General features: G+C 41.0%; 6 protein-coding genes across 9 annotated transcripts; 2 read left to right on the plus strand and 4 right to left on the minus strand.

Annotated features, from left to right (window-relative positions):
• Positions 1-397: 397 nt before the first annotated feature.
• On the plus strand, positions 398-4,701 carry tmem88a (transmembrane protein 88 a). Of its 2 annotated transcripts, XM_034606876.1 has the most exons (4): positions 398-711; positions 831-901; positions 2,081-2,406; positions 3,633-4,701. In XM_034606876.1, exons 3-4 carry the CDS (start codon positions 2,098-2,100, stop codon positions 3,918-3,920), a joined length of 597 nt encoding a protein of 198 aa, XP_034462767.1. In that variant the 5' UTR covers positions 398-711; positions 831-901; positions 2,081-2,097; the 3' UTR covers positions 3,921-4,701. The 2 variants fall into 2 exon arrangements, with proteins under 2 accessions (XP_034462767.1, XP_034462766.1); XM_034606875.1 differs by having other exon boundaries at positions 398-901.
• A 1,188-nt stretch (positions 4,702-5,889) lies between these two features.
• On the minus strand, positions 5,890-11,552 carry pcolcea (procollagen C-endopeptidase enhancer a). The gene is made up of 9 exons (XM_034606874.1): positions 11,347-11,552; positions 8,782-8,890; positions 8,433-8,691; positions 7,431-7,555; positions 7,186-7,322; positions 6,738-7,093; positions 6,572-6,649; positions 6,324-6,494; positions 5,890-6,235 (listed from the first exon to the last, which is right to left on the minus strand). Exons 1-9 carry the CDS (start codon positions 11,433-11,435, stop codon positions 6,105-6,107), a joined length of 1,455 nt encoding a protein of 484 aa, XP_034462765.1. The 5' UTR covers positions 11,436-11,552; the 3' UTR covers positions 5,890-6,104.
• Positions 11,553-15,652: 4,100 nt separating this feature from the next.
• Positions 15,653-26,416, minus strand: vamp2 (vesicle-associated membrane protein 2). The gene is made up of 5 exons (XM_034606525.1): positions 25,962-26,416; positions 21,686-21,788; positions 21,304-21,462; positions 20,902-20,953; positions 15,653-20,638 (listed from the first exon to the last, which is right to left on the minus strand). Coding segments are annotated over exons 1-5 (333 nt in total). The 5' UTR covers positions 25,964-26,416; the 3' UTR covers positions 15,653-20,621.
• A 3,991-nt stretch (positions 26,417-30,407) lies between these two features.
• On the minus strand, positions 30,408-41,049 carry mpp1 (membrane protein, palmitoylated 1). The gene is made up of 12 exons (XM_034606778.1): positions 40,618-41,049; positions 36,021-36,149; positions 35,830-35,908; positions 34,997-35,082; positions 34,847-34,915; positions 33,031-33,227; positions 32,807-32,910; positions 32,636-32,716; positions 32,302-32,382; positions 32,019-32,221; positions 31,712-31,786; positions 30,408-31,635 (listed from the first exon to the last, which is right to left on the minus strand). Exons 1-12 carry the CDS (start codon positions 40,738-40,740, stop codon positions 31,459-31,461), a joined length of 1,404 nt encoding a protein of 467 aa, XP_034462669.1. The 5' UTR covers positions 40,741-41,049; the 3' UTR covers positions 30,408-31,458.
• Positions 41,050-48,037: 6,988 nt separating this feature from the next.
• On the plus strand, positions 48,038-55,361 carry tmlhe (trimethyllysine hydroxylase, epsilon). Of its 3 annotated transcripts, none has more exons than XR_004616111.1 (8): positions 48,038-48,547; positions 48,654-48,830; positions 53,056-53,335; positions 53,449-53,568; positions 53,715-53,951; positions 54,673-54,811; positions 54,976-55,228; positions 55,270-55,311. XR_004616111.1 is itself a non-coding variant. In XM_034607212.1 (8 exons), the coding sequence occupies exons 2-8, from the start codon at positions 48,406-48,408 to the stop codon at positions 55,105-55,107; spliced, it is 1,227 nt and encodes a 408-aa protein (XP_034463103.1). In that variant the 5' UTR covers positions 48,038-48,237; positions 48,393-48,405; the 3' UTR covers positions 55,108-55,361. The 3 variants fall into 3 exon arrangements, 2 of the variants coding, with proteins under 2 accessions (XP_034463103.1, XP_034463105.1); XM_034607212.1 differs by having other exon boundaries at positions 48,038-48,237; positions 48,393-48,547; positions 54,976-55,361; XM_034607214.1 differs by having other exon boundaries at positions 48,044-48,127; positions 48,393-48,547; positions 54,976-55,361.
• Positions 55,362-58,323: 2,962 nt separating this feature from the next.
• LOC117774338 (V-set and immunoglobulin domain-containing protein 1-like) lies at positions 58,324-64,888 on the minus strand. The gene is made up of 7 exons (XM_034606695.1): positions 64,778-64,888; positions 64,523-64,677; positions 62,787-62,994; positions 59,683-59,838; positions 59,475-59,591; positions 59,235-59,379; positions 58,324-59,150 (listed from the first exon to the last, which is right to left on the minus strand). The coding sequence occupies exons 1-7, from the start codon at positions 64,821-64,823 to the stop codon at positions 59,054-59,056; spliced, it is 924 nt and encodes a 307-aa protein (XP_034462586.1). The 5' UTR covers positions 64,824-64,888; the 3' UTR covers positions 58,324-59,053.
• Positions 64,889-68,199: the final 3,311 nt, after the last annotated feature.

The raw sequence follows: 68,199 nt of genomic DNA on the forward strand, positions 1-68,199 counted from the left end.
ATACATATATATTTATTTATTTTTAAATATAAACACACATAATGTATGTTTTATTCGTTTTATTTTTTTTATCTACATTTAACTCTACGGTCATTTTCACTCATCTTCCAATGTTTGTAAGTTTTTAATAAAGTTCTCTGGCATGGTCTAGGTTAGGGTTTGGGTTAGAGTCGTTTTTTTTTTTTTTTTTTTAATTCACAAAATCTTTAAAGTTAATAAAAAACAGCTCAGCTTGTTTATAACTTTGAAACCCACCCCACCGGTGAAGTGGAGAAAGTTCTCTGTGAGGGTGTAAAGTGGGCAGCAGCGTACCCTGCCTCCTCTAATCTGTCCAAATAAACACTCTTCCTCCCTCCCCCTGGTTCCAGGGGGTTATCACACAAACCCCTCCACCGCTCCCCTGCCCACCAGAAACAGCAGTCTGTAACACAGCCCAGCCTGCTCTCTGTGCATTCACATTCGAGGCAACACAGGATACACACTCACACACACACACACTCACTCACTTAATCATATCTCAAACTGGAGTCGGAGTGAGGAAGCAGAATGTCAGGAAAGGAAGCGCTGAAGCCAGTGGGAAAGCAGAGTTTGCCTCACGCCTGTGGAGTTCCTTTCTGAAGAGTGGAAGCTTACATTTTCAACAGCGGGCGAATATATGAAGATTTTTTGTTCTGGTTTGCCTTTTTGGAAAACGACCAGAAAACTAAAAAGGTAGTAAGTATTAGAATCTCAACTTTCACTTGGATACCACCCTCAAGATCTGGAGAAGACATACATCAGGAGGAAATTCTTGAAATTCTCTTTGTCTCCGACCACTCACTGCTCCTCAGGTCTCTGAGTCCCATCATCTGCTGCCATCATTGAACTGCAGGAGGACACATCCTCAGGTTCATAACACACAGTAAGTGTATCAACAGTATTTGTCTTTTATTCATTCGCTGTGTTGGAGAAGGCCAAACCCTGAACCTTATCGAAGTGGCTAATTTACTTGAATGAATTAGGGTATACTTCTTATACTCCCAGATTAATCTTGACAAAATTTCTGTGATTGTGGAGATTTGTGAATTTTGATGAGGTTGATTCAATCTGGAAACATAAATTGATGATGTCATCATAAGGAAAAATGTTAAAGTTCCAGGCTGGAGGCTGACACAGGCTCATGAACAGAGCCCATTCAGGAATGCAAAAAGATGCCAGTAAGAGTAAGGAACTTTTTGAAAAGGTTTTTTCCTACAGGCAACCGGTTGTTGCAAACAATCCTATGACATCACCCAACAGTGAGCTGATGATGGAAGGGGGCAGTGCACATTTCAGTCATTTGCATAAAGTGTCATTGACAGGACAAAAATGAAAGAAACACATGTGTTCACATGGTTTCACACAGAAGCTGCTCACGCACCTGAAAACAGCAGGAAACAGAGGAATTTGTCATTTTCTCATCACGTGGAGAATTTCAGCTAAGTCACAGAGTTCAAATGAATTAAACGTGAATGTAAAAAAAACAACTGTAGCACAGCCTTCATTCTTTCAAAGTCATAACATTGTTCTGACACCCACATCAGTGATTACGGATTCGACTTCTCAGAGTTTTCCAGCTGCTGTGGACTCATTGTTCTGGGTGGTGGTTATCCTGCAGTTTGGAGGTGGGGTCTGTGGAGCCCATTTCCTCCCACTTAAAGCTGTGCAGTTATCTGTGTTGACTTTCCACGCCTTTCACCACATTATTCAACAAGGTCATTACTCAATGGACAAACAGCTTTTCATGTTTTTACCGGGACGTCAAAATAAATCAGGACATGGAGGGAGAATTTTAGAGCAACAGGAAAAAATTCGATTTTATCGGAAATTTTGTGGGTGTTATTTGTAATCAGAGACACTTTAATATTTCAAATACTACTATGATGAAAACACATTATATCCATATTGTGAAACAGAAATTTTCTTTATGCAGTTTTCCCCCAAATGTCAACTTCTTATCCCGATAGCCAGGTTCAAATTAAATCACTATAATCCAGATTATTGAGTCGACTCACTACACAACATTATTGGGACGAATCTGTTTTGTGTCTTTTCCCTGCAGTTCAGACCACTAAGAAGATGAGTCTGTCACTGAACGGGACGCTGGAGAAGACGATGTCCGAGAAGGCCCCCTCTGAGCCACGCTCCCCCTCCAGAGTGGGGTCAGGGGTCGTGGTGCCGCCTCCGTACTCGCTGGGCGGCTGCGAGGCCGTTGATTCCCCCCTGGAGCTGAGGGGCTCTCTGGACTGCTGGGCCTGCTCTGTGCTGGTCACTGCCCAGAATCTCATCATCGCACTGATCAACGGCGTGCTGGCCTCCATCGTGTTCGGCACCATCCTCACCCCTGCTCTGACCATGGTCATATTCGGCTTCCTCTGCCACTCCACGGTACTGGTCTCTCTTGGAAATGTCTTGCAGATTGAAAAGCAGTAGTTTGTGAATAAATGCTCTCAAAAATTAAGAAATGTTTTGAAACAGGAAGTGATGTAGACTGTCAATCAGGCTGTGAATGAACTGCACAAGGAGAAAGAAAAATGTTTTTCCAGAGATTTGATGCTGTTTTTCTGGATCTTCCTGGAGCTTAACTCTAATTTTTTGCAGCTGTCACTAAGCTGCTCCACTTCCTTAGTGCAGTGCATTGTGGGACCATAACATAAACCATACAGAGATTTTTCTAAATCCACTTGATGATGATTCAGTTTCCAGTGGGACCACACTAAACCAACAAAACCTCCCAAGAATTAGTATGAAATATGGAACTAGGGTACAAGTTGGGAGCTTTTCTGAAGTAACAAGACACCAAACCCCATTCTCTAACTGAATGGGGTGTCATGCTGGGTCCAGTTGGACCCAGCATGACACACACAGGCCCCAAAGGTTAAACACAACCAACACCCTGTTCTCATCGATAACACACAACCACTGAACATTTAACACACACACACGTGTCCAATCATGTGACTTTAGGGACCATACAACACTAAACTTTATCAATCAATCAGACACGAGCAGAGGTCATGAACAGGCAGAGCATCATGTTCATGTTGTCATTTGTGGGAATAATGTCATCTTTCACTCTGGTTATTAATACGTTAATGGTTTATCAATATCCAGCGTTTTCTCAATGTTTGCCTTCCACCATATACTCTCCCTTCCTAAACCCTATAGATCATTTTTCCCAGTATGGTGGTGGAAAGTGTTTGACCGAAACCCTGATATCCAGGAAAATCTCCTGTGAATGGACACAGAGTGTGATGATGTAGGAGTGGAATCTTTTCCAAGCTGGATCCGGCAAAAAGGATTCTCCCATTGTTCAGCACTGGGGAGCATTGCCTGTGATGTAATGCTAACTATAAAATCCTATAGTGCAGGTTTTCATGTTTACATCTAAGTTTTAATAAAGTGCAGGAATGTGCAAATATCCTACAGTAAATATTTTTGGTAATGTTTTAGTAAATATTTTTTTGTGAGTGCAGAGTTTTGGGGTTTGCGTTTACTGGAGAGGAAGTTTCAGGAAATGGGTTTCAGAAAAAGTCTAGGACCTGTGACCTGTGACCTGTACACTCCTTGATTATAAGTATCCATGGCATTATCCATCCATTTTCTTCCTCCAGGTGCAGCCCCATGGAACGTCTCTGTACTGCTCAGACGTGCTGGATGACGGCGGCTGCGTGGCCCTGCTGGTTGTGGGTTTCCTGCTGCTCACCCCTCTGCTGGTCCTGGCTCTGGCGGCCTACTGTCGCCTGGCCCGACACCTCCAGCTGGGCATGTGCTTCATCCCCTACAGCCGCGCCGTCTACAAGAACCTGCCCGTCCATCGCCACCGGAAGTCTGACGGGGGAGGCTGCTGTGGTCAGCAGGGGGCTTCGGACAGGGAGGGGAAGGGCAGCATATGGGTGTAGGAGAGGAGAGGAGAAGAAAGGGGAGGAGAGGAGAGGAGGAATGTCTAAATGATTGTAAGATGTATCCATTGAGTCATTTTGTTTGAGATTAGCTTTTTTTCTAATGCAAATTGCCATTGTACTTCTATACAGCCATTGTAAAAATCCACCATCATTTATAGTGATTGTTTGGAATTCAATATTGCCTTTGTATACTTTTCGACATGTATTTTTTATACTTTTTAAAAACAGTGTTGGTTGACCTGCAAGCTGAATTTTGTGTTTTTTCAATATAAAGTGCACTGAACAGATTTAATAGACAAAATATGTTTGTACATATGGTGGCAAGCATCATTATTTCAAGTCTGTGAATATTTTGGGATTACAGCTTCTGTGCTAAAGGCTGTAAAGACACCGTTTAACGGGACAACATTTCTACAGGTGTCCAACATGTGGATTATTCTAATTAAAACATTAACATTCAAACAAGTGACAATATTGTCAGTGTTCAAGACTCAGGTAGACATACTGCGGTACATCTTTCATCTTAGCATGTAATATCACTATGATGTATTTATTCAGTCTGCATCCTATTGTATTTACCTTAAATATGCAAGTTTATCTATAATTTATTGTAGATATAGTAAATCACAACTTGTTGATTATATTTAGTATTACTAATTATTAACGAAAGCTTTCAGATGATTACAGTGAGGTAAAAAGTACAATATGTTCTTTGCAGTTGTAGTAGAGCTGTAAAGTAAAATACAATGGGAACTCTCAAGTTCAGTAAAAGCTTCTCAAAACTAAATCTAGGTGCAGTACTTGAAAAAATGTACGTGGCAACTTTCCACCACTGCGCTCTGTAAATTAGCAGAGATATAAGAAGCTAATGTTCGTAGTTTGATTTAGATTTTATACATTATCAACCACTTCATACTTGGTTTGAGTTTAACTATTCATTTATTCTTTTAAAATGGTGTTTCTGCCTATTAAAAAGTTATTTAAAAGTAATTATACATTCCAAGTGAAACCATAATAACAGTTTCTGGAGAGGAAAGAGGCTCAGAGGAGCTAGAATTTATGTTTGACCTTTCCCTACCTCTACTGGTGGTTCTTAGGAATTACAACTTAATCTTTTTTACCCTAAAACACATTAAATCAGAGGATACATTTTAAATCTAAATTTACTTTAGTAAAAGTGTTCAAATGTACTTAATCAATAATATCTCAATTCTAACAGTAATTATAATTTGTAAGCAGTGTCTTGAAATAACATTCAATTATAAACTTTATTTATTATTTTTGTTTTGTTATAAGTTACATCACACCATGTCCTGTATTTGTTCAAACATAGAAAAAGCAGCAAATAAGTCATCTTAACCTTGGTACTTGTTCAGGGGACATGTAGTGTATTACTAGTAATGTTATAATCTGTAATGATACTGACAAGTGAATAAATATTACAACGGTTTATCCAGGTAAGTCTTCAGATACAATGGAAAACATCCAGTTTTAGAATGAAATAATCAAAAAGACGACTGTAAGATAAATATACAATTGAGATAATCTGCCAGTGCTGCACAAAGTAGAATGTAATCTTTGTAACTTGTTCATTTTGGATTATTCAGTTGGGACCATAGCAAGAAACCAAAAACCAAAACTATCATAGTACTACTTTGATTGCAAACCAATAACACTGTCAGAATACATTTTTTGCACATTTTAATCCATAATAGTGAACTCATTTTATTCATTGTTTTAATCTGCATATAACTCTTGACATCACGAGTATAGGCCACAGGACTAATGGTCACATGGTTTTAAATCGAGACCTGTTTTGGAATAAAAATTTCAAGATGAGACCAAGTTGAGCTTGGGTGCTATTACACTTTTAATCCACACGATGGAGACTGAGACATAGTGCAGACCGTTGTGGTGAGAGAATTAAAGGGGAAAAGCGTAAATGATTCTTCAGCCAAACCACGTGAAAGAGATATAAAACCTTTATTCATGTATAAATTACAAACACAAGGTTTGGTAGGTGTTGGAATAAAACAATGTATTTGCATTAAGTGTCGGGTAAAAAATTACGTTATGTTTTACTGCAGTGTTGTGCTTCAATAGATCTGTATTTCACAGTGAATATTCTGGATTTGTGTGTGTGTGATATGTCGGTATCATGTCCTGGACGGGGGAGTGAGGCTAACAGGGCTGGTTGTTGATATTCATCAATAGTTTGTGGTGTGGGGCTTTGTAGGGAGCTGTGAATGCACCAGGGGCCAGGGTGCCATGTCCTTCTTCATCCACTTGACCCATGATAATGTAGTTGAGACCTATCGGAAAGAAAAGTGAAAAGAAGTCAGTTTGATCAGTGTCACGTTATTGACCTATCGGGCGTGTGTGTTTCTGAGAAGCACGTACCTCTCCGGAGCAACGGGCACTTCTTGCACTGTGACACCAGCCTAACCGACATGGTTTCTCCCACCTGTGTGATGGTTAGCCGACCTGCCTTGTAGGTCTTGATAATGGACACGCTAACGCGAACAGTGCCACGGGGCCCGGGGGCCAGCGAGGTCACCTTCCCTGTCATCACTGGATAGAGGAGGGCTCAGTCAGAACACAGCATCTGATTGGTTACTTGTTGTGCAAGTGAACAGGAGGACATTTACCAAATTCGCTGGCGCAGAAGCTCGTCTTGATGGTTCCATCTCTTTTACAGGCTTGGGCACACAGCGGGTTTTGAGGCACTAGAAACAGGAAGAAGACACAAAAAGCGAATTAGATGCAGACACCTTCCGTTCATGGATGCACACACGTTCACATGACTTCACTCACCAGGCCTCTTTCCGTTCGGCCTTGTGGCTGGCACCCTCCTGTCCTGGCCTGTGCTGGGCTGTCCGCGGCCTCTCGTAGGCTTGACCGGTCTGGGTCTCTCCGCGGGCTCTGGGGGAGGAGGTGCCACGTACTTGGCGGTGGGGGCAGGTGGCGGCTGTTTAGCGGCTGGACGTTTGGGCACAGGAGGTTTCACCGCAGGTTTCAGAGGTATTGACCTCGTACCAGCTCCAGAGATTACTGGTGTGATCTGAGAGCCACGAGGGACGCTGGTGTAGTAGGCGAGGAATCCATCAAATGTCACGCTGAGGTCGGACACGAACTGGACCAGTAGCACGTTGCCATTGGTGATGAATGGTCTGCACAGGAAACAGGAAATGGTCATGGTGTAAGTAGTGGATAGTTGGACTGAAATGGTCAATATAGAGCTTTAAAAATGATTGTTACTCACTGCGGGGCCTGATCACCACAGTATTTTGCAATCAGGTTCGAATCATCTTTCGCTCCGCCGTTGAAGAAAGCCACATAATCAAACCGACAATAGGTGTCAGGCTCCAGGACGAACTTATCAAAACTCACCTGGATCACCTAAACGAAATACAGAAATGTGACTTTTTAATGTTCACTTGAAGAGTCGTCCTTGTAAAGGCTTTGAAAATGAAATGTTTCCATGCTGGGAGTGGGTGTGCAGCCGACCATATCAGGCTCCACAGTGATAAGCCAGGAGCAGCTGGTTCCTGGTGGGTATTTCTTGTCAGGCCAGTTGGGCGTCATGATCTCTCCCTGGGCTTTTGTTATCTTCCCCCCACAGAACAGTTCGTCTGAAACACGATGCACATGAGAATGAATCGTATGCAAATAATCATTTGTGTTCACTCACTTTGAAATACTTTGAACTTTTTAAACTTGGTTGGAATTGGCTCCATTGTTTATTATACGATACATCAATCACTTTCATAATCTGGAAGTTAATTTTCTTCTTTACACAAGACGTGTGATTCTGTGTATTGCAAACATTACAGGAGTGTCACTTGTTTATGTTATGGCTCAGCACATTGGAAAATGTTTATAAAGGTTTGATAATTTTAACAAATTACTCATAGTAGCAGTTAATACTGATATTTACAGATTATTAAGCATAAATACGAACATTTTAGGTCATTTAGAATCATAATAGTGGAATCATAAAACTTAGTCAACGTTAATAAAGGCTTGTAAGTTGATAATAAAGGTGAATTCATTCACATCTAGATGCTCTGCAGTCTGTTTTTGTTCACATCCTGGCATCCAATTGGCTTGTAACTGATAGATGGAGCTTTAAGTAAATGACTTTATAAAGAAATCCATCAAAATTCTTCTGAAATATTGAGGATTTGCAAAAAATTTGAACTATTCCTTTAACCATCAAAAACCTATTAGTTAAAAATCAACACCGTCTCAAAAGCTTGGTCAATAACACAGTAAAGAACTGTTTGATTGGTCTTTATTTAAGCTACATTTACTATTTAATAGGTAAATTAATAAATATGTATGCATAGCCTAAATATGAGTTGGCTTTATTTATTTTTTCAACTTTTTGAAGCAATATTATAAAATGTCCAGTATGTGTGAGGTTTTTCAGACGGTTCGTATCAACATTATAATATAACTACAAAGAAAACAAAAAGAAAATATTTACTCTAAAATGTGACCACGTACCATCGCCATACGGTTTGGTTCCACTGAAATAGCCCACAAACCCTCGGCTCTGCGTCTCCGCATCAGACACCATCTCCAGCATCATGGTGTTTGTGGTAGAAATTACAGAGCCGGGCCGGAATGTTCCACAAAAGCGCCCCAGTTTTTGCACCAAGTTGGAATGGCCATTGTAAACATCCAGATAATCATAACGACATTGTGAGTCGGCCTCCAGGTCAAAAATGCGGAAGGAGAGCGTGACCACATTTCCCTCGGGAACCTGGAAACCAGAGTTTACATGAGTCAGACACTGAGAGACGGGATGAGGTGGGAGTCAGGATTTCAACATGCTGCGGTGCAACTGACTCACAGTGATTCTCCAGGTGCATTTGCTGTTTGGTTTGTAGAAGCTTGGGAACCCCTCACTGCCGACGAACCCTGAGTCTGCCACCAGGTCACCTCCACAGTAGAACACAGGCCTGAGGGAGACAGGGAGACTGTGATGGACACAACTGGGGACAGTGAACAGAAGTTCACCGGACCTCTCAACTCTCTTTTGAACAACTTTCTTAAGCAGAGCGTGTCTTTTAATTCAGATCACTTTCAAGCACTCTGAAATACCCCCAACTTGCAGCCTTTTACTATTTACTTTTTGAATTATATCCATGTTTGTTTATTTTTCCTGTCTCCTCTGATCATGTGTAATTTGCCCGTTATGTCTGCTTACACTGTTAAAATACAATATTGAAAATAAAGTACACTGTCTCTACTACTGTCTTTGAGACCTATTTAAAAAGTCTGATTGATGTATTGAGTCCCAAAATGTCCAATATTACATAAGAATTTATAAGATAAATCGTCAATAGAATAAACAAAAAAATCAAAAATTGTAGAAATTAGAAATACATTGTTAAGAATCAATTGATTATAGTATAATGTTTATCTTATTTTCACAATGGCACTGAGTTTCATATCAATTTATTTACAGCTGGCTAACCAGCTAGCAAGTGTTGCGAGTTTGTTTTATTATCTTTAATCAGCATTAACATTAGCTTCCTGTTTTGATGAATCTATATTTTGCCTCTAAAGATCACATAATTATATAAAAAGCAAACACACAGTCTGTCTCTGTTGTGGCTCTACTGAACAGGAGTTAAACACAGTGTATTCACTCTGGTACTGAGTAATTAACCAAGCTGGGTTTGTTGTGGAATGTGCAGCGTAAGGATTTTAAGCTGAACCAGAGCAGATACTGTGTCAATGCACTGTGTATTTACAGCAGCAGCCTCTAGCTGGTTTATTCAGTGTTGCTTGATCCAACAGGAGCTAACAAGGCTGGATGTGTTTAGGCTTGTTGTGTTTTTATGTATGTGATTTTTGAAAGAGATCATTTTGACACAACATCCAAATTGTTTCCCTCTGTTAGTTCACAGATGTTTTGTTCCATTTACATGCAATGTTTAACATAAGTGAATAATTTGTTTATCTCTTTAATTCATGTCCTTTTTATTTATTCCATATTATAAACTTTAGGGTTCTTCAGCTATGAAGTGAGTGTAGCATTTCAGCTGTTATAATACTTTCACCTTTTTGGTTAATAATTTATTTTGGGATTATAATTGCATTTAAGGAATAAAGGTGGACCTTCATGGGGTTTTGTTACAGTTAGGCTTCCAGGAAACTTGGGAGTATGATGATGATGATGATGATGATGATGATGATGATGATGATGATGATGATGACGGTGATGATGATGATGATGTTTACTGGATACTAAAACTAAGTTCTGATGATGTTATCCATGGTGTTAAGTAATGGTTCCCAAAGTGCTTACTGTATTAATGGGCCTGGGGCGTCACGACATTTGTTCCTTCCTTCTTATCGTTGTACATTATGATAATGTTTCACCTCCTTAAAATCCTCATATTGAAAAATAAATTAAAATTCTTGATTAAATATGAAGTTTTGCCACAACTCACAACTAGTGATTGTCATTGTAATGAGTTTGCCATGACAGACAAAAATCACTTTGGATGTTTTGATGTTTGAACAATGAGCTGCTGCTTTAGAACCGAAAAAAATGAAGAATAACCGACAGAAAAGAGCTGGAGCTCATTTTCCAGACTTTCCTAACCTCATAGTTATTGCGCCACTCCTTGTTATTAGTTCTGTTGCCTCCTAAAGTCGCAAATCTGACTTAATATCAACAGCCATTTTACAGAAGGAACATTTCCTAGTTCAGTCTCTAGCCAACAGGATACTTAAGGCCCAAGAAGAATATGACTCTTGTTTAAGTTTTTTTTTCTTTGGCCTTTTACAGTCTGTGGTGTGGGGAGTTGTTTTTGGATCAAATGTGCAAGGTTATTATTATTCATGACATTTCCTAGAAGCGAGGAAGTTAGAAAAACATGTGTTCTCTCTCCCCTGCTCCGAAGAAGTAAACATATTGTGGAAGGGAGACAGCAACAATCAGGACGACTAAAACTAAATTCAGTGGAAAAATAGTTTCTTACTAAAGTAGAGCTCTGAACCCAAGCTAAGTCAGACGCCGTGCTGATTAGAGTCAAGATGTTCAGAGTCAGAGCCAAGTTGGTCTGATTCGACCCCACAAGCAGAACCAAAAGCATTAACATCTGTGGTGGCTGAGCCACTGCAAAGTCAGCGTGCCTCACATCATGAGCCAAAAGCCAAAAACGACAACTCTGTGCCCAATCAAACAGTGCTCTGGAAAGAATGTACTTACAGACAGAGGAAAGAATTCAGAGTATTTTTCATTCGAAAGTTGCTTTTGCTCAGTAATTCCTTGATTTTTGTAAAAATTAAGAAGATTCAACTCCCACTAAAACGTCACCAGTCACCTTAATGAAGATAAGAATCAAGTTCAACACCATTCAGGACATTTAACACACACATTCTACACACACTGCAACCTCACCTGGTGTGATTCTGCTGCTGAGCCTTCGTCCATCCTAAACTCAGGGACAGGATCAAGGAGAGACCCCAGAAGCAGCCCACATAGATCATGATGCAGCGTACACACAGAGCAAGGCAGAGTGCTGCAGGACAGGGAGATGGAAGCAGGAGGCAAGAGGTGAAAGACGGGGGGTACGGGGAGGTAACGTGAAAGGGGCGGAGAGAGCGAGAGAGGGAATGAGTGGGTAGGAATCGTAAGGGTGGAGGAGTTGAAGAGTGGATAAGGAGTCAGACAGATACTGAGAGGACAACAGTGGTGAGAAAGAGCCATGAGGGGGGGATGACGTGTGTGAGGAGGGAGGTACGGAGGGAGAAGGCTTTAATTAGAGCCAGATGTTCCTCGAGAATAACCCTGGTTTCAATATAACAGGGAAAGAAGAGCTGAGGGGAGTCAATTTCAGCTTTTCAGAAAGAAAGCACTGTATCTTTTTACAGCAGATGTTTCAGGTCCTTCATTTGGTTCAATCTTGAAAATAAAGTAGCTTAAAATTTGGTTTGCAAGGCCATTAACTCTCTGGCCTATTGCTGTGAAGGGTGCACAGGTGGGGGCCGAGCCTGAGGGTCTACGACATGTAGCACTCAACAAGTAGTGCCAGAAATCTTAAAGTACCACAACAGCATGTGAGACCTTTAATTAACTGAAGGAAATACCGTTTTTTACAAACTTATCTACGTTTTGTTTCATCTCCTTTAAAATATAAACCCTCCAGGATCCGAAAGGACCTGTAGACAATGAAGTATCATAAAACTAATGACCGCTTTCCTCCTACCATGTTCCCCTAAGCCCCAGGGGCTCCTTTGGCCCCATAACATCTGAGTCAGAGATTGACCCACAATCCAGGCAAGAATAACAATCTCAAGGGGGGAGTTTTCTTTCTCTGTTAAGAGTCGTGGATGAGCCAACCCTCTGGCCTACATTACTGAGGCCTATATGAAGGGGATGCTGTTCCGTGAAAGAAGCCACTTGCACAGACGGCAGAGATGCAACACCTTGATTACAGTCTGGAGCGAGCAGGATGTGCAGCCCATAAAAGCTCAAAGAAAAGAGATTATATTTCCAGGTGCATGACTTCTACTCTTCTCTACTGAGAGATTGAAGTTCGTGAAGACTCGAGGACTTTGACAGCTGTGGTGCTCACGCAGAGCCGAAGAAGCTGCCCGGTCCTGCCGTGCTGTGTTTGTGTTAACCCAGATAAGAAGCAGCAGAAGCAGGAATGCAACATGCAGAGGCTGCTGCTGCTGCTGGGGGGTGGGGGGGTGGACAGTGTCTGAGTGACTGCGCAGACACCGCCATTATGTGTGGGAGGAAACGGTGACCTTTACACTTAGCGGGAATCCAAGCCGAGGGTGTAGGTTTCTGCAATAACTCTGGACGATTCCTTCAAGCATTCCTTCTCCGTCGAAGGGAAGAGCAGCGGGGGAGTGTGTGACTGGTGAGAGGGGGTAAATAAAGAAGGGGTTGGATGATGGAGAAACATGGAAAGCAAACTCAGAACTGGCATAAAAACTGGTACTCCAAGCTGCTTGTCAAAGATAATGTCTTAAATTTATAACTTCATTCAAAGTGAGGGGGGGGGGGGGGGGGACAGAGGACTACAAACTGATTTCATAACAGCTGTAGATCTGTTCTCGATCATCGTGGCTCCTCGAAGAACTGCTATCCAGTTGTCGGTCTTCCAGTTATGCAGCACAGTCGGCCAAATTTCTCATGACCTCAGCAATAAATAGAAACACACACTTAAGAGATAATAAAGATTTAATTAGATGGTATTTTGCTTTAAAAAAAAAGAAGAGTCCGGATGGAACTAGTTAAGGCTTCAAACTTTAAATATGACACATCAACAATTACCATCAGTCGTCTGCTTCCCTCAGGTTTGAAGAGGAATGTCAGTGAGGGACAGAAGCTTTTTCCTGGACACACTTCATTGTGCACTTTGTGGGGAAATGTAATTTCGTAAAATTCAGTGTGTGCAAAAGAGATCACCGCAGCTCAGTTGGAATGAACAGGATAAAAGGGAAATCTTACAGCAAGGGTGATAAAACACACTGTAGACGCACGTGTTTAAAATGAGGCGTACAGTCTCACTTCCGATGGCAAATATTCAGGAGACACGTCATCCTTTGCCACATCATCCCCCTGACGAGGGTAATGACTGGAAAATAGTGTGTTCCTCAGTGGAAAAAATAACAAATGCTCTCAAGCAACAGATACAAACGATGAGTATCCTCAAAAAATGAAAAACACAGTGGACATTTCAAACAACCTTGTACTCTTTACTGTCTGTGTTTATATTAGAGAAAGTGAATTGTGCTTTTTGCTGCTGCAACTTTCAAATACGTATAAATAGCCACAATTAACAGTTGTTCAGGGCCTTCCCGACTCTGTCTACTCTATACAGGTAAATGGCATGTACAGTTTATGGTGTCATCACGTCTCTCGCTGCCACTTAATGTCAAGTTGTTGTTGTTTCTTAGCAGTTTCATGTTTCACTTCCTGTTTTATTTTGTAGTAATTGTGCTCTTTCCTCATTTCGGATGTGTTCTGCAGTGGATTGAAGAGGAAAAACCAGGAAGTGGATTCTCCTCTGAACAACAAGAGTTTATATAATTCCACGTTTCAAACACACTATTTCAATTCTATTGGGCATCACAGGGTTGGTTCCACATGAATACTAAATTGGTATTTGTTGTCTTGTGCCCATGGAGAAATGTTTATGCCACTGAAAATCAATCAGTGGTATAAACATCAATTTATGATGTGGTTTTTTCAACAAATTACATTTTAACTGGTTATATGCAGTGAAGATAAGTGATGTCCACTGACAGTAACATGAAGAAGTCCTTGGTCTGTGATCCACACTGAACTCTGTAGTTGTGATGCTGCCACCTGATGGTGAAGGCGTGAAACTACATCTGACGGTGGTGCTTATGTCATGGTTCTCATATTTCAACTAATATCAATGTGTGATACAAACAGGCACTGTGGAGTTTTAGTGTTAATCCTGATTTGATTTTGTAAACGTGCACGATAGTTTGGAGATGTGTTTGATTTGAAGATAGTAGATACCGTCAGTCAGTCAATGGTGCAGAGGCCTCAGGGGAAAGCATATTGCGATGACCTTTGGATGGTTGTATGAAGGTTATATGAAATGTATGTGTTGGGAACTACAAATGATATGTCATTCATGAGGTTTTGCTTAGGAGCCCCATTCGTCCTTCAAAATAAAAGTCACCAGAAGGGACCATCACTGCAGCTTCATTTTACAATATACTGTAAGCTTTGGTTACTTAAAGCTTCTTATTGCCATTAGCTCTAAGCTGCAGACTGTGAATAGTATCTACACTTGGTGAGAACTTACAGCACATTCTGTGACACAAATAAAATGTTTTGTCTTTGTAAATTACTTTATTTAAATCAGTACTACCAGTACTGGTGTCCCTAAAGTGTTTTATCAAGGGTCAAAACATAAACCCTATAGATACTTTTTCATATTAGTGTTCTCTGCACAATACTTGAATTTCTACCTGTATACTATGTATAGTATACTGTTATTTATTATATGACATTGAATTTACACCCATTCATATATATATATATGTAGCACTTACCAACCATTGTAATGCTCATGTTCATATACCTGTCTTTATATGCATATATATGTATATGTCTATTTCAATATCTCATATCTAATACACAAATATAGTAGGCTATATATCCTTATGCAGTAATCTTGCGTCACTGCACTTTACCCAAGTACATTTGTTTAAAAATAATATTTCTTTCTGTTATAAAAGGTGTATATTATGTACTTATTCTCTTTATTTTTATCTTATTTTATTGATTTCTTTTCTTTTTTCTTGCCTTTCTTATATATTGTCGACATTTTGGACTTCTCCACCCAGGTGATCCTTCAGTGTCACAGAATCTGTCTGCTTACCGATTTTCATCTAAATACTATGGAGGCACTATTTCTGGTAAAACCCATCAAAAAACCGTATGTGTGTAAAGTATTGTGAAACGACATTTACAGTGACAGTATAGCAAACATTTCTAATCATGTCAGAGTTGCTGTTAATGCTGTGTTGTGTAAATCTAAGGATCCATATGTAGATGACACACAGACATTTAAATGTGGTAAATTTGTGGTTGTGTTGTGGCTTTTACATTAGTGTTTTCCGTTCATCGGCTTGTGTGAGACGTCTATCATAGTAGCCTCAGGTCTCCATGTGTTTTTCAAACATGTGATCAGATGAATTCAGGAGAGAGGTTTACCTTTGTGTTGGTAGTAAATTTATGCTTATTCATACAGGTCAGATAAGGTCCCAGAATTGCAGTCAAAATTGCATCTGCCCATTGTTGCACACCCACAAAGCACATGAAGCACACACAAAAGTACAAGTTGTCATAGATACTGTTTTTCCAATATACATATATTTCATGATGTTCATCAATATAATAAGACATTGATAGATTTACACTACAATTATTTTATGTACTTTAATTTTTCATTCAGTCTCCTCTCCTTTGCGTTGAGTCAACCTTGTGTAGTTTCTAATCCCATACCAAATGACGGCACAATAAATCTATCAATAAATAAAAGCAAAGGTAAAAGAAAGAAAAGAAAACTGAGTACATTGCCCGTGATCCTCCCGTCCTATCCCTCCTGTAAGGCCAGATGACCAGGGGCAATGTGGACCTTCATCCCAGGTGCCCCAAAGAGAAATCAAAATCTTTCCTCAAAAATAAACGGATTTCAACAAAAAATATATCTCATAGATACAAACAGCAATCTGATGTAAACTGTAGAATCATTCTAAGCATTCTGGACAATTGAAGGTAAAAATACTTTTTTTTTTCTCTCCCATTAACTTCCCATTTTCTTTACCTTTACCCATCAGTGCTTACACACAAACAATTCAGTGACATCTGGAGTTATTACTAAATTGATGCAAAAGAAGAAAAAAAAACACAATATTTGGTTCAAAATAAAACATGTTGACATATGCGAGGTTGAATATTGTGTTTGTAGCCAGCCTGTGAACGTTCATTGACTCATAAGGGTCCCTCCTCTTTGCTGCGTTCATCTCGTTTGGTGGTGACGGCAAGCGTTAGGGATCAATCCCCTACTTTGTACGTATCACACGTTGAAGTTTTGGATGTTGTGTTTGTCTCTTTCTCTCTGCGTGGTTCCTTCCAAGATTGAATCACAAGCTCATCCTTTGTGATTCAAACCTGGAAAAGGGTCTGAACAATTCCCCCCCCCCGGCCTTGTCGGCAACTTTGCATCACCACCAAAGGACCTGAACGCAGCTTTTAGTTGAGATCACTGAACAGTTCTCCAGGTTGACCCTTCAGACAATATTCTCCATCGACTCGTGTTCCCCAATCCGCCGAAATCAACGAATCACAACGGGGGAAAAAGTGCCACGGTGGTCAAACATGTGCGCACTTTTTCTCATACAGACAATAAAGCAACAGGAAAAATAAGAGCGCACTCGCTTCATTTTCACCATCGTGACCAAATTGGTTGAGCACTCACAGGACAACAACTGGACTCATGGATAACACAGAAGTCCTACCCCAATCAGTTAGTGTTATTTCTCCTCAGTTCACCATGGTTCACTCCTGCAGCATGGCTAAAAGGACCACCTTTATGAAAGGATTTTCTATTGCCAAATAATCTAATTTTATACTTTGCTTATATAGTTTTTGTCCTCATATATATTTTGGTAAATTGCTTATACCTTCAACCTGAGGATATAGGACCCCCTACCCCCCAAAACACCCCCATATTACAACACCAAACAATGCAGGTTTTTTACATTTTTTCTTGAATTATGTCTAATAGCTGTAGTTTGTTTACATTTCTTTTCATTTTAAAACTCGGCAGCACTATGGAGACAGAAAAAAAGAAGAGTTGTGCTATTATTAGTCATAGGATCATGTGTCTGAAAACCTTTTTGCAGAGGCTCTTCAGACCTGGGGAGACTGTGGTCGAGATTTGAAGCATGCGGTCCTTATGTTTTGGTTTAACTTGCATAATGGCACACTCCCAAGCCAAACTGACACACTATATAAATAGTGTGCAATACTTAACAGCTCCTGTAATCGTGGATAGATTCGATAAGGGTGTGAGCTATTTAAAAACAGACCAGGACCGTTTGAATAACCTGTTTCTCTCTGCTTGTTTTTGATGGCAGTTGGCAGCGTAAGCGTGGAAATCTGGTCTTTGGTAATCTTCTGCAGTTTACTCTTGCTCTGTTTAGAGGAAAACATGGAGGGGGAAGCAGGAAGCAGGGAGGAAGAGTGGGTTCGTCGAGGTCGGGGTCCCTCCTAATAGAACTGGCCGGCAGATCGGTAACCTCTCTGCTTGTGTAATTCAAGGTGGTCAAGGAAGCAACGTGCCCTCACGCCTCGGGTTTAAGCGGCCTAATCTCTCGGGATAAACCAGGGATATTCCCAAGACAGAGCTATTCTAACACACACACACACACACACACACCACACACACACACACACACTGTAGGATTCTGTATCAGCGAGTTGAGCAAACGGGGACGGGTTGGTCCACTCAGCTCAGGGGGAAAGATTAAAAAGTTATGGGGAAGAGGGAGGAGGCTACTAAGGCTTTACCCACACTTTATTTGGAGTATTGCAGGTGAATTGCGGTCTCTGAAGCCTTCTGGTGATGGTAGCCTACTCAAAGTTCTGTCAGCTGAATTTATACCTTTATGATTGTTGACAATCCAGCTTAGTTAACTAACTGAATTACAGCTTTTTCCAAGCACAGCAAAACCCCTGCAAATCAATCGGTAAAATGGTTCTAATCCCTATAGGCCATACCTTTTAGGTTTGTCTTCATATCCGAGGTCTTGACAGACCATTAAAAAACCGAGTGCATCACACAGTCCTGCTCTCCTGCTCACAAAGTAGCCAAAAGGGTAGTATACACAGGAGAGGACGCCACCAACAAAGAAAGGTGGAAGAATAAGTCAAGACCAAACCAGCGAGAGCACCGATGAAAGAAATAACAATAGAAGCCTCTCCCTTGTTGTTTGGCAGTGTATAACGCATGGAGCTGAATTACAAAAAACACACCAGACAGAGGTGAAGAGGAGTTCACTGCTAGAGGCAGCAACACGGTGCTGATCACACACTTCCTCTTTACCCGTCTGTATCACACAAAAATATACTATAATAAAAAATATAATCTATTGTAGTTAAAAAAGAAAAAAAGGCCTTAACTAGAGGGAGAAACACTGAGACAGAACCGCTGCACTAGCAAAACACTCTTCTTAGGAATGCTACTTTATCTTTTTTTTTTCTAAAGAATTGCTTATCACGTTTCCTGGCACTAACTTACCCCAAAGTTAGCAGACCGCTGAAACTAAAACTCAACTGGAAATCAACCTTTTTTCCTCATTTAGCCTCTGTCCCTGGATTTGCAAATAAGGCTGTGTCTCTCATCAGTTTTATCTTTTTAAATGTGCTCTTCAGGTTTTGCTGCAGGAGGATCTGCTTTGGCCAGCCTATTGACCAGCCAGACAGCGCCATCAAAAACAAGGTTGCATTTGTGCATTTTAATCAGATTCCTTTTTTTTTCCCTCTGCCGTCAGCCACTCCCTAACACAAACTGAAAGTGCGAGGGCGGGTCTGACCGGGAATATTCCACAGTAACTAACAGAAGTGACTGGAGTCTAAGGCTTTTCAGTGTCGACATAGGCCAGTGAGAATTAACCTGTGTTTTATGAAACTTAATCAACTAATGTCAATTTATGCAATGGCCCCATTTTATCCCCTGGCATTAGAATAGTTTTGTAAGCACATATCCACCTTCTGACATGAATGACATCTCCACAGTATACTGCAAGTGCAATGTTAAGATAACATCACCGATATTAGAAAAAAATAATAATCATTTGGACAGACTGAAAGTCTAATCCTGTCTATCCATAACTAACCCTTACAGCTATTAACTATAACATTTTTTTTCTCCTATGGTTTGTATGACCAACGTTTTTCGACACAAGTTTCATCGCATGTATTTTTTTTTTTTTAAAGATACTTACACTTACATGTGCTACAGTAAGAGCATTTGCACTAGACTGCAATGAAGGAATGTTTTCGAAATAAGACACTACGTAATATTGAAATAAAAAACAAACATCTACAGACATTGGTCCATCTGTACTATGGCAGTTTTGAAATTATTAGAGGAAATCGAGGTGTTCAAGCATGCTGGGAGACAGAAGAGCTGCAGCTGTGACTTGAGATGAAAGTTATTACAGATGTTGCCAAAGAAAAGGGTAAAGAGAAATGAAAATAATGAAAAGGACCGGGAATGATGATTACTGGGGATTAGGGTTTAACAATTCATGCATCATTTCTGTGGTTGATCAATATCAATGAACAATAACTTTCTGAGAAAGCCACAAAGGAAGCTAAGACTTGGATTTCTGAAGGCATCAAGTTACAGAAACCTGAAGCTTTTAAGCTGAAGCTTTTAAGGGCAGTTTTGTAGCTCAAATTTCTGTAACTTCATGATTTTTAGTCCTCCGGCTAATTTTGAACTGTCTTAGTGGACATGCCTAACACGGATGAAGGTGAAAATGAATTTTTGTATTTCATTAAAAGGAGACTTACTCCACTGTGCAAAAATACACCAAAGAGAGAGAGAGAGAGAGAAGAAGAAGCCGGGGGGATGGACAGATGATGAGAACATGCAAGATGCACACTTTGATTAATAGGCAGTATTTAACGCTGAAGCATACATAAAATTAATACAAAAAATTAAAAAATACAAAATGCACACACACACATACGCACACACACACACCTACAAAACAGTATATATATCAGAATAAAACTCTACAAAGAACTATATATATCAGTTATGTAACAATTATCGCCAATCGTTGTTTCCTTTTCTGTTGCATCGTCACAAGTGTTTGGTTCTCGGTATGGCAGGTTAGAAAAGCCAAGAGGACCCAGAAAGGAGACAGGGCCACACACTCACAAGGACAAATATTGACAGGGGTCCAGAGGGGGAGGTGGTGGATGTGGGGGAGCCATGGGGCCCTGAAGGGTTTAGGGGTGTTATATCGAGGCTAATCAGGGACAGATACATATATATAGTAAATTAATTATCTGTGGTTAAATTTTTCATCAATTTGAGGGTTTTCTCTTTTTTTTGTAGCAAGGAAGTTGGGATCAGACTGGGGTAGGACCGACTCTTCTTAGGTGCTGAAGTACACTGCAGGAAGAGAGAGAGGACACATGATCAGGTCCAATTCATAATGTGGAGAGTAATGTATCAGCATAAAAAATGATTTCCTTCAATTAAAAATGTTTGTTAGTTTTGCTTTCAAATAAAATATATTTTTACTTTCAGGGATATGCCATAAAGAATTGTATACTGTGTATATGTGTACAATATCTAAAAGATATTTCTATATAATTCCAACACAATAACAATGATTCATTTACACACCCACAAACTTAAAAAAAAATTCTTACCAATAATGACGATGAGGACAATCACGCATATCACACCCAGGATAATCATCATCTGTAGACAGTGGAGTTTCAAAATAAGTTGTTAGAGAAGCAGTTTTCCAATTTTTAAAGCTAGTTAATCACTGGTATATTTCTTCAAAGGAAATTGAAAGGTCATTGTTTCAAGTGCACAAGAAAAATTATGCTAATGCCCCTGTAATGTTTGTTTTGTACAGCACCTTCTAACTTTGGTTTCGAAAGGTGCTTTAAAAATACAATTGATTTACTCCCTGACTTACTTATGAGCAAATCAAAAATCAACATTAGAGACTTGTCACCCATTTAAGACGTCAATGGGGCAATCTATTTCAGCCTTCACACATTCACTTATTTGTTATTTGAGAAACGTCAGTGTGTCCTCACCTTGGCGTTCTTCCACCAGTATTTATTCTTCAGTTTTGCAGCGCTGGTCTCAAACTGAGACGCTCCAGCCTGCAGGGCATCAGCCCTGTCGTCCAGTTCTGACAGCTTCTGATCACGCTCCAGAACCTTGTCCACGTTTACACGCATGATATCCACCACCTGGGGAAAGATACTCGAAGTGAACCCACAATCAGCTATCAAGAGAGGACGACTCGATGAGAGGGTCTGACAGGATGAAGATGGACTATAGGATATAGGTGATTATAAGTTTCATATCGAACCACGGTTTCAAGCATGTATTGTTACCGAAATTACCATTTGTTTTCAAATTTGATCCTTTTACCGGCAAGAAATGTCTGATGTGACTTTGTGAAGAACTCACCTCATCCACTTGTGCCTGTGTCTGCTGCAGACGGCGGTTGCTGGTGAGGTTGGGAGGGCCCTGACTCCCTCCATCTGCAGGGGCTCCAGCGGCTGGGGCAGACCTATAGATCATACAAAATGTAAATGTTAAAGGCTGTTGAAATTTTTTTTGAAATAGCTTGATAAGATCAAAATAAAGAGTTTAAGAATCATTAGTTAACCTTTAAGGCAGAGTAAACAGCTCAAATGTGGGAACACGGACCAAAGAGTTCAGATCTACTTATTTCCAATGGTCGCTAATGATCTTTCCCTCTTCTCCTTGGTGGCAGATATTGTATAACTGATATCATACAGAATGTACGTAGGGAGGAGTTTCAGGAGATGTCGAATTTAAGGGGTCACATATTATTATTATATAATTTGTCATTTTTGACTCAGTTGTTAGTGTGTGGTTTTTGTGTGAAGAGCTGGTAGTTGCAGGATAATGTACACAAAGTGATGGAGAAGAAAGGTGCACACATATAAAAATGAGATAAGATTCATATCAGATTTAATATGTATGATTTGTAAAAATCCACTGTGTTCCAAAAATGAACACTCCCATATGTTAGCACCAGAGAGTCCAACTAGTTACCCCCATCACAAATAATCTGTTTTTTTTTGCAAGTCCAGTTGATTTTTCATGTCATGTTGTATTGCGCTCTACATTGACTTATTCTCATATTGCACAATACAACAGTAATGACTGTGAGAGGCAGAGAGTTTAAGTGAAAGGGTCATTTACCACTGAAAAGTAAAAGCTAAGTGAAAATACATTTCATGAGCTCTGCTATTTGCAGCATTCACTTGGATGGTAAAGTCCTGTTTACAAAGACTAATATGGTCAAATCCCCTCTGTTGCCCTGGATTTCATTTGTTATTTGGCCTCTTTTTATATATTGTATTATCATGCACATATTTTTTATCAACTATTAATTTTATACTATTACCTATGTTTTACATTTCTATATATATATATATATATTTATTTATATTTTATTGTTATTGTCTTAGTCTCTATATACAATTCTTATACTATAAAGGAAAGGTGTGTATAAATCCTAGTATAGATTATTCAAAATTACAAACTCAAGCTTTTTCCTTTAAACATAGGATTATCTAAAGTGAAAATGTAACCCTACACATTGTAAATACAATGCAGAATGGACATCAGGTACAACAGCACCAAACAAGCACAAAAACAGATTGATCGATATTGATTGTGGCCATGAAAACAAGCTAGCCTCAAATTTTGTGAAAGATATGATTATGTAAGATTAGTCTATACCCTCAATGCTTACATCATATATCTATATCAATAAATCTTAACATTTGATCATAAATGTTCTGCGATGATGTTGCACAGTGCTCTTGATTCATCATGTTTTCTTGATATCCACCTGTCCAAATGAATCAATACAATTTAAAAAATGTGATTGTATGCTTTGACTCTGGGATAAAAGGCTCTAGTACGTTGTGACAAAGGTCCCCACTGAACTAGTGTGAGACATAACTGTGTATAAAGGTCACCTTTACACGCTCACACGTTACTAATCCTCTAACAACAACAAATCCTTCTGAATAGTTGGCTTAATGGTGCTGGTGGTCTCTATCAGCTGCCAACCAGCCCTAACACAAACTGCCACTGTATAAAACACTGTATCTCCACTGTGTGAATAGTGAGTTATTCATATTATGTCTTGAACAAAGATACTTAAAATATTTATATATAAATATAATATTTTAATTCTTTAGATTAGAGTGATTATCATACAGTTACAGTGATACGAATTGTAGATTGTAGACATTAACACTATTGTTACCTCTGAACTGGCACCATACCCAACAGATTGATGAATGGATATTATTTATTGATACATTTCTTGATTTGGATATTGCAATCAATAGATATCACTGGTGAATGTATCAAAAATACTGCTTCCTTCATCCCTGTCAGACATTTTCTTTTATATAATACAATGATACACCTCTACATTTATGTTAGACACTGTCTTTTCTCGTGTATGTTGTAAATATTCTTATTTTGTTGATGTGCTCTGTAACATGTGACATCCATTGTACTTCTGTCTGTCCTGGGAGAGGGATCCTTCACTTGTGTCTCTCTCCACAGTTCTCGTTCAGTTTTCTGTAGATTTTCATTACTCTTGTCGACGGTTAAGGACAGAAGATGTTGAACATTGCTAACCCCTCTGAGGCAAAGTAGGATTTGTCAATATGGGCTGTGCAAATAAAATGTAATCGATTGATCGATTGATTGAAATTGCAAAGAAAAAAAACATAATTTGAATCTGCCAAATTAATCTATGTGTGGAGTTTACCTAAGCAAATATTACATGTCTCATCCTATTTTCAAAGTGTAATAAGGTAAATCCACAGAACAGAAAAAAACTGAAGTGAATGTTTCAATCCAAAATGAAAATAAAACAATTTTCATGTAAAGGCAGCTAACCTATCATTCTGGGTTGTTGGAGGTTTCACAGCTCTGTCTACACAAAGTGTCCACCGACCATGTCATGATTTGGTACGCGAGCTGAATATACTGTTTATACAACCCTCTTTCAAGACGCTCTATTAAAATAGTCTGAGGCCTGTGGTCTCCAAAGACTGCTGAGTCTGAGAGGATTTGCAGGAATCCCTGATATAATATAGATAGATTTGATTTAAAATGACTAGTAATAATAGTAACGGTGATGATAAATGAGCTCCCTGGTCAAAGGGCTTTCTGTTTGGCTGCTCAGCGTCGTGGAAAGAGGGACCTGTCTGACTTTCAGCACTTGACAGCGACATTTCAGCACTGGACAGCGCCACAGCCGCTCAGACCAGAAACTGTCTGATTGTCTTCATGTTACTGAACTGGATCCGAACAGCCACACACACACACACACACACACACGCACACACACACACACACACACACACGCACACACGCACAGACGCACAGACGCACACACACACACGGCAGGCCTACACAATGTCCCGTAGATCATCACGTTTCACGACCAACACGACGGGCCTGTGAACCCACTGAAAGCCTAGCACCACCACTTGGAGGGTGGGGAGAGGAGCGTGATGGTGGAACCACATTGACGGTGACAAATGTTACAAAGAGCCAACAGGAGGGATGTTGTCGGACATGTTGCCACCTCTCTGTGACATGTCGCGTTTGGCCAGGAGGATATTTCAACGTTTTGAAGTGGCTGCTGTGTAAAGAAAAAGTGGTTGTCACGGCTGTCTTTCCTGAGCCTTTACCTTTTCTATACTTGCATCATGTGCGGTACAATATGGCAGACAGGAACATAAAATGGAGACATTTGAGAGGGTTTATCCGGCACACAGGCCGGGGTAAGGTGAGATATGCAGCTGTCCGCCCTCGCACGACAATCGACGACATACAGTAGGAGGCTAGGCTACCCCCACCCCCATAGGCTGCAAATATCACGTAAACTAGGCCTTAGCCCCATTCACGGCTAATAATAAGCGTCATTTATATTGGCAACTATGCGGAATTCGTCGAATAATATGGAAGATGTAAGTGTTCAATAGGCTTTCTGGAGCCGTGGATCAGCTCGTGTGGCTTATTCCACATTGTGTCCTTGCGTTTTCCGGAATTAGCCTAATCGTCACCGGAGGGTCAGAGCCACAGGAATAAAAAGCCCTGTGAATGTTTTATGAGGCGCAGGAACAATGTTTCAAACGTGGAGTCTCGTTAATTTGCTTGTAATGACCCCGTGGGTAACAGCACACACGGTGTCCTTTTCAATTCAAACCAGTCCAAACTGGAATTTACAAAAAGAAAAATGCGTGCGTGCTGTCACGGGTGAAAACCAACACACGGTAATATGAAAAAAAAAAAAGAAAAGAAAAAGGCGACGAGCACGGAGCCTGTTCACCGTGTAAACGCACGAGAAGTCACCTGTGTGAGGATAATGTTCGGTTTAATGTCGGATAAAAACGCGGTGCGCTCCAAGGTTAGGCCGACGCGTTAGCCCTCCGTGCGGTCACACATTTAGGTGATGGTGATCCGGGAAGGACGATCACCGGTCCACAGCGGTGACACACGGTTTCATGTTAATAACACAACCTCGTGAATGCGAGGGAAGAGAAATATAAGCAAAAGGGAGAGGATTCAGCCACAGAGAAGCTGCGAGCGTCGCCCGAGAGGACGCGGCAGAAACGCGTAAACAGGTCATTTTAATTCTAAAGAGGTTTTAATGTGTACGTGCGGGTGTACTCACATGTTCCTGGAGGTTGTGGTGCTGGTATCCGGACAGGAGGCGTGAGCTGGGACCGAGTGGGTGACAGATGGATGTGGATCTGCGCTCCTCTCTACCCTCTGGCACCCTTCGCTTGGTTATTGTGGCGTTCCCTGCCTATATAGCCGAGGAGGAGCACTGGCTTCTATCTCCCACTGAGACGCGTCCCTTATTCGCTATTAAAAAAAATACCTCTCTCTCTCTCTTAATTTTATTTTTCTTATCTGATCTCTCTTCCTCCTACTTCTACTGAGCGGAGCCCGGCGCTGTGATGGAGGAGGAATAAACAGGCGCCCGGATTAGCTGGACAAAGATGGCTCGGTGACGTCAATCGCGGAGAGTTTCGCGTTAAAGCGGGCGGCCGCAGACTGTAAACAGCGGAGTAATGTTCGGAGCAGCGCCGCTTTTTCTGTCCGCACACAGTGGCAGCGGGTCTCCGGGAGTGTCCCCCCTCACCCACTTTACATGTCAGGGTCGTGCTTCGGTTTTCAAAGCTCCACTTTAGGGGATATATATTTTTTCTGATGGCGAGACTGTGTGTCAACAAAATGGCGTTCCTGGAGAGGGGGTGTGGCGAGGCTCGCTGTAGGTGCCTGGTTATCATTCATAGTAAATATGGATGCATAACGATGGAGTATAATTTGCCAATATTTATTTCTCTGTTGCTTCAGACTGACAGTGTTCTGCATAACATTAATGCTATAGTGCAATAACGTGTGTGAGTATATGTTCTAAAGCTTTGCCCATGGGGCCCTGGTGACCCTCACTGCTTAGGCTATGATGTGATGGAGGCTCTAGTTTCCCAAGCAAAGAAAAATAGAAATATTAATTCTTCATAAATGAATGGAGGATGTGTATACATTTTTCTTATAAAAAATAAAACTGTTATATCTTGTGTTTTTTGCTTTATATAAAGTGTATTTATGCACCGAGTGGAGTGGTACTATACATTTCGTTGTACCATATACAATGACAATAAAGGCTTTCTATTCTACTCTATTCTATTATGTGGGAACTGTTGTGCTTCTCTATAATTTTGTAAGGTTGGAGGAAAACAATTAGAGATTGAATTGAATTCTTTTTTTATTATTTCATTCTTACAAACTATTAATTCTTGTTTTACCATATTCATTTAAATGGTGGAATTTAAAAAGTAGAATGAGAGTATAATGACAGATTTTTTATTTGGTATTTTATTTTATGTTTGGTTGAAGGTTATGCTTTGTCAGATCAAACCTGGATAGCATCCCAGGAAACACACGGATGTGGGCCACTTCAGCTAATGACGCAACCTGATGAATAAACCTAACCCTAACCCGGCCCGGGCGTAATGAATGTGAGCCTAAAGTTGCCCACTTGTAAAATAGCAAATGTGGCCCAACTATCCCAAACAACATACAGTGCTCTAGGCAAGGTGGGATCTGGATGTGAACCTAAAGTGGCCCATGTGGTAAATGGTGAATATGGCCCAAATAGCACAAAATTAATTCGAGCCACCTTTGGTTGACATCTGATATTAATATGTCTTGCTTATTCAGTTCTTGCAAACAAGGGTGAACCGCCCAAGTGCCATCATTCGGTGTATGGGCCAGGTGACATTGTGGCAGTGTGGATCAAATCTGGGCAAAAACTATTTTGCCATGTGGGATGGCATCAAAGGGATTTGGCTAACTGGGTGACAAATTAAAAAGGAAAGCCCAATATAAAGTGTCATAATGAGGTGCACCCAGTGTGCCTTAGAACAGATTCTACAAGTTTCTGCAACTTTACAGAAAAGAAACACCATTCCTCTAAAAGATGTTCCCTTATTTGTTAATTCAATTTGATTAAATTCAAACAACTTTATCAATCGTACTGGGGGCAATTCATTCGAAACAGCTTGAACAAAACACACACACACAGACAGGAACACAATATAATGGAGCTAAATGAAGGATAAGAAAAGAGTTAAGTTAATGACAATTAAAAAAACAAGTTGATAAAACAATCAGCTACAAAGAAGGCAAGGGTTCAAGAATCTATTTAAAAAAAGGATTGTTGTTTTGATGACGGTGGAGAGATCTTTTTTAACTTGTAGAACTAAAATCTCTCACAGGTGGATTGAGTGTGAAGGCCATAGTGTGTGATTCACATCGTTCTCGTACTCATCAAACCAATCAGTGACCTCTCGTACATTATGGTTGAGGACATTGTTCATCCTGTTTCTCCACTTAGGGTTGTCTTTTAATGTTACTCTTGATTTGTTGGTGTGATCATAAAATAATTCAGCAATGAGGGCAATGTTTCTAAGAGGCAGTGGTTTGTTGGATTACTGAACTGTAAACCCCATAAAGGGAAGCAACTGTAACATGCTAGAGGATCCATTCAATAATCTATTCATAAATAGGCCTCAGCAGGATTTCTCTGGGGCTCAGTTCCATGTAAAGAGGCTTCACCAACATGTGTGATGAAAAATATAAGTACACACAACAACACTATACATACAGGTCCTTGATTGGATTACAGTCCTGAAGGCCACTGCTTCTTGTTGGTGTAGATTCCTGTAATTTCTCTACTTTTTAAATGCAGGAACAGACTGATGTTGCTTTATAATCACATGTGCTCTGAGTGAGTGATTAAATCAGTTGTTGGACATTAAATACTATAAGGCAAAGGGGGGATCCTTTGTCGTGTTAAATCTAGTCAAAGCCATGTGCACACGGAAGATAACACAACACATCAACTGACACAGGCTGAAATCTTATGTGAATAAGACCAATCTTTATTTCCACTGACCTCAAATTAGACAAGATACCTGAATGTGTGTGTGTCCATGTATTACTCATGTTGTTGGGACCTACATCTGTTTGCACAGTCACATTATGGGGACAAAACAAAAGTCCATATAATGTAAATCATTGAATTTGAAAGTGAAGACATGTTTCAAGGTTAGGTTAAGGTTAAGGTTAAGGTTAAGGTTAGGGTTAGGGTTAGGGTAAGGGTTAGAGTTAGTTAAGTTATAATGATGTTTAAGGTTAGAGTTAGTTTCCAGGAAATCAATATAATGTCCTCAGAGGCACGGCTATGTGTGTGTGTGTGTGTGTGTGTGTGTGTGTGTGTGTGTGTGTGTGTGTGTGTGTGTGTACTCAGAATAGTCAGACTAAACTTGGTTTGGAGCAGTGTTGTTGACAGTGGGTGAATCACGTAGTCTTCAGAGCTAACAAATACCTCAACCCTGATTTAGACAAGGACCTCGAAGCAGCTGAATGTGAGATTGTTTAAGGAGGCTTTGCTACTCTGACAACTGGGTAACACGACTGAATGAGAGCAAATACTGAATGTAAATCCTGTTTTTTTTCCTTGACCTGCATGTTTCAATTCTGAAAATTTTGAGAAACACAGGGATTTCAGCCCGGCTCTGCAGTTCTATGATGATTATGCAAGAAACTGCATACAAACGTGTTTATCTGAGCACGGGAACAGATTAGCTGAAGTGTTTAATTGCCAGCACTGTGGTTAGTGATTAAGTTCACAGCTAATTTCTCCAGTAACTGTGTTGAAACTTAATTAAAATATACTTCAAATTTGAAAGATGAACACAGCATTTCTGATATTCTGCAGCCTGATCTGTGCAGCTTCTATTTGGCTACTGACATATTCACTGCTATTTGTGTAGTTAATTATCACATTATTCAATCCCCATTTGGTGATAGGCTGTAGAACACATTTACTCTGTATTTTATGTAGTCAATTAATCTGCCTCAGAACTGACTGTGTTCTGAAAATTATTTGTCATGTATGAAATAATCATGATAATAATATTGGTTAAATGTCTTATACAGAAATAAAATTCACAAAATACCAAACAAAATATTTTTTTTTAACCGTGCGTCGTTTCAAAATAGCACGTAGATGAAATGTCTTAGTTCATGGGGTGCGCATAACACATATTGTTCTCAGAGTGACTGTGGTTGTGCAGACAGCCACATGGTGGCGCCATAAGACAGCTTTGTTTCATTTCCAGCAACATGTAGCTTTGTGGGTTCTACTTTGGAAGCTGCCCCCCCTCCATAAAAGTCTTTTGTAATTTTTGTTAATTATATGGTTTCACACACATATTGCGCTGTTTTTTAATCTGTCTAATTATCTCTTTGTAGTTTTCTTTAAAGGTTTCTCTTATTAATTTAATATGCATATCTAACTAGATAAAATTAATTTGCTGGTTATGGGAATAATTATGATAATATGCTACTGCATTTCTTGATTAAAGACCTAACATTTATATTGCATAATTGTTTAATGATCATTTCACTTCCATTAGTACATCTGCCTATGCGCTGTCTCAATTATTTCCACATATTAAATCTAACTAAATCATACAAATTGAATTATCTCACAGGTTTGCACCACAACATATTTTTGTACTTTCAGTTTGATAAACACAAGAGAACATAAGTGATGTATATAGATTTAATTAAGAAGACAACTCCAGCCATGCAACCAGGAGGCTCTGAACAAATCCACTTTCACGTATAACCTGCAAGCATTTCTCCCACACTGTGATTGGGAGGATTGTAACGTGGGAGATACAGGTACAAACTCAGATGCACAGGTCTTGATCTATAATTGATCAAAGTTATGAGCCATGACTTTCCCTGAAAAAATGAACCCCCCCGCCCCCACAATTCTTCTGCTCTAAAATATTAGTCAATAGATTTTAAGTGTGAGGAACCACAGAGGCAGCAGACAAATGTTTCTTATCATATAATCAACCTTTACAGTTCAGTTACATCTCCTGGTTTGGCTCCTCATGGACACTGACATGTGCACGCCCCCCCCCCCCCCGAGGGCTTTAAAGGATAGGTTTCTATCTGGAAAAACAGTCAAAGATGATGTTGCTACAGAGCAGGGAAATTTATTTTCTGTTTAAAAGTGCCTTTACAGTATCCCATGAGGTATACAATTTTTAATGAGATGAGACAAGAAAGGATGTCAGTGACCGACTGAAAGGTTTCGTGTAAGAGGACATTGTCGCAGTATGGAGTTACACACACTTTATGGACAGACAGTTTCAGAATATCAACTTCATGGCACACTTTAATGAGGACGATGAAGAGCAAGAATCCAGAATCAATGTTTTACATGACAAAATCCTTCTTTAAAAGTGAGGATTTCATTCACAGTTGTGGTCCTATTTTGCATTTGCTCGCGTTCCAAGCTTCACAAAAGGTGTGCTGCACCAAAACTATCCCAAAAGCCTGAAGCACAAACGTATAATAACTACCAAAATAAAACATCCCTCAAATAAACCTTTCTACATATTGCTTAATTTTTTTGGATGCACTTGTGCAAAAAATCTCTGTGACAATCAACATTAACCAAATAGTTAAACCCCAAACACGCCTGGGAGGTCACTAACTGAGAGGTTTCGGGTAAGTGAGAGTGATATTGCACTGAATTTTAATCAAACAAAAGGCGTTACGCTGGAGCCGGACGGCCGTCAGTACACCCACGACACAGGCACCCACTGCGGGGTGGAGATGGCACGCTCCAGGGCCTCCTCCACACCCTTGACGCTTTCGTCCACGTCGCTGTTGACGAGAATCACGTCGAAGAAGTGTCCGAACGTGGACAGAATGGCGTCCGACTCTTTCTGGATCATCAGCAGGTTTTCCATCTAGGACACAAGACACAGAGGGTCAGGATGGAGCTTGGTCATTCAGGATATTTGAGCATATTCTGAGATGTGGCACCTGGGAAGATGTGGTGGTCGGAGCGATGAACACCACAAGAGGTGCGAAATCAGCCGTCCGCAAGACTTTCAGGGTCTACGTTAAAAGATGAAGAGACGAGGAGAAGGATTTGTGTTAGATTGTTTCACTGCATTGAAACAGTAGAAAGATTAGGTTTGAGTGTGTGTCCATTTTGAGCATGTGGCAACAGGGAATTACTACAGCACAAAAAAGTTTCAACCTATGGGCAGTGTTGTTTCACCACAGACGTAAGAAATTCAGACTACAATATTTCCTTTCTTTTCCTGAAAACCCTGTAAATGCCGACCTGTGGTTCCACGTCCACCAAGGCGATTTTTTCCTGCTCATGGATCTTCTGGATGGTCTCGATTTTGGTGCCGAACATGTTTCCCTGGAAGCTTCCGTACTCCAGCAGCTCATTCCCGGAGATGCACTTGGTCATGGCGTCGTTGGAGATGAAATAATATTCCTGCCCGTTCTCCTCGTCCTTGCGCTGGGGTCTGGTGGTCTCTGTGTAGAAAATGCACGTTTTAGAAAAAGGACAGTTTGGAAACATTTGCTCTTGTGAGTAAGCTTGGGCGTTTACTTACGCGGTGCCGGGTAGGAGAATTTGTCCGGGTATTTGGTCAATAGTGCATTTTTGATGTGTCTCCTTCCTACGCCAGGTGCACCTAAAATGTAGCAGAATTTTTACTTGCATGACATTTTTAAAAATCAAATATTAACTTTTGCATCGGCACAGAAATACCCTTGATATAATGATTATTACATAGATTTATAACATTTACACAAAAATATATGTACTTTCACATATATTGTGAGAACAAAGCTCCAAACACATATGCTGTCATTTTTTTCAGTGAAGATGATCAGAAATGATTTTACTTTGAAGAATTTGAAATTATTGATGTATCCGAAACTCACCAATTAGCACAAGTGTTTTTCTTTGAAAAGCCGGGAGCCGAACCACCTCCTCATAAGAAATCACATCCAGTTGGTCAAAAACTGCAAAAAGAAGAGATTTTATTTCAGATAAAATCGCATGAGAGCACATCTGAGAGAAAGTGCAGTAAGAGATTCCAGTGAGACACTCACTGGAGCTGTGTTTGGCCAGGTACTTGTCTTTGCACTTCTTTTTCTTCCCAAACGGGCTGCAGGACTGACTGCCCTCTCTGGCCTTGCTTTTACTGGCCACCCTCCTGCGGCACATACACAGATTTAGGTCAAGCCGGGAACAGTTCGCACAGTTCTGAGGTCTTTGGCGTGGGACGTTAAGCACTTCAGGATTAATTGTCACATTGTATGACGGAGCTGTTTACCATTCCTGGAGCTCTGGGGAAGGTATGAGTCCAGCGAAGTCCGCAGTGTTGCTCTCCACTCTGCCCTGCCACCAGTTGGGATCCTGCTTGTTGATGATCTGAATGATGTCACCAGTTTTAAACTTCAGTCCGGCCTCCTTGCATGGGATGAGGTCGTCCTTGGTGGGGTCATAGTCAAACTGGGCCCTCATGTACATCTGGAAGTTCAGAGCAAATGTTCTGAATTTAAAAGTGGAAATATGTATGTGGTGTTTGGAACTGAATTATATAAATACCCTTTCCCATGTGATGAATAATCTCCTATTACCCACTGTAGCTCAGCTTCAGATACAGTCACTGATAGAAATGTGTTTGTTGCAGCTGAGCACAAATTTGTTATACTTTTTTCCAGGATTTTTTTTTTTCCTCTCTGAATGAATTGGGGCATTTTCTCAAGTTTTAATTTCGCCCATCAGGGAAATTCCAGGCTATGCCTGTTATGCCAGATTCTTGCAGAGCAAATCTCTTTTTCTGAATGATTGTTGCGCAGGGATGAATACGCCTGAATTACAGCTCGAATTGAGAGATATATATATTCAACATTTCGGTTTTCTTAATTCTTTAAGCCATAAAAATGGGGTACATGTTGCATACATGTTCAAAACCCCAACATCTCTTGTCTGAAAATGAGTTGTGTTACCATGCACAAAATATCATTTTCTAGGGAACCTAATGTTATAAACATACAGTACACTCATATGCTGGACTTCAGTGACCTACAGTAACTGTGCAGCATCATAGAGATTAAATACTCATCTAGGGACTTCAACAGTATGTTTGGATTCTACAAATGTTATGGAGGAAATTCACCCTCCAACAGAATATACACGTTCATGTCAAGATCTGAGACAGCTCAAAGTCAAACTAAAAGAGCAACTTTCTCCCTCTGATAGATTCCAGGATTGAAAGTCTCTTTGTGCTGCCAACTAATTTGTTGTCTTCTTAAAGTTAACCAATCGTGCAGCTGCAAAAGGTTTTGTTTATGTATACCCAGGATTAGAACTTTTACTGCTCTGGGTATATAGTTTTATATATTGTAGAGATGAGCTTGAGGACCACGTGTAAATTCTTCGCAGGGTAAATTATTACTATTGTTAGTAGAGTTCATGAACATTTGTTGATTCCCCCAAAGTATCTCCAGTGGTGGTTGTACACAGACAGCACTGGAGCCGTCTGGGTCACCAACACTAATGTTCATTGGGCATTTAAGTTTGCAAATTATATTCACTAAGGCTACTGATTAATGGACTACAAGCTTTTAAGTCGACTGCCATCACTGGCCACAGCAAAAACTGAAATTAAATCAGTGATAAACTGCATTAAGACAAGTGCAACATCACCAAATACAATATAATATGCAGCCACTTAATTAAAGCTCTATTAAATCCGTGTTTACTTCAGTGTTTTCTATCACATAGTAATGTCCATGTCCAGCGAGCATTTTTACGATGCTCGTGATTGGCTGCTGGAGTGAAGGAAGTGGTGTGACCAGTAGATGGCAGAATGAAACACACTACCACAGTGTTTCAAGTCAAGCTAGCACAACTAATGTGAGTGATGTTCTCAATTTTATAGTCACCTGGGTTGTTCATTGACTAAAAGAAGATTCACCTAATAAAGAACAAAATGCTTAAAAAAAAGCAAAAAGGTTTTAGATCAAAGTAAAGATGAAAGTGAAAAGCAATCAAACCCATCAAGACACCATCCAGTCTGAGTGGAACGCTAATGCAGCACAACGCAAAACCACAAGTGCATATTGTGTCCCCCGTGTTACTACCTCACAGGCTCGGGATCGACACTGCTGGTTGGAGATGATCTTCATCGTGACAACACCGCTGGTTTCTTTCTGTGTGCAAAAAATAAAAATGACCATTAACTATAGAGCCCAAATAGATTTTCTCATTTAGGTTATAAGGCATCAACCTACCAGAATCTTTTGTAGCTGGTCTACACTTTGGTTTGTTACACTTTTCCCATTGATTTCTGCTATTTCATCCCCTTCGTGTAAGGACCCTGGAGAGAAGAAGAAACCACAAGTGTACAATGCAGTTGTTATAATCCAAATATGGCACTGGCAACTACTGCGGTAATATTCATTTTCCTGATAAGGAATAACCATGTAACGAAATGAGAATCATCTGTTGTCTGATAGTCTTATAATGCAGCCACTGATCAGGATATGAGGTGGAACCTCCCCCAGTGCACGCACATGCTCCTGCTTAAACTGATTTGTATCCACTGGGCCAAAATATTAGAGCCCGAACAATATGGATTTTTGGTGGCAGATGCAGATAGGGATTAGAGAGTCAATAATATACCAGTATATTGACATATATTTAAAAGTATATTGGCAATGATTCCTAAGAAGTCCTTATCAAACCCTTACAACAAAGTAATATAATTGAGGCTTGATACTTTACAGTTTGCCCAAAAACCTTTGTATAAATAACTAAAATTAAGAAAAAAAAAATTACAACCAATATCTGCAACTTGAATTAAGAAAGACCATTTTTTACATTAAATGTAAAACATAAAAGCACATCTTTCCTGCATAGTTTATTCCATAAAATAAAAGTTTTATGTCAGCTCATGACGGCTAACATAAACGGCAACATCTATGTGTCTGTAAAAGATTGGCACTGGCCGAGTTTTTATCTTTATATATTTATACTATGAAAATTTTGACCTTTTGGTTAAGAACTTTCTTCAACCCACTCTCCATCAACACACAAACAAAATTAAATACGAGGTTTTTTATACCTTGTCTATGGATCATACCCCCGTGTAGTATTCTGGCCACAGTGCACCGTTGTTTGTCGTTCAGCTTTAGAGTGACCCCCTACAGGCAAACACACAACAAGTGAGGAGGAATCAGCAAAACACAATCCTGAAAATATATATAATATTTTTATGTTGGGGCATGTAACTGTGTGTAAAGGTGGATAGTTTACCATTGGCTCCGACGGATTCTTTTCAAATGCTACTTCTTTCATCCTGGTCGGGTCTGTACCATTCATGTGTTTCGTGCTGCCGTTGGTGAAAACCTCAGCTCCCCTATTCTCATATGTTTGCATAGTTGCCTGTTAAAAAAAAGAAAAAGAGGAAAAAAGGATATTCAACATCTCTTATTTTATCATTATGGAATGAACTTTGCTTCAAATTTAAACATCATGCCGTTAACTTCAAAACATTGTTCCAAAGAGTCACAGTCAGTTCATCTGATCAATATCACACTGGTATTTCCAATAACTGCAGTGAAACCCTCTCTGCTGATGTACGCCAACAGCCATGTTTTATTTGCAGTTTCAACATATGTTCAAGGTTGAAAATTAACCCGGCGTTATAACACCTCATTAACCCCATCCAGTGATCTGGTCCACCAGGTTCATGTGGTCATGGATACCACCAGTCTCATCTGGTCATCATAACATTAATGTAAGGAAACAGATTCTTCTTGGAAAATCTGCATAAGTCAAAGTTTGGTGTGGGAGTAAAAACACAAACAAAGCCACAGTGACTTTGTGGATTCATATTGTACTTTTACACTTAAATGAATCTAATCTAATAGCTGCGAATCCACGACAAAGGTCGTCTCAGTGCTCTATAGTAAGGAAACGAGGGATCATACTAAATAAAAAGTACCAGTAAAGGTCCTGGGAAATAAACTAAAGAGATATTCTGTGGACAGCACTCATGTATATAACAGAACAATGAATGCACAGTATCAAAAGGTTAAGAAACCGGGGACTAAAGCGACAAGATTACATGCATCAGCACAAAATGTCTGCACAAAAATGACACATCAGCAGTGCTTAAGCAAATAAAAAAAAGAGAAGTGCATCTTCCAGCATCAGCACTACTATAAACCAATAAATGTCATTATCTTCCTCCTCCACCTCAGCCCCACAATACTGCCCATAGCAGCAGTTTGGTACGATTGTTATCTTGTGTATGTGGATTGTATAAAATTGAGTCTGTGAACATAATCCTGATTTTGTAAACAGTGGCAGACAATCTCGTGAATAAGCAAAAAAAATTCTCCTATTTTTGGATCTAGAGATTGTGAGTCCAGAGAAGCCTGAGCGTGGGAGGCATGCTAGTCTGCCAGTTGTTTTTCTGTGCACCACGATATGTATTTCGCAGCACTTGTGCAATTATATGTCAGGGCTGAGACCAGGAGGAATCCTTTGGATGAGGTCCTATGGTGAACAGATGAAATTACATCCTCTCAGGAAAGGGCTCTGTTCAGCAACACAGATAGAAATCACGACATAAATCCAAAGCTTGTTTTACTCGCTATCTAAGAGCAAAGCGTTTCGGTTTAAAGCTGCTCCAGAGACGAGAGGAAATAAAAACTTTCGGATCTGTGTTAAAATAATGTGATGAGCCACAAAGCTAAGTTAGTACCTTAAAAGTAGACCGGCTGGCCTTATCGATGTACGTCAATGTAATGTCCTCTGAAGTAATGGGTTACCCGACTGTGTGTATGTGTGTGTGTGTGCGCGCCCATTACAAAGAGGAGTAATTATATTCTCATGTATATGATGTAATGCTCCCCCTCAGGACTGTGAGCAGGTGACAAAGGTCAAATCTAAAGGTTGGATATTATCACTATACACGTGTGTGATTAGATTAGCATTAGCATTAAAAGGCTCTTTACAGTAAACGTGTCTCATCATTGCAGTGCAGATGAGCCCCGTTAACTTAAAAAGATAACACACACACACACCTATAAAAATAAAACTTTTCAAGTGCTTTGTCAGAATGTGTTCCAATCTGTGTTAACAGTCAACACAATGTCAACAGAGCTGGGGCCAGGAAACCCTTTCAGAAACCTGAATACCAGTGTGTGCGTGTGCGTGTGCGTGTGTGTGTGTGTGGTGGGGTGGGGTATCAAATGGATAAACACACAAATGGATGAAAGGCGGAATGCATTGAGGAGAGAGCGGAGCGCTTCCTTCTCCAGACGCGTGCTCGTCGTTTTATCTGCACGAGATCAAGCAGAATGTGACGGTGCATTTCAGACAGAAAATCCCTGGATGAGATGAATCCGTTTCAAAAACTCGTTTATACCCTTCTACCCGTTTTCCAACATTTGGTTCCATCGTCTAATACGAACGATTAGGTTACAGTGCAATCTCTCTCCGTCTTATCTTCTGGTTGTCTTGAGGTGAAATATTAATTATTAATCCCTTCACGCCTGTGTAGCATTTACAGTGGATCTCCATGACAACAGGATAAGATGTATTGATCACTTAAAGGAAAACAATCGAAGATCAATATTTGACCTATATGGGGACAAACAGTGCAGATTACAGTCCCAAAGGACAAACTCAAATCTTTAACAGCTACAGGCTCATGGAATTGATCAAGAAAAAATGAGAAAAGTAAGACAGTCATTAATCTCATGCTAGGCCTCATGTGCCTAAAGCAGGATTTGTCTAAACTTGTTAGGATTTTCATTTCAGGTCTGAGGGGTCGACAGCAGTGTGACTAAATTAAGAAGAAGTCATGTACTTGTCCTCGAGTTTCTCGGAAAGATGTGCGTGTTCTCTGTAGGGTTTGTGCACAGTTCTTAAGCCTGAAGTGTTTTTGGAGACAGGACAAAACCCCTCTGCAGTAAACAGAGCAGAACAGGCAGAGTCTTGACCAAAATGAAGATAAAGGGTCCAGGAGCTGCAGTGAGTCACCCCTGACAGACATTTCACAGGCTACAGTCTCCACTGAGAAATAACACATCATGTGACCTCACTTTTAAGACAGTGATTTCCCAAATCAGCATCGAGCGGAGGAACGAACTGTCACGATCACTGCTCAAGGCTGTCTAACAAAAGTGCTGATAACAGGAAAGGAGTTTCCTCCCTTCACCGTTTCCCTCAGTGGCTCCAGTGCTGACTGTTGAAATTCTTCGAAGTTGTTCAGCAGTTCCCTCAGTATCACCGGCTGCCAGGTCTCAGCCCGGGGGCCATAGAGGATATTAATTTCACCCCCATGAGAGGAGTTGCGGCTGTTTTAAAACTTTATGGGCTTTAAAGGTGTTTCCCCCGTGTTGAAAGCAGAGTCAGTTGGACTTTTAAAACATTATCCTTCCCCCAGTGTGAAAACAAGTTGGAACAAAGGCCTGGTTTACTACATCACTGTGTGATGTAGTAAACAACCTGCATGGCCTCCACTTCACTGTTGACATTAAATCCTCAGCTGCAGCCCCGCAGGCACAACTAAACAGCACCGCTAGAAATGGACAAAAACCAAGGTTGTCTACATTCCAAACTGTCTTCTTTTATCCTGCATTACACTGCACTGTCCTTGACAAAAGAAAGGCCCATTGATGAATGACATGACAGTCACATGCTGACATGATTATTATGGGATTAACAATTAATAGCCAATAATTTGCATGGCTCCTGGCCACTGTCTTACTGACTCATTGTCCTTCCCGTCTAAAACGTGACTGCCTCAGCTTTCTCAAATCTGTCATATGACTTCCATACGCAGTTTTTGGGGGGGAAATGCAGAAGTGAAATTTGCCACCGACATGTCTACTGGATTCCAGTTGAGACTGGAAAATACAAATCTACGTGTTTATTTGTTCTTTGTTTATGAGGCTAACACATTCAGTTGTAGTGAGTAGGGGTAGTATATATATATAAAGTTTGGACTTTTGCCAGTTTATGGCTATTTTACATTGAAATGATGGTACATGTAGACATTCACAAGGTACAGCGTGTTTGTTCCAGACTAAAGAGGCACTAAGATGAAACTTAATGCACCATTTTGTACATTGTTTCATCTGAGTTCGTCTCAGACTCTTGTGAAATTTTTTATTCTTCCTCAGTTAGACAGACTCAGTGATGTATCGATATACGATTGTCTTGCAATATATCGGTTACCGCAGAATCACTGTATCGTGATATTATCGTGAGCCATGCATCACTGCGTGTATTTCAAATTGATAAAGAAAGTTCAGGGTCGATTTGGAGAAGAAATATCGATATTAAGCTACATATAGTTCAAACTTTGGCCAGTTTATGGCTATTTGACAATGAAATGTGGCAGATGTGGACAGAGTGTTTGTTAAAGACTAAAGAGGCACTGATATCAGACTTTATGCACTTTCTTGTACTTTGTGTCAAACTTACACCGAATTGCAGCCAATAACTACACAAATCCTGGTTTATACGCCTTTAGGGGTCTTTTGCATTCTTCTTCAGTTACACAGATACCGTAATGGAATATATACTGTATATATCGATTATCGCAGAATCTTTGTGAGATCATTATGGGCTGTGTATCGCACATCGTACAGTGAGTTCCCCTGCGATTGCCACCCCTAGTTGTGAGTTGTGCGGCGGAGACAGAGCTGGGGTCTATTTTTAGAGCCCAAGTCCATGAACAAACAACAGTCATGTCATGTGCCCCCCACGATCGCCACTTCCCGGAAGCAAACACGAACACCCAGAAAAAAATGAAAACAAAATATGTCGGGGTGCAAAAATAAAAAAAAAACTAAAAAGAACTAGAGACTTGTAAATAGGCAGCGGCACGAACCTTGTCAGACTTTGGTTTGTTTTGCAGGAGCTGCTCCAGGTAGAGGTCGGAGAGGGCTGTCCGCGCGCTGCTCACGGACTCCAGGATGACGGCAGGCTCGTTTTTACTGGATTTTAACGTCATCTTTCCCCCTGTTAGCCGGGAAAAAAGGGAAAGAGCAGGAAAAAAAAAAAAACCCACCTATGGACCCGATGTGCCCTCCGATCAAGGTCCGCAGGAGGAAGGGCCCGGGGGATCTAATAAAAGGCTGCGGGAGAAGAAGCCGCTGATAAGCACGATGTGATAAAGTGAGTGAGAGTCCAAGGTTTGGACGAGCCGCAGGTGAGAGAGAGAAATGAGAGGACACCGCTGACAAAGCAAGTAAACATGCGACTGGCTGAGAGGGACGGCTCCTGCTGCATTCAGGGGCTGAATGTCAGCTCCGAAAAGCACACCACTCCAGCTCTACAGCGCCACCGCTTTTAACTGGTCGTATTTTCCCCCACATGGCGAAATTGCCAGGGCCCAGATTTGGCCCACATTTACAGGTCTCGATCAGGAAAGCTGCAGCTGAAAAAAAGATGCTGAAAAGTGGTTCATATCACCGCAGTTCTCAGATCGCTACACCGGCCTCTTGTCTGTCAAAGAGTTTACTTCAAAATCCGGCAAAAGCATATTTTGAACATCATACGTTATGAACCATCCAGACAACACAGGTCATCTGGAACAGGTCTGCTTTCTGTCCCCAGAGTCAAAACTGAACAAGGAGAATCAGCGTTCAGTTTCTTTGCTCCACTTGTGGAACAAAATCCCAGACAACTGCAGGTCCGCTGCTCCTAGTTCTTTTAAATCAATACTAAAGGCTTTCCTGTTTGCCACGGTCTTTTATTCAATCAAATAATCAGTCAAGTCATTTTAACTCTTTTATTTCTTATTTCGTTTTATGTTGCTTTTACAATTTGTCATGGTGCCTTTTATATTGTATGTAAAGCACTTTGAATTGCTTCGTGGTTGAAGTGTGCACTCCAGATAAACTTGCCTTGCCTTACATCCCACATCCAACATATCGCATGCAATGATGGCACTTGGGTGGCCTGCTCCTTTTTGCCAGACCAGGGCCACAAGTAAGCCATAGCAAAACTGCATGTCGACCTAAGGTGACACCATTTAACGCATAAGCCACTTTTCGGACTACACCTTGCCTTGAGCACCCCATGTTTGCCGAAAAAGGCCCACATTTGCTTTGTGATATTTGAGTCACATTTGCTATTTTACAAGTGGGCCACTTTAGGCTCACATCTAGTATGCTATCTGGGATGCTAGCTACCTTAGTGCTGTGTGTATTATTTTATGTCTTTTTTTTCATTGGCGATAAAGTCACTCAAATAACTCATGTGTGATATGGATTCCTTTATACTCCACATTCTTTATAATTATAAATAATAATATATTTCATATATTTTTTACATTTCATGATAAACATAGAGTAATTGTACATAACATATGCCTGACAATGAAACATCAGCCATATCAATAATTTGACCCTTACCACATCCACTTTTATTTCTCAATGTAATGAATGTGATGTAATGCAAGTGATGTTCAAAACAAACACAGAGCCCTAAAATCCCGACGGTTCTTGAACGCAGCATTACCGCAGCATTTCCAGCAGAGCTGCACGATCAGGCGACGAGGAAGCGAAATAACAAGAGTGACGGTGACCCAGCAGCCAAGTGAGGATGTGGCCCACACACGACGCACCCTGCTGCAGTGAGACTGTGTCAGTGCTAAAATATGAAGACATTTTGTCAATAATCACCAGGGACTACTGCATGATTTGATCCGAGCCACATGGTAACAGTGCTGCAGATTTATGGGTGTGTTAGTGAGGGATTATTCGGTTAATTGATCAAAAAAAGTGGTTGGGGTCATATTCATACAATATGACCCCAGGTGGTTGGGGTCATATTCAAGCACAACGAGAACAAGAGGGCTCAGACTCATTGACATAAATAAGCTTTATACTTCCTTTAATTAATACAAGACCTGCACTGGGGAGCACATGTTTGAATATTTAACAAAATGTTTTCCAGAATCTTTCAAGTCACCTTTTCTGTAGATTCCTAAATGCGTTCTCCTCACAACCTGCCATTTTTGGCAAAGAGAGATATAGTCCAGATTGTTCAGTAGCTAATGAAAGATCTCTGTCTGAAATATGTACAACATGCCCTTTTTAATTTGACTGTATGTACAAATCACTGCAGTGTATGTATAACCTCCTTTTTATGCGAATGATGACTTCTTAACTAACCAGACAGATGGGGGTGAAAGGTTGTTGGTACATATTTATTCTGTTTGGAGGCTGTATAATGTGACTTGTGTTCTTTTGTTGGACTTCATGTCCTGTTTTTTGGATCTACCAGTGTGAAATAGGGCCAAGTGAGAGCTGCACAAACAGCTGAGCCCCACTGATCTCCATTATGAAACACAGGGTAATCAAGGGTGAGGGGAAACTGTTCTAGCCAGGACACGACCTCTGGTATTCGGTATAAGCTCACAGTTTCCTGAGGAGACTCCAGAGGGAGCAAGCTCGCATGTTCCATAATTCTTCTCTCATGAGAAAGGTCAACAAAACAAAATCCTGGCTTCATCGTCATCTCTACTGCTCGTGCTGAAACCCATCCTTATATATAATAGCCATCGCTTTGGAAATTACTCTTGATCTATTTTAAAATGTAGTTCCAGGAACATTTCCTCAACAGCTAAAACAAAAGCAGATCACACACAAACAGCATGACTTGATCTGCCCTCCTCGTACTCAGTGTCATGTTGCATTCTCACGTCCACCAGGATTAGCTGCAGCATAATATCCCTGGGGTGGACTACCATGCCCAAAAACTGACATTATAACACACCTATGTTGTAGGTTAAAGCAATAACCTTTAGAGAAAAAGAGCGGACGACTGAGGCCTGAGTGGCGAGAGCGGGACACAAGACTCCCAGGAGAAGAGAGGCAGATAAAGGGAATGTCATTGCTAACTGCTAAGCTAAAGTAACCAGAAGATATGAACAGTGTGTGAATAATTGAACAGTCGATGAAGTTGCTACAATAAGACAGTGCTATAAGGTTGCTTGGATTTAAAGGTACAGCGAGGGCCTGCCTCCCCAGAAAAATAAAATCCCTAATCTACATTTGTGCGCTGTAAGATGTTTAGTGAGAAATGTGTGAATTAACAGTACACAAGCACCTGGTTAGATGTGAGCTTGAATGATCCATACTGCAATCTGTGAATACAGAACACCTTCTATGTTCCATCATTTCGTTGTGTTGGATTTGAATCATAGAACATTTTCTCAAACGATAAATCAACATAAGGAAAAGTTATTTGATGTAATATCATATTTGCACCACACAACCACATTGTGACACTAATCAAGCTACAGGTTTGTGTTGTTGTTGTTAAACTGAGCCTATAGGTTTCACTGTAGTTACCAAAGAACATCTGTATCTAAGGTAATCAGGCCTACATTGTTTGAATGTGATCAGGTCAATCTATTGTCATGATCAAAGACCCACTGAGTTCAACAAAGGTTTTGTGGCAACTTCAAGATCATTCACTCCACCCACAAACAAACAGCACTGTAGAGTTATTTCTATTTTTAATGCCAGTCAAAGTTACTCATTACACGGACTAAGTAGAGGACAACGGTGAAGTTGGAAAGATAATCACAGACTCAAACTTCAAATATAAACTAGGGCTACGTTGTAGCACTGACGGGCCCGAGCACACGCATTTCGAAGCCTGTTGCGGTCGGTGGAGAGAGCGATCAATGACCAAGCAGCTCACGTCTCCGCGTTGCATGCGTTTTGCGCACTGCGGCAAGGATAAACGCCCTGGGACAAGTTCATCAAAGTAAAAATGTGAAAAATGGCCAAAATGGCCACTAAAGTCCCTCCCTCAAACTACATTTGTGTAACAAACACCGAAGTTATAGTAATTTCGTGTGTCACGGCGAGTTGATGAACTTTGACGCCACGCCACTATTATGGCGTTTGACGAAAAGTCACAGTAATCTTATGCCTACATTATCAATGTCTTGAGACCCATTTGATACAGTTTGACATGGCTGCGGGCAGTGGGTGAGGAGGAATACCTCCAAGTGTAAGTCGTTCCAAAAACAAGACATTTCCTGTTGCCACAAGGGGGCGCTGTGATTTTAAGTCATGATTTCTGTGCAGATGTCATCAGGCCGGGACTCTTGTCTTACATGTCTAGTTTGGACTCGATTGGACCATGTATGTCCAAGATACAGAACCTTGTGTTTTGATGGCGTGTAATCAAACTTTGACGACATGCCACGGTCACACCATGTGACAAAAAATCGATCTTTGAGTTAGTTTTTATCTCCGTCTTGTTGTGATGACACTCATCTCAATTTGAAGTTGATCTGATGAAAGCCCTGGGACAAGTTCTTCAAAGTAAAAATGTGGAATATGGCCAAAATGGCCACTAAATGCAAAATGGCGGGCTTCCTGTTGCATTTTTCACAATGCACCACTAGACCTTTTTGTGCGTCTGGTCATGATACACAGGTGTCCCGATTTTTGTGAAGATCGGTGAAAGCTAACTGAGGGGCTTTTCCTTAGATGGCGCTGTTGAGCCATTTTGCCACGCCCATTTCAAATTACTCCAGAATACAATTACTTTTTGGGGTTTTGAATTCCCTGCAAACTTTGGTAACAATTTGAGCATGTCTAGGCCGTGAAAAAGCCCCAAAAGGGAAATACAAATCCTTCGAAATACAATAGGGCCTCCCACCGGAGGTGCTCGGGCCCTAATAACTCATAAGCGAAATGTTGAATCACAAAGAAAGCCAGCAAACAGGTTTTGGTATGGTTTTAAGGATCTATACTCTGAGCTGGAGAGACAGGTTTCTGTGCAGCAGGCTGTGCCCAGGGACCGTCTACAAAGTGCAATACAAAAAAGAAATGCTACAATAACTACTCTCATACAGTGTGATGTCCCCAAAATCCGCTAACGTAAACAAAACAAAAAAAGCATAGCCGCTGTTTGAATTTTAAGATTGGGGTTATTAATGGCTAACTGTTATTCTGAAAAAATATATTTCCCCACTGGCATTTTTGGCTTTTGACACTGGAGGGTTCAGAGAGCTGAAGCAACACAAACTGCGTCTGCTGAATAGGAGGCGCTGTTCAATCCTCGTAATAATATTCATCCTGAGGGATTTAAACAGAAGTAGTAAGCTCTGAGTACAGGTGTTCAAACTGCATTTAGGACACATTTGAAATCCAATCACTCAGATAGGAGGTGGCCACATTCATTTAGCTTTGTGAACCCTAATGCATGCTGGGCCATATTGAAGGAGTTCCCACCACACACACACACACACACACACACACACACACACACACACACACACACACACACCTGTAAACTCAGAATTGGTAAAACCAACCATTGTGGTTTTTGTGAAAATAAATGTATTTGTATGTGTTTGCATACAGAGCGGTTCACCGCTGCATTTTATTGGCAATTTTTGGGAAATTACTCTTGATCTATTTTAAAATGTAGTTCCAGGAACATTTCCTCAACAGCTAAAACAAAAGCAGATCACACACAAACAGCATGACTTGATCTGCCCTCCTCGTACTCAGTGTCATGTTGCATTCTCACGTCCACCAGGATTAGCTGCAGCATAATATCCCTGGGGTGGACTACTATGCCCAAAAACTGACATTATAACACACCTATGTTGTAGGTTAAAGCAATAACCTTTAGAGAAAAAGAGTGGGCGACTGAGGCCTGAGTGGCGAGAGCGGGACACAAGACTCCCAGGAGAAGAGAGGCAGATAAAGGGAATGTCATTGCTAACTGCTAAGCTAAAGTAACCAGAAGATATGAACAGTGTGTGAATAATTGAACAATCGATGAAGTTGCTACGATAAGACAGTGCTATAAGGTTGCTTGGATTTAAAGGTACAGCGAGGGCCTGCCTCCCCAGAAAAATAAAATCCCTAATCTACATTTGTGCGCTGTAAGATGTTTAGTGAGAATGTTCAGGTGTGAACAGCGCTGTCCACTTGTGAGCAGGTCTCTTAGGACAGTTGTTACCAGCCAGTGTGAACAGGGCTGTGGAGACACACTCCATTATCTGGTGTGAACTCATGAACTGAGCTGTCCATCTATGATTGGATCACCTGAGGTGGATCATTACAGGGAAAATGACACTACAAAAGCGTTGCTACAAACAACTAGAGAGAATAGATTCAGGAACTTTTGTTATTAGGCAAGCCCAACAAAATTATGAAAGGTGTCATCCTCAAATCACGTTGTGGCTGTTATAAAGATTTCCAAAGGAAATCTACGAATATGAAAACTAAGCGACTGTAAATTTAAAAATAATTAAATACAGTTCTTCAATTTAATATCAGTTGACATAAGTCGTGGGTACTCCTGTATCCTAAATTTCCCTTGTGGTCAATAAAGTATCTATCTGTCTGTCTGTCTATCTATCTATCTATCTATTTATCTAGCTGGAGGAGCCCAGCCCAAACCGCCCCCCTCACCATGTGCGACTCCCCAGTTAAAACAGTGGAGTCTTTCAGATTCCTGGGGACCATAATTGCACAGGACCTGAGGTGGGCTGAGAACATCACCACCATCACCAAGAAGGCCCAGCAGAGGATGTTCTTCCTGCGGCAACTGAAGAAATTCAACATGCCGCAGAAAGTGATGGTCGAGTTCTACACGGCCATCATTGAGTCCATCCTCACTGCATCAATCACCGTCTGGTTCGCTGCCTCCACTGCCAAGGACAAGGGCAGACTGCAGCGGATCATTCGGTCAGCTGAGAAGGTCATCGGCTGTGACCTGCCGGCTCTCCTACACCTGTTCCACTCCAGGACCAGGAAGAGAGCAGGCAAGATCATTGCTGATCCTTCCCATCCCGGCCACCACCTATTCCAGAGACTCCCATCTGGAAAAAGGTTCCGGGCCATCAAGACCAAAACCTCGCGCCACCTGAACAGTTTTTTCCCCATGGCAGTGGGGCTCACAAACAAGCCCCCTGCATCACACTGACTCTGCCCCCCCCCCCGCCGCACATAACTTATATATTGTTGGCACTATCCGGAACCAATCACTGCACCTTAGCACCGCACGTGCCTATTGTTTTTTCTGTATATATTGTTGTTTTATGTCTGATTTGTTGTTATGTCCAAATGCACCAACCACACCAAGGCAATTTCCTGTATATGTAAATATACTTGGCAATAAAAAGAATTCTGATTCTGATTCTGATCTATCTATCAATCATTTACGGTGTTGCACTTTGTGGACGGTCCCTGCGCAACTCGGGTCACAGTTTAACATGAAGGCATTTCAGTCTCTGCAGCTCTGAGGAAGGTTCGTGACTGAGAAAGAAAGTTATCCTCAAGAACTTCTCTTCTTTACTCTGATCGAAAGGAGTTGTACCAACACCAAAGAAGAGAGGCACCTCCATCTCTATCGTCAAGAGGAGGAGGGGATCCACACGCGCATCAAACTGCTCCACCGGTGCCCCAGACGGTCCGAGCTGTCATCAAACCGCCTCACAGGAGGAACTGTGCAGAGTTCAGCGGTCAATCTCAGTTCATGATGTAACAAGCTGAGAGGCTGCACTGAAGCCTGGAGAGCAAATACAACTTTTCCTTGGAACGATCGTTTCCGCGTCCGCAGGTTGAATCTGGAGTATATACTCTGATCCTCTGTGCTATATTCTCTGTGTGTGCACAGTTCTGTACTCGGGATGTTCGTGTGGCTGCAGAGGAAGCTGCAGACTCAGCTGCTGTCTGCTCTCAGAAACACACGGGCGCCATTGAGGCTCAAGCTGCAGACCCGCGCCTGTGCAGCGACCTCCTCAGCTCTTCACTTGCACAGCGACCACCTCGGTGAGTGTGGTGTCCTTGTGTTAAGGCTTGCTAGATGTAAACGTGCACGTGAGGCCAACTTTGCACAAACAAATCCGTGTTAACACCTTTTGTACGGGTCCGCCAGTGGTCAGCTATGAGGGCACCCGGATGCGACTGAACTTCGTGTGGCTGCGGGACCACTGCCGCTCCGCCTCGTCCTACAACTCCAAAACCAACCAGAGGAACCTGGACACCGGCAGCATAGAGCTCAACATCCGCCCTGCCACTACAGCAGTGGAGGGGGGTCACCTCGTCCTCACGTGTAAGTCTGAGGGGAGCTGGAAAGCACAAGGGCTGCAAAGCTTTGTCAAGTTAAAGATTATTCAAAATAAATCCATTGTAATGAGACACAGTTCTAAATTCACTACAAACGTCTGGGTGACAAAGCAAGATACCTTGGCCCAAGAGACCCCGGGGTCACTGCATGTCACTGGGTGGATTTTTGATCCCTTGCATTTGTTTGACGAAGTATCCCATCATAATTTAAGGTGGATCCTGCATCATTGCATTATCCTTTAGACTGACTCTGCATTCCAAACTATTGTGTGCTTACATGGCGCATGCTTTCAAATAAATCCTGTTTCATCAAATATCCCCAAACTAAGAAAACAGAAACCACAGGGCCGCTTGGTGTGTTTGGCTAACACAGTTTTAATATTTGAACTAATCTGACGCTGCATTTGCAACACTATCAATAAGTGTCTTTGAAAAACGACGTGACATTTACGTCATATTGCATCTGACAGGAGTGAGCAGGGACCGTATGTACACTTGTACTACTCCTGAAGATACTATGACCTACACTGTAAAAGGTGTGACTGGGGTTAAATAATATTTACTGAATAACTTTTACATGATGAAACAGAGTGTGTAGTTTTGACTGACATTTAGCTTTTTCTCATTGTGATCTGTTGACCAAACTTAAGTTAACTGTTGCACTAAAAAGGCACGATATTGAGTTAGCTCTAAATAAATTGAGGCCACACAGAGACATCTAATAATAATGAGTACATTTAAAACTGAAATTCAAAGTGTTGAATGTAGAGATAAATAAGAATATCACTGTAATTGTGTTGAACTAAGCAACCATATGCTAAAATACAAGTTAGAATAAGGACTTTAGTCAATCCAAATCCATTTCACCCAGATTAGTAGTGACTCTAAATTAACTTCTTGCAGATAATTGTTAAATCTAAATGAAATTCACCCATTTAGTCGGTAAATCTAAATTAATTTCACGTGGATAAATGGTCAATCTAAAGTAAGTTCACCCAAAATATGAGTAAATCTAAATTAATAGGACTCTAAATAACTAATGATAATTAGTAAATGTAAATATGCTTTCCTTGTGAAATTCATTGTGATTTACCTAATCTTACAAATGTTTTGGTTTAGATTTAGTTAATTTACTTATATTTATAATACTTTTTAATTAAATTTGTAGCATTTAAAATCAATTATATTACGTCATTTTGTTGCTATCATTTTTTTAAGTAACCAATGGTTGCAATTTTTACAGTGTAAATTGTGAAGTGAAGCGGAATTTTCCTCCAGGTCCTGATGACATTTTACTGTGCGAAGATTCACTGTGTTGGCAGGTGATCCTTTGGGTGTTGTCAGTGTTGTCAGTAACCATAACACCATGATTCACACTTTTATGTAATGTGTGATTATCGACCTTTATCCACAACTAGACAATTGAAACACCTTAAAATGGCTTTGTGCAAGTTTCAACTATTGCTACACAGCCAAGGTTAATGTTAACAAATCTTTAGTGACCAATGTAGCAGAAAATAGAAAGGTAAGCATCCAACTTCATTCCTATCCTCACCGAGAACTAGCGTCAGAGGTGGATAGTAACACCAGTGTTAATTATTTTCTTCTATGAAGTTTGCATGCTAACCAGCAAGCATCAGCCTGAGTGGCCCGTCTTGTCACTTTGATAGTCGGTCACTATAATGTCCACTCTGCTCTGAACAAGTAGTGCTGCTCAGAGGACGTATTATAGCTGGCTCTCGTGTAAATGAAATGATGGCTCAAGTTCTTTGCCAGCTTCCCCTCGACAAGAAACAGGCAGGGTAACCTGACATATAGGCACTTTTAACAGGCAAAGCCAGCAGCTATACAATACTTGTATTCTTTTTAAGTTGAAGTATAGGGTATTTGATGTTTGATGTTGGGTGCACCTGTGATTCTCAGGGCTAATTGTATGAACAAGGTTATAGTAGGACCTGTGAAGACAATGGCTTCCTCTGTTTTGGCCTGCGTTGTGCCTAATGCAACATTGTCACATGGTAAGGAGCTACCTGAACGAGTAAGAAACCAGAATGTGAGGCTTAACAAAGATCGGAGGGGGGTCAAGGACATCAGTAGACTTAAGTCCTTGCACACATGGCTATACCATAAACAAACAAGAATCAGCTGGAGGCAAGAGACTGAACAGGTCTGTCTTAAAAATGAGAGTGGGATTGTACTGATATGGGCCTTCCATGGGTGTAAAAGGTGATCCCAAGAAGCATTTATGACCTATAGCCTAGTATGTCCCTTGAATTGGATCCAACAGAAAACCTATGGACTGTTTTAAAGTGGAAGCTCAAGCAACAAAAACAAAAACCCCATCGGCTGAAAATAATTATTTGAGAAGAAAGACAACGTCTCCCTTCAGATTTCTGCAAGACCGGAGTCATCCATGCCCTGAAGCATCAGACTGGAATATCATTTATGAAGTGTGGACTTACTTTTATTGCAAATTAATTGTTTTACAACGTTTAAATAGGCAAACATCCCAGATTCTTTTTAGATAAATTGGCTTCATCATTTTACAGATGTTGACTTAGGGTGTACTCACTTTTGCTATATACTGTACATGCTGCTCATTTAATGTATTCTATTCTTAATTAGACTTTCTATCGTACACAAAGAAAACTGTTTTTTTAATTTCTTGTGGCATTGTGTCCATTAACACTGCTTAATTCATAATATTTAGGGACACAGCCTAACCCCACCCAAGTAGTGTCTGAAAAGGCAGATTAATGGTTCTCTTGGGTCTGAGCTACTGTTGTAGCCCAGGTGACAGAAGCTGCAGGATTCTCCTTTCAAATGATAACATGTGCTACACACGATGCAGCACAGCACCCCCCCCCCCCCCCCCCCCCTCCCCCCTCCTCTCCTTAATCACCCAGATGGTGCAGACACCCAAAGCTCCTGAGCTGTTCCCCCAAGAGGCCCCAGCAGACAGAGTTGAACTAGCTTAAGTACAAAATAGCTGGAGCCATCCCTTATTCTGTCTCCACCAGGAGCCTGCTGCGGCACACGGAGGCAAAGCAGCCATGAGGGATTTAGCTGCCGCCTTTCAAAGTAAGAGGAGTAAATGGTCCCTCAGCAGCCAGGTGTGGAAAAGGAAACAGGTGCCGCAGTGTTCCTTGCCAGTGAATTTAAGTTGCTTCTCACTAAGCGCTCACTCTCACACTTGCCCTGCCCTGTGACCCCTCAGTTTTTAAACTGTGTGACCCCTCCACCGAGCTGGGTCAGCCCCGACATGAGCAGGAAGATATAGTGCTGGAACATTCTGAAAATGAGAAGCGCTACATAGGAAGTAATATACTCATTATCACAAGTTTAGGGTTAGGGTTGATACCATATGAGCGCATTCAGAGTCAGACAGCTTTGGAAAGTCCATGCTTTTGGTCCATGGGCACCAGTTTGGCTTATATATTCATCATCGGGCTCTATGAATTATTCTCTGAAAAGTCAACAAACATGTAAAAAAAAAAAAAAGTTTAAGAAAGTGGGGAGAAAATTCAAGCATCTGCACAAACATTTAATGTGTTCTCCCTTGACCAGTACTACATCCTTCCACCAAGTTTTGTGGCAATCCATCTGCTAGTTTGTGTTATCTTGCTAACGCACAAACACAAACAAACAAAGGTTACAAAAAACATTGAACTGTGTGTCCTTGGTGGTCTGGTCTGGTAGTGTAGTTGCCTGCTCTGCCATGTTGGGGATGCAATCTTGCTCTGTAAACTTTTAACTTATCAGTATTTTAGGTGTGGTTTGATAATATTGAACAATATATATCCAAGTTAAGGTCGGCACGGTGGTGCTGTGGTTAAGCACAGTTGCCTCACAGGAAGACGGTTCTTGAATCAGCTGGAGTCTGTCTGGGTGGAGTTCTCCCTGTGTTTACCTTGGTTTTCGCTGTGCTCCAGCTTCCTCCCACAGTCCAAAGACATGTTAGTTGGGATTAGCTTGAATGGAGATTCTAAATTGCTCATTGGTGTGACTGTGGGCGTGAATGGTTGTCTCTGGCGACCTGTCCAGGATGTACTTCAGTCAACTGGGATTGGCTCCGGCCCCCCTTTCAAAAATACTGTATGTTGACAAGCACATTGTGATTCTGCTTTAAACTTCCATTAAAAAAAACTAATGAAGACCAGTCGAAAGCACAGTTTTTACTGCAACTAATATTTTCCATGTCTGCTTCCCAGGGCGTGATGGTCATGTGTCCAAGTACAGCCTGAGCTGGTTAGCTCAGAACAGCTATGAGAGGAAGAAGCAGAGCACTGTCCAGCCTCGCATCCTTTGGAACTCAGACGTCTACAAAAACAAAAACGTACCATCAGCCAAGTGGGAGAAGTTTATGAGCTGTGATGACGAACTGAAGAAGTTTCTTCAGAACTATCTTCTGTACGGGATCGCGTTTGTAGATGATGTCCCAGCCACAGTGGAGGCCACGGAGGCTGTTTCCAAGAGGGTCAGTCTTATCAGGTATGCAATGCCTCTTTCTGCCTCTGCTACAGTGAAGCTCTTTCACCTGCAAAAGACATTCAGCATTAGCCAAACGCAGCATTTACAGGGTTGTACACTTATTCCTTAAACAGAGAGACCACGTATGGAGGAATGTGGAGCTTTACTTCTGACCATTCCAGAGGAGACAGCGCCTACAGCCAGCTGGCCCTGGATCGCCACACTGACACCTCCTATTTTCAGGAGCCATGCGGGTAAGTGCACAAGTGATGGACTGATGTGGGGTTTCAAAACAGCCTCAAGTAAAAGGTTTTTTTTCGTGATGCACTGACATTTGAACCAAACAAAGTTCATCTTTCAGTAGTTTTTAAGACTCCTCGTTTATTCATCGTTTTTGCAGAATACAGGTTTTCCACTGCCTAAAGCACGAGGGCACTGGGGGAAGGACACTACTTGTAGATGGGTTCTACGCTGCGGAGAAATTACGGCAGCGGTCGCCTGAAAACTTTGAGCTGCTTTCCTGTGTGCCTATCGAACACAAGTACATTGAAAACACTGACAACCACCGAAACCACATGAACGGCATCGGCCCTGTGCTAAACGTCTATCCTTGGAACGATGAAGTTTACCTGATCAGGTATGTCTGTGCTTAAATGTGATGTCATACTCACATTTGAGCAGCAGCAAATTATCAGACATTGTATTACAAGATTCATGTTTGTCTTCAAATCCCACCTAATTAGCAAGTAAAGCACATTTGTCCTCTTTTTTTTATTCAGTGTAGTATTTCTCTTTTCCACCATTTTATCCACATTTGTAACTTACCATGACATTGTATTTCTTTTCAAAATGGTGTCTTCTTGGTTACAAATATGTGGCTGTTTGCATTCGGGGGACATTTTCTCCAACCTAGAAAAACCCATCTAGTTTTTTTCTTTTTTTTAAAATATTCAAGTCGGTTAGATTTAGACAACAAAACAACTTTGGTTTAATAAAAAGATGGTTTGCGTAAATCTGATCTTTTCAAAATGTTAGAACTACCAGTTGTTAACTATTTGTGCCAGAATCTCATGTGACTCATGGATGTTTTCCAGGAGAGGCTAAAATCTGGGAGCAAACAGCTTCTGCCTTAAAAGTTATGTGGCTTCATTAACTGTGGCCATGCAACAAGTATGAGATTATCACACGAGATTTAAATAATATTACTTTTGATCTTTAGAAGTCTCCTCGTTTAGTTATTGCATTGCTTTCCTGAAATATATAAATTTGGTTTGGAAACTTTGTAATGACTTTCTTTCTCATTTAGTTTTTTTAAAGGAATATTCAGTAATTAAGGATTTAAACTTTTCTTTTGACAGATACAACAACTATGACCGTTCAGTGATTAACACAGTCCCCCATGAGGTTGTCCAGAGATGGTATGCTGCACATCGAGAGTTGACAACAGAACTAAGGCGGCCAGAGAACGAGCTGTGGGTGAAACTGACTCCAGGGAAAGTAAGAAAGTCACATTATATTAAATTCCGTCTTAAAAAAAAAAAAACTGTCAGTCTCACTCATTAAATATGGAGTTTAAGGACTTTGGAGTGTAAACAGAGAGATATAAGTTGAAATGCAATTCACTCTAATCTGATAATCGCACCCTCTCTCTTCTTGATTAGGTGGTTTTCATAGACAACTGGCGAGTCATGCATGGGAGGGAGTCATTCACCGGCTTGAGGCAGCTGTGTGGGTGTTATCTGACCAGGGATGATGTCCTCAGTGCAGCACGTGGCTTTGACCTGCAGGCCTGATCCTGGACATGATCGTTGCTTCACTTCTGTGCCTTGTTGTTTTGCTTTTTTAATATAAGATTACTCAGGTCTGCACTTCAGAGAAATCACAACAGTCTAAGTCTGTCCGATTGGGCAAAGGGTATGATATGTAAGGTAATGTAAATTTTGTGCAGGAACGAGGAATGACCCTGAGAAGAGCCCATTCAGTTTCAATTCCGAATCTGACCAGGGAGCAGATCCAGGAATAGTTTTTCATTTTCTCCAACATTGTGTGAGTTAAGGCATTTGTTGATTTTGTTAAGACTAAAATCTATGTTTTTCTTTGTGTGTGTGTCTGTGAAGATGGCAATGAAACTGAACTCTAAACAAATGCAGTATGTTAGACAGGGGTGGGGGCAGGGGCAGTTTGGGCTGAATATGCGGGAGAATGTGTGGCCTTCACATAGTGACTTTTAGAAGCCGTTGCTGGCTGGTTTTAATCTTGAAGTTGGTTAGTGTGTGTGTGTGTGTGCGTCACATCGCAGTTCAGTCTCGCACCTGTCTGATAATGCCTGTTGTGGAGACTGTACATCTGTGGCATACAATACACTGTACTTTAACTTGTTCTCATACCTAACTTACTATATTACAGCCTAAACTCCATTAGCTTTATTCAAACATCACACATACATGAATGCACTGTTTTCATAATAAACTGTGACCTACCCTTAGAAAGAATTCAAGCAGCTGCCACTAGGTTCTGAAGGACAGATAGGAAAGGCGTTGTTTTGTCTAGAAAATGCGCATTCTTACGCACACAGAACATACAGCCGATAACGCAGGAACAAGGTTTCTCACTCCAACGAACAGCAACACCATATCTGCAAAAATACTGAAGACCCACAAGGCTTCAGCTGAAGGCCTGTCTGTAAAACATGAAACCAAACACTGTCAGAATGTGAAGGTTTTATGTGCACATAGCTATGCTGTACCTTTTAATTGCTTCTGAATAAATACTTGTTGAACCAAACCGAGACCGGCTCTTCTCATATCTTGGGATAAAAGAACACGACACCGGGCCGATTTATTTGAATGGACATTTTGTAATTTGTGGTGCTGTGTAACTCCACTGGGTTATACCGAGAGGGGTTCCTAATATTTTGCCACACAGTCATCATGTTACCCACTCTAAACGTCCGCCGCTCTGCTTTTCTATACATTTGTCCTTCAGCTGTTGAAGCTCCCACATCTTTCACTTCTCCCACACAACGTATACATCTCATTGTGGAAGAGTTCATACTGTTTCACAAAGTACTTAAACTGGACTTGGTTGAGTTTCTTGAAGATGTTTCCCCTCTCATCCAAGAGGCTTCTTCAGGTCTAACTGACTGTTGGGAGTCTCAGGTAATTAACTTGTAGGGTCGTTAGTCAGTCGTTACCTGAGAGGCCGGACCCGCCCTGATGTTGGTTTCACTGGGAGTCGTTAGCGGGTCGTTGAGATAAACATCAGCTCCAGTGTCACGTGTTTCAGTTTTTATCAGATGTTTCTTCACCATCACCTACAAAATGTGACTCGCATTCAAACTTCTCTCACTGCTTAGACTGTAGTTTGCTTTTTGTTTTTCCTACTGTTAATACTACTTCTACGACTTCATACAAATTCAAGGCAGCAGCTTCTGCAGGATTCAGAAATCCCACCACTGTTTCTTCAGCGAATGCATTTTGTAGTCACAGATAATGTAACTGCACAGTGTTGAGTGATTGGCAGGTAGCTGTATAGTTAAATCAATGCTAAGCTTTCAGGCTAATGCGACGATAACTAAGTGGAATAATGGCCCACAGATGCTTGCTCTGTAAATCTCTGTAAATTGTGATATCATACCATGTTCACTTTAGTGTGTCAGCATGCAAACATTTGTTATCAGCACCAAAGTAGCATTTAACTTTTTCAGTGTTTGGACCAAGTTGTAGATCAACCAGTGGACTGACGTTGGCAATGAAAGTTATAGCTACATTATTGTTTTATGACAGAAAGCTGAACCTGAGAGTCCAAGGTTGCAAGTAACATTAAGGACCACGTGTTTTACAGCAGTGAAGTGTGCACGTAACAATACCTGTGATTAGTGAGTCGTAGCTGCCAGTATAAATGCAAACCTTTAACTCCATAACTGCCTGCAGATAATCACATATAGAGACTTGGTCTGCAAATTAATTTAGGTGTCGTTAAATGTGCAGACTAAAAATCACTTATTTTAGAAATGTCACATCTATTTGCCAAAAAATAGAGCCAATTATTGCTCACATACAGTCATTAGAGACCTATAACTTTTCAGAATTTTTGTAGAGCATCTGCTCTTCTCCACGTCTTTATCATAAAACCACCATCGAAGACGAGCCCATGTCCCTTATGACAAAGTGCTATTAGATCGTCCACTGCACTGATTTCTTGCTATGGTGATGACATGATTGTCCCACTGTGTCAGTGTGAAACTGTCCCTACATTCTGCCAAACAAGCTGTTAACAGCCTTTGTTTTATGGACCACAGCTGTGGTGCAATATGCTGTTTAATACCAGTCTAAATTAGGTTGGCAATGGCTGAGGTGGAGCCTGCGTGAGTCCGATTTAAATGAAGGTGGTGGAACCAGAGTCACCATTTGGGTCCATGAAGATATCAAGCAGCAGTTAAAGGAAACAACATACTGAAGGTGTTATTTTGTTGTTGCAGTTTGGCTGATTTGCATAAAATCAATGGATTTGGTTGTGCCACAGAAAAGGCTGTTTAATATTTGCTTTTACAAATAGGGATATAAACAAGGTTGGAAGGACCCTGTATAATAATCTGCAGCTGTTAATATACTGTCATTTATGCCAGAGCAAGTGATTTTCTTTTTAGCCATTTATAATTGACCAAAGTGAAAATGGTGAAAAAGAATCTGAACAGTGCATCTATTCTTGACATGTTATTAGTATACTGAACTTCACAATCCCTGCAGTTTTCTTGTTCCTTTAACTGTAAGTAGCCACACAGCTCAGCCGTAAAATAAATAAAATAACACTCGATGTCATTCAACCCTGAGCAAATGTGACAAATCCTCACAGAGTTCTGAGGGACACTACCCTGACTGTGATTTACAGTGTGAGGCTCCACTGCAACTCTGCTGCCCCCTATAGATGACACAGCGGGGGAGTTACGTGACACAGTGACTCAGAAAACACAACATTTTATTTTCATCAAAATCTGTAAATCTTAATGCACAAAAACATTCACTTACAGTTGCTCGATAATTTGTGTCACTAAACATCAATTAATCAAAGACTAGGATCCCGTTCATCCTTCCCTTCAGGGAATTAGTTTGTGATATCTATCAACTGTAAAATATTGCATTGTGATTCTAACTTTGGATATTTTATCATTTGAAAACCTATATTTTTATATTTTTGTTTCTGGGTTGAAACCCACAGATGTGTTTAAGATATGTAAAAGAAAGACTAAAACATACAGTGAGTCTGTTGCAGACTGCTGCAGTTATTTGAGCGACAGCACCAATCAACCTGCAATTTGCACAATGCAGACTCCAACTCTGACCTCATCACATCAGCATTGTAAGACAAAATGTATTTATGTAGTGATTCATGAAATAAATTCAAAGATTGGTTACGATACAGTATAGCCTAAAGCATATTTAAAAACAGATGCAACGATTGTCACACTTTGAAAACTAAAAAAAACGATGACAAGAAGACATGGTGTAAAGATGCTGTCCGTTAAAAGATCCGCATCTGTGCTCCTGCAAAGGGTTGAGAGTGAAAACAAATGGTAAAAGTGAAACAGCAGTAAAAGACCTTACGGTCAATACACAGGATGCAATGTCATGTATGGTATTTATTGAATCTGAGAATGACGCATGTTCAGGCCTGAACTTCCTGGACACCCTGCTGTTCAGATTAGTGACGTCGCTCCAGTTGTTCTCAGCAGGTCTTATTCTAGGCCTCTGGCTCATCTCCCCCAACATGGATGTTTCCGGCTGCGGTTGCCGTGGGAACGCTCTCAGTGGCTTCCAGGGCCGGGCGAGAGCTCCTCCTAGTGGACAGAGAGAGAGAGTTGACGTGACTCTTTTCAATTAATCACAGGGTGAACTGCAACACGATGAAGCTCAGGTCTTACTTCATCTCGCTGGCCTCTTGTGCCTTCACTGCTTTGTATCTATGCTTCTTCACCGTGTGAGCGATGAACCACACGACCAGGATGATGAGGAGGCACCCGAGCAACGCGCCAATCACTGCACCAGCAATCACTCCATCTCCCACTTCTGCTCAGGAATTACACAAGTTGTTACGTCCAAGATGCATTTTTGTATTCTAAAAATATTTTAAAAAATCAAACAAACCAAAAATGTGATCATACCGGCAGCCAGCTCTATGCTGCAGGTAGTAAAACCTGCTACATTTGTGGCGTTGCACTGGTACTCCCCAAATTGAAACTGGGAAATGTTTGTGATTTTCAATATTCCAGTCGGGTTTGCTGAGGGAACAAGAGCACACATGTTTGTTTACAAATAGATGAATGTGATGCCATTTACTATATATCACAAATACACTTAGACTGTACTCACTTTGTCCCAGAACAGGCATCCTGGTCTTAGCCTGGTCCAGTTTGGTCCAGGTGTACGTAGGTGTCGGGCTTCCAAGCTCACTGTGGCAGGTCAGAGTGACCAGGTGACCCGACTCAACGTCCCCGTGGACGGCGCAGTAAGGAGGAGAGGGCCTCTCTGACAGACAGTAAGAAAGAGGCAAGGATTTATTAGGTGATTTAACATTTATTTTTCTAAATGTTTATATTTTTATGGTGTTGGTCATTTGTTTTTTCCAATATACTGAATATTCTCCCACTTTCTTTTCACACGCTATACTCCACCACTTTACTTGATAGTAACATAACGTGTCACACTTGTGCAGAACTGAGTCTGATGAGAGTTGAATTAGTGGTCAGTTTATAAAATAGCAGCAGCCAAAATGGATGTAAACCACTGGTTTTGACAATGCACTGAAATTACTGATGGAGAGGGACCATCTACAGAGAAAAGAAGAGGAGATGATGTCAGCAGAGAGACGAGGAGTGGCTGTCATCCTCAGAGGACACTGACAGTGATCATGTGAAATTACAGCTGGGAGTGGATCATTAGTTGACAGATTACACCAGGGTTGTATTAAATTGATTCGTTATTACATGGACCCACTTGGGTGTTGGTATAAGTCTGAATAGAGTTCAGTTATAGTGCTAGCTATTTGTGTAGTTTTTGTAATATCTGCCTCGGAGATTTTGCATTTACGCCAGCGCAATAAAGGGGATTGAAATTTCATCTTTGGTGCTCACCACACCACGAAACCACACAGCACACTACAGGCACTGTTATAAGGGATGATTTCTTCTCTCTCAAGCGCCTCCCACTTGTGGAAAGAAAGTGAAAAGGTGTTTATACCAATTTGTGAACTGCTCCCGTAATTAAAGGTTTTCCATGAAGGTGGCAGATTTGAGATGATTTGTGTCTTGTTATGTACGTGAGATAACTGTGTTGTCCTCATTTGTGCCTGTTACTGCCAAGCAAACCTATGTTTTTCCTCATCTGTAAAGAGCAGCAGTGATGTTCCTCACATCGGTTGTAGAAAAAAATATGGGTTGGTTTGTGTAGCTGAATTTGAGGCCAAGTACAAAGACGAGAATCAGGACAGGATCTGTGTGTGCTGGCTACTGCATGAGATTGAACACACACACACACACGCACACACGCACACACACACACACACACACACACACACGCACGCACACAGTCGTTTCTCCATGACTTCAAAGGACATTCATTGAATTGCATTTCTGTCCTGGAGACGTACTCTAACCTTAACCAGTACTATTATACTATTATACGTAAAATTCAATCATTTACATTATGGGGATTTGCTTTTTGTCCCCAAAGGGAGGCACAAGTCCCCATAATGTGACTGTGTAAACTGATTCTGATCCCCATAACATTAGTAACACTTGGACAACACATATACCCACTGACCGGGGCAAAAGCAATACCCTGCTTCTGACCATGGCGGCGTGCGGGGTAATGAACCATGGAGGTACATGGAGGTCATCTGGGCGTGTCCCATCCAAGGCAATTGGAAAAAATGGAATTTGTTTTGCTTGTTGTTAAACATTAGACGTCGGGAGGAAGGAAGTGTGTTGGGCGTGGTCTCACTCTCTGTTCCTACTACTATATATATTCAATGGTGTCGACCCTACTGATTATAAGGTTTTTAGCGAACTGATTGGACAGTTCTGCTAAAACTTATTTTAATTGACATGAATTCCCATGTGATATCAGTAACAGTATTAACATACACAGCAGGGGGTAACGCTTGTTTGTAAGTTATGATGGACTGCTCACTCTCGTTAAAAATACGACCATAATTCTCCATAATTAGCCGAGATGAAAATCATCTTTGACTGAATGACAATCAGCACGAGGACGAGCCATCCATATTCATACAGCATTTAAGTGTGCGTCACAGTCAGGGTGGAGAAACCAACCTGCAAACATTTTCACAAAGGCAGACGTCAGGAAATACAAGACGTGTGGTTAGCACACAGTGGATATATGTTCTGTATGCAGTACAAGGATGCAGTCACAGTCCCACTCTAATTTCCAACGCTGACAATGAGGAGACTGCTACAGTAACCATGGAAACTAGTGAGGATACTGAGGCCTGAGAGGTTGTCGTGGTAACTCGGTGAATGAGAGGATTCAAACCGAATGCAATTCCCGTACCACGCTATTCAGGGCCAGTGCTTTAATGAATTTGTTAATGCTACTGCGCTGATAATAGATATGGTAATCTCAGATGTGGGAAGGGAACTAAAACACTTATGATGTGAAAATATTCTCACTTCAGTTAAATTTGGCCTGATGTAATTCACACTGGGATTTTAGGTTTAAAAAAGACCACAGGCATAATTAATATATAACTTTACTTTTCCATGAGGATTATAGAGAAACACAAAAAGATAAATGAGTAAGATCAATGCTATGGGTTAAAAAAAGTCAAACATATAACTTGAAACCAAAAATAAAACTGCATGGGACGTTATTTTCATTCTTATATATGAATAACTGCACTTTCTCCCTCCTCATGCAGTCTCACCCACTCTCAGCTCAGGTCCAGGTGTGAACACAAAAAACGTCTTCTTCTTCTTCTGCTATCGTTAACTGAAATATTCAACTGACAGGGAAGTACACAAAAAAGGAACCATTTTCAAAGTAGCTTCCTTTAAATCATAAGTTAAAAACGTACTTTGATATAGTATTGTGTTCCCCCCCGATTTTACCAAATTTTAGTTGTGTTATTGTAATGTAATGCCTGCGTTTTATTGTTTTTCTCCTTATATTTATTCTATTATGGCTATTTTTATTTGTTTTTATGTATTCTTACTTGTATGTCTTTTATTTGTGAAGCACTTTGTGACATGCAACATAAATAAAGTCATTATTATTATTATTATTATAATTTTTTAGTAGTAATAGTAGTAGTAGTAGTAGTAGTGGCCCTATTTTTACTGATCGTGATTGATTGGCTGATACTCTCTTCTCCCCTCAGATCTTCCTTAGTGTTTTTCCCATCGATGCTGCGAGTTTAACAAACATCACAAAAGGTCATGAGAGGTCATGAAACTTACCATGAACGTTCACACCGATATTGGCCTGAGACTTTCCGTCCACATCGGGGAAGTTGTGAACCTCACAGCTGTAGACTCCACTGTCTGATGGCTGCATGTTGCGTATTGTTATCGAGGCGTTTTTGGTCGTGCCTGGCGAGGAGGGAGGCTGGATTCTGCCCTCATACGGTTTGGTAATGACGTCCTTTCCTGACTGATAGTAATAGATCTGAGGGAAAACAGTGACAAAACAGAATAACTGACTCAATACAGACGCTTATTTCCCTGTATTGATAATTTTAGACCAAGGAAAAAGTCTTATTGGCATATGATTGGATTGTTCAGGACTGTTTGATGCTCTAATCAACTGAATCTGTGTTTCAACATCAGCAGATTAAAGTGACAGTGATGCAGCTCTTAGACAAACATACAAATTCAGAGATCTGGGATTTTCTTTTCTTTACCTTATTCTTTTAGTTGCACATAATTAAGGGAATGGCAGATAAATAAAATTGGTATTACCCAAACAGAAGTTTGTCCCTTATCAATAAAGCAAGTTTTAAAAAGTGGTAATATGCATATTCTCAGCTATTTACATGCTTAGTAATAACATTCAAAAGGTACAAAGCTTAATTCCATCCAGCAGATGGGACTGTTTTGTTTGAAATGTAAGTGGACTGGGATTCAGAACGTTAGTCACTAGTAGTAATGTTACAATAATTCAAAACCAGCCCTTATCTGATTTCTGCTATAGTTTTGTTGTCTTAACAAGGTGTGCCTCCTGACTGTTAGAGAAGAAAGGTGCACAATCGTTTCTGAAGATAATTCAATCTTTTAAAATAAATATGAGTAACGAAATGGTGAATATCTTGCAAAATAACAATATATTATCTTAAGTTGTAAAGCACGTCTCAAAACATAGTTACAAATTTCTATACAAATAAAAAACACACAGGAGAGAATAAATAAGAGAATAAAAACACGAAATGTGTGTCAGGAATTTAAGCATGATCTTCCATTACAATGATAAAAACTAGAATGAGGTTAAATCAGGGAATGCTGTAAGATAATGAGTTTTCAGATGAGAGTCCCCCCAGTGTACATCCAACTGGCACTCAGTGCATACCTCCACCTACAATTCAATTGAGCTGCACCAATTGCACACACTCATCGATATCAGTTCTCCACATGCGCCTGATTATTTCATGCTTTATTTTCTGGGAAATCAGGGAAAATGACACAAAAGTTCTATCTCCCAAAGTTAAAGTAAGTGAAATAAAAAAAAAAGACTCGGATGTGCTCCTTTGTTCCGATGTGCGCCAAAGGTTCATGGATCTTCCTTAGCTCCTTCCACCACGTGTCAAGAAAATCAGTTAGGTAGTTTTTGCGTAGTCATGCTAACAGGCAGAGAAAAAGCAATAAAATATTACCTCCTTCACGGATGTTTAACAACAACATGCCACATTTTAGTAGAAAGCAGTGATTTTGTCCTGAACTTGTGTTTTTTCCATCACTCAAAGACAAAATACAGCCATTAAGTAAACACTCTGAGCTTCTCAACTTCAACTAGATGAACAGTGGCAGGTTTTGAGTCAATATGAAATATCCTGATTACTCACCTTTTATCATTGAAGAATCTGACCAAAAACGACAGTGAAGCATCCTAAACCCTTGTTTTATGGACATTTTACATTTGAGCACATTAAACCTTCCTAATTTGATGCTACGCCCTGATCTGAGCAGCGATGTGTATCTACCTGCTTTAGGGAAGCTGGTGACACGAAGTCCCACTGGATGGTGAGGCCGGAGGTGTCAGGAATAGTCACAAACTCACACTGGAGGAGGACACTTCCACCCACTGTAACGTTGATGGATTTGAACGGCGTACTGACTGTGATCAGCTCAACCCGTCCTGCAAAACAACAAGCTCGTCAGGTTCCAGGTAAATCCAAAACCATACCCAATTTACTGAAATGCCCTCGATCAGGAGGAAGAAGCAGAGAGGTTGTTACCTATGATGCTTGCAAGCGCCAACACGCCCAACATGGAGGACATCATCTTTCACAAAAAGTTGGAGCAAAAAGTTTCTTCGGAACTGATCTTTCCGCTGTCTTCACCGCTGTATTTCAAGGCAGCACCGAAAGTGGGAATGAAAAAAACGTTACAGTATCACAGGCAAGGTTACAGCATGCGTAATGGACTGATACTGCGCGCGTTGATAACACAGTGTTTGCATATGCATGTTTGCCAGACTGGGTGTGTGTTGTTTTTCAAAAACTGTCCATTTGGCCGTTAATAATTTTGAATTTTGGGCGGTGGCGGATGAAATAATCTCACCTGTTTGGTTAGCGCAATAAATACGGTTTGTATTTTAAATCACAGCAATTGGGCGCTACAGTCAGTGCGGCCCTTGCGTGTGTGATGTTGTTGACGTAATGTGGCAGGTTAGGACCACAGTGTGTTGTGACACTGATAGTTCATTCATTTTTCAGCACTTTGGCAGCATGTTCACTCCTCCTCCCATTGTCTTGTAAGTCCTCCTGGGTCAGGGCTTCTGGCAAAGAAATTAATGCACATTTAATCTCCACCTGGCTGCTATCGCTCGCCACAAGGAAGTGTAAGCCAAAGCTCTGCAACACGCTGCTTATCACCGGGGAGTTCACTCCCTGGTGCAGCGTGCTTAATAAAGGCCGTTTCCCCTTTTGTCTTTTCTTTTCCCCTTCGCACGGCGTAGAGCACAATGCTGAAGGAGCTGAGGGAGTGAATCGCACATGATTAATTGTCTGTAATTACCAGAAGCTGACATAAGTGATTAACAATGTGTAAAATGTTGATCAGGGGTGACTGGAGGGAGGGTGGTGTGGGAAGTGGAGGGAGGCCTGTAGAGCTAATTATCCACAGGACACTTACGTGATAGGTTAGGAAGTGAGGCCATCTCGGTGTCTCAGGACTTTGCCTGAACAGAACAACATGTGTTGGCAGCTGTGGACAGAGCTGCGGAGCAGAAACAACAGAGGGCCGCACTTTAAATAAACGCCATCAACAGCATGACTCATGAGCGACTGATCAGCAGGGAAACAATTCTGAAGATTCAAGTGTGGGTAAATGAGGGATAAGAATGACGGAGAAGGAGGGTGGAAACACTGCAGGGGGTTCATGGATGACCAGAGGAAAATATTAGTGTTACTCAGTGACACGTGACCGCATATCCCAGCTGACATTGGGCGAGAGGCGGGTTACATCCTGGAGAGGTCGCCAGTTTATCCCAGGGCCAAATTACAAACAGAAACAAACCATTCACCCTCACATTCACCCAAATGGATAATTAATCTGTTTTTCGTTCCTTGGACTGTGGGAGGAAGTCAGAGTACCCGGAGAAAACCACACAGACACAGAAACCAAGAAACTGCCTCCTGTGCGTCGACAGTGCACCGCCGTGCCACCCTAGATTAAAGTCAAAAGTTATAATAAAGAAAAAGTAAATCAGTAAAAAGTAAAAAGTAAAAAGTAAGTCAATTCAAAATGTTTTTTTAAATAAATACTGCATGATTTATGTGTAAAAATGAAGTAACCGGAGTTTTCTGGATAATTATATTATCCGTTGCTTCACCTATTACTTCTAATCACTGATAACAATTGCAGGTTGGAGGCATTCATGTTTTAGGACTTCTGAAGGAATGGGGGCACACCAGAAAGAAACTGAGAACCACTGATTCCGCGGTAATTTGAGCTAATGCTAAAGTAACAAAGGCAGGTGCTATGTTCTCCATCACATCTTAGTTTAGCATTTCAACATGCTGATATTTGCTCATGAGTATTAAGAACAAAGTATGAGAATGTCATTAACAATGCGGGTATTTGGTCATAAACCAAAGCATTGGGCTAATCTAACTGGGACCAGATAATGGTGCTGAATCAAAAGTCAAAGGATCCAGTTGGATTGGGTACTGTGTGAAAATGTTCAAAATTCAATTAAAATCACAATGTCATGAAAAATGATCAAAAATGTCGATCTATTGACAACAAAGAAAACATCAGGGGATCACCAGAATCATTAGGGATCATCCTCTGGGGATCATGAATGTCTGACCAAAATCTCAGACCAGTCCATCTCAGACTTCTAACACACCAGTCACTTGGCTGACAGGCTGCTCAGAATATTTATAATAAAAAAATATTATACAAATAGTTAAGTGGACTGTTGCCATTCACAAACTGAAGCACTTCTCAGCATGGGCTATATTTAATCTTAATTATATCCCAATCACATTAATGGCTCCCCGGTTTCTGCGCTGGATGTGAGTGGAGGGTCAATGACGCGCCCGCCGCACACACACACACACAGAGAGCTGCCTCACACAGTGATGTGGAGGCTGCTGGGTGTGGAGCTGTGGCCTGCTCCAACCTCCAACCTCCGGCTGGTCTCAGTGCAATGCCTCCTCACACACAGGTTAATTCCTCCACCCACAACGACCTGCGTTTCCCTGTCTGCAGACTGAGAGGAGGTGGGAACCACAGCTCTGTGTGAACCAGAGCTGGTGCACATTTGAGATGTTGTGTATTCCTTTTTTTTTTTTCCTTTTGAAAGACCTGCCTGGAGATGCATATTATCGATTATTTATCAATTGATCTTTGTAGCAATCAGTGTAGCGTAGCTGGTAGCAGTTCGGTTTGGTTTGAGATGCTGAATCTGCTGTGGCTACTGAGGAAGGCAGGGATGCAGTTCAGGAGTTGGCCAGCAGATGACAGGCCAGGCTGTCAGATGTTGTGCGTTTCTTTGTGAACGTGTTGTGTTGTCGAGGAGGCGGCCCGGTGGCACCACAGCCCAGAGCACCACACTCCAGGCTTCAGAAGACCTCGCTCCTCCTCCTCTCCATCACCCAACCGCCTCCGGAAAAATCCCATATAGGCCAGACATTTAGCACGACTTCACTTATTGTCCCTGCAGCTACCAAGCAATCACACAAACAACAAACACGCACAACTACAAACTGTGGTGTGAAACATCATCTGACCCTGCATAAAAGAAAAGGTCTCCGTCGCATTGCATTTTCTTTTCTTGGCACTAGAAGCCAAACACGGTGACACCAAACTCTCATCGCACGTCGACATCAAACACAAGCAGGAAACTGTGCTCTGACAAAGATTGACACAATTGTACCGACAAACCTTTGGAAGAAGGAAAAGTGGGACACGGAGTCGGAGGCAACGTCCCCTGATACTTGTTTGTATCATCTCTGAGATTCAGAGTCTGTCATTGCAGAAGGTGACCCATCACGACCCGTCTGAGGAGAAGAGCACGAGACGAGGGGCTGAGGAAGTTAACAGCGTTGCGTTTAAGCTTTACGTTTGCTGGCAGTAAAACAGGAACACATACATGCAGTTGACTCGTAGCTTTGGGCTTTGCCGAGACACACAGTGTTCCCATATGTTA

Source organism: Hippoglossus hippoglossus, chromosome 14 (assembly GCF_009819705.1).
Source record: "Hippoglossus hippoglossus isolate fHipHip1 chromosome 14, fHipHip1.pri, whole genome shotgun sequence".
NCBI lineage: Eukaryota > Metazoa > Chordata > Actinopteri > Pleuronectiformes > Pleuronectidae > Hippoglossus > Hippoglossus hippoglossus.

What these genes read in the sequence shown, in the direction of transcription:
- tmem88a (XM_034606875.1), top strand. Translation starts at nt 2,098, where the DNA reads ATGAGTCTGTCACTGAACGGGACGCTGGAGAAGACGATGTCCGAGAAG. An exon ending in GCTTCCTCTGCCACTCCACG is followed by an intron (nt 2,407 to 3,632) that starts GTACTGGTCTCT and finishes TTCTTCCTCCAG; the next exon opens with GTGCAGCCCCATGGAACGTC.
- pcolcea (XM_034606874.1), bottom strand. Translation starts at nt 11,435, where the DNA reads ATGATCTATGTGGGCTGCTTCTGGGGTCTCTCCTTGATCCTGTCCCTG. An exon ending in CAGCAGCAGAATCACACCAG is followed by an intron (nt 8,891 to 11,346) that starts GTGAGGTTGCAG and finishes TGTCTCCCTCAG; the next exon opens with GCCTGTGTTCTACTGTGGAG. An exon ending in AATGCACCTGGAGAATCACT is followed by an intron (nt 8,692 to 8,781) that starts GTGAGTCAGTTG and finishes TCTGGTTTCCAG; the next exon opens with GTTCCCGAGGGAAATGTGGT.
- vamp2 (XM_034606525.1), bottom strand. An exon ending in CACAGGCACAAGTGGATGAG is followed by an intron (nt 21,463 to 21,685) that starts GTGAGTTCTTCA and finishes ATCTTTCCCCAG; the next exon opens with GTGGTGGATATCATGCGTGT. An exon ending in ACTGGTGGAAGAACGCCAAG is followed by an intron (nt 20,954 to 21,303) that starts GTGAGGACACAC and finishes CACTGTCTACAG; the next exon opens with ATGATGATTATCCTGGGTGT.
- mpp1 (XM_034606778.1), bottom strand. Translation starts at nt 40,740, where the DNA reads ATGACGTTAAAATCCAGTAAAAACGAGCCTGCCGTCATCCTGGAGTCC. An exon ending in GTCGATCCCGAGCCTGTGAG is followed by an intron (nt 33,228 to 34,846) that starts GTAGTAACACGG and finishes CTGAACTTCCAG; the next exon opens with ATGTACATGAGGGCCCAGTT. An exon ending in ATTCTCCTACCCGGCACCGC is followed by an intron (nt 32,222 to 32,301) that starts GTAAGTAAACGC and finishes TTTTCTACACAG; the next exon opens with AGACCACCAGACCCCAGCGC.
- tmlhe (XM_034607212.1), top strand. Translation starts at nt 48,406, where the DNA reads ATGTTCGTGTGGCTGCAGAGGAAGCTGCAGACTCAGCTGCTGTCTGCT. An exon ending in AAGAGGGTCAGTCTTATCAG is followed by an intron (nt 53,336 to 53,448) that starts GTATGCAATGCC and finishes TTCCTTAAACAG; the next exon opens with AGAGACCACGTATGGAGGAA. An exon ending in GATGAAGTTTACCTGATCAG is followed by an intron (nt 53,952 to 54,672) that starts GTATGTCTGTGC and finishes TTCTTTTGACAG; the next exon opens with ATACAACAACTATGACCGTT.
- LOC117774338 (XM_034606695.1), bottom strand. Translation starts at nt 64,823, where the DNA reads ATGATGTCCTCCATGTTGGGCGTGTTGGCGCTTGCAAGCATCATAG. An exon ending in CACCAGCTTCCCTAAAGCAG is followed by an intron (nt 62,995 to 64,522) that starts GTAGATACACAT and finishes GTTTTCCCTCAG; the next exon opens with ATCTATTACTATCAGTCAGG. An exon ending in TATCGGTGTGAACGTTCATG is followed by an intron (nt 59,839 to 62,786) that starts GTAAGTTTCATG and finishes ACTGTCTGTCAG; the next exon opens with AGAGGCCCTCTCCTCCTTAC.